Source organism: Saccopteryx leptura, chromosome 4 (genome assembly GCF_036850995.1).
Source record: "Saccopteryx leptura isolate mSacLep1 chromosome 4, mSacLep1_pri_phased_curated, whole genome shotgun sequence".
In the NCBI taxonomy this organism is placed as follows: Eukaryota; Metazoa; Chordata; class Mammalia; order Chiroptera; family Emballonuridae; genus Saccopteryx; species Saccopteryx leptura.
Window position 1 is genome coordinate 158,767,193 of NC_089506.1, and position 72,089 is coordinate 158,839,281.

Genomic DNA, 72,089 nt, shown 5'->3' on the forward strand with positions numbered 1-72,089 from the left:
GAACAGTTTCTGCCCTCAGATAACCTATAATACAAGAGTTGGCAAAGGTGGGTTTACAGTTGTTTATAAGGAAAAAGATATGCAGATTATGATTGTTACAATAACCTTATTAACTCAAAAGTATGTTACAACTGTTAATGTAATTTTTCCAACCCTGTAAATGCAAAGATAAGACAAAGACATACAAACTCTCACAAGAAATCTTGGCCATTCACTTGTAGATCAGTTGATTGTCATTCCAATATGCTGGGGTTGTGGGTTCGATCCCTGGACCCACAAACCTGCATTGGTTTAGGTTCATGCAACCAATAAAGGCATGGATAAGTGAAACAACAAATTGACGTTTTTTTCTCTCTCTCTCCCCTTTCTCTCTCTCTAGAATCAATTAAATAAATAAATAAATAAATAAATAATATAGAAATCTATTGCTATTCTGTATTCAGTAATTTTTAAATTAAAATGTGTAGATGTGTAATTATTATATTATGTAATCGATAAATAATGACTGAGTACTTACTAAGTATAGCACACTATGCCAGGTCCTAAAAAAATAAAAGACATCCAATATATTTCTTATTCTGAAGGGATTGTCAATTTAGCTTCATCTTTTTCTTTTTTTCTTTTTTTTTTTTTGTGACACAGACAGAGAGAGACAGATAAAGACAGGGAGGGAGAGAGATGAGAAGCATCAAATCTTTATTGCGGCACCTTAATTGTTCATTGATTGCTTTATCATATGTGCCTTGACTGGGGTCTCCAGCAGACTGAGTGACCTCTAGTTCAAGCCATCGATCTTGGGCTCAAGCTGGTGAACCTGTGCTCAGGCTGGCAACCTCGGGGTTTTGAACCTGGGTCCTCCACATCCCAGTTCAATACTCTATTCACTGTGCCACCTCCTGGTCAGGCTTTATCTTTTATGAAGCTTTACTATATTAATTTTGAAGGAAACTACATTATTAGAAAAATAATAAATGAATGTATAGTGTATTAAGTTTACATTGTTTCACAGTGATAGTAGAAACAGGATATTAATTAATCTTTTCTATACTATTATTCTATAATTTTGCTTAGAATATAATAAAATATTTCCCTAAACTAGTAAAGCATTTTAATAAATGTGACAATAAAACGTTATGCCAGCAACAGAAAATATATTATGCAGTTATTATATTTTATATTGATTTATGTTTCTGTTATTAAAGAACAAAATTTAACCAAACAAATTTGAAACTAATTGGTTTTATTAAGCGACTTATGTATCTATCAGCATCCCATCTAGCAAGTCGGAGGGTCTTCTGAAAGGTTGTACAAAGTGGCTTTGTACTGAGAACTGCAGAACTCTCAGCAGAGAACTGGAATTTCTCAGGAAGTCACTTTAAAAAAGGGCTAAGGTCATTCAAGTCTCATGACTTTAAGCTTATATAGGCAACCTACAGTTTGGTCAGGTAAGGGTTTTGGAAGGACTCCCAGTCCCTATAGAAAGATAAGGGCCTCTCTTTGTCAATTGCCTCCTTTCATAAAGTTAGGAGTGTGTTTTTCCTCAAGATAAGCACCAATTAACAAATTTAGGTGTCCTTATCACATGGATTTACACCCCTGAAGACCCCTCAATGACTTTCTTGTAGCATCACCAGCTTTGCAAAAGTCTCCTGCTTTTTGTTTTGAGGATTTCAATTTAGTACATGCTGGGTTCTTTTCCCTGTGGTAATAGTTATTGAATGAAACTTGTTCTTACCATTTAAGTGTCTGTTGATGTTTATCTTTGACAGTACACTTCTACTAGAAATCTTACAGGTCACAATCTCCCCTCCTTTACTCTGCTCCCTAAAGAAGCATTCTGAATCCCTGTCTTCTTTTCTTTTCACATAGCACTTCCCATCCCATAGATGGTTTATTTTGACTACACTGTCCATGCTCTGGGTATTTTAACATCAAGATCAGGGAAGCTAAAATTAAGAAGTTTTGTTCATAATGGTGGGGAATGTGAGTAATAAAACAATTTAACTCTTTCTCCCTGACATTTAAAAGAAAAAATATGTAATTAGTAAGGAAACCACTAAGCATTTATTCCCCATCCTTGGTCTGCACACCTCTTAGCGGTCAACTGCTTCTCCATCACAGATGCTCTGCAAAATGTTTCCAACACCCTTTCTCTGTCCTTAGGGCAAGGGCAGTTCACTACCAAACAGTTCTCCATCTACACCAGTTGTTTCTCAGGACTATGTATTGCTTGATACTTTGGCTACTATCTGATACTTTCTGCTCTTCTATTGATGAGTATGTAAAGAAAAGTGCTTCTTGGGAAGGATTTGGGTCAAGTTACGGTGGTGAAAGCCAGGCCTGTCCAACTCACCTCTGCCTGGTTCCAGTACATCTGGACATTTTCTTTTCTATTTCCCGACCCTTAAAGTTCCTGAACAAAGCTTTACTCCATTGTATACTTCCTCTGCTTTTTTGCTTTTTCCTAATTTTTAAGTCAAAATTCTATCTATTCAGACTCATTTAAATTTCATTTTCATTGTTAGACCAGGAAAATGCCCAGTGGTAAACTTTTGTTATTTTTAACCCCATTACATTTTTATCTCTCTTAGTGCCTAATTTCCTTGTTTTATTTTCCAGTCTCTTCCTTTAAGATAAGTAAAGATTTTATAAAAGGTCTATATATAGATAGTATTAAGTAAATATTGCATCAATGTAAAATAATGACAGAAACATGAGTAGTAATTAATCTTTACATGAAAGGTAAACTAATAAAAGTCTGTCAAGTATTTCCTAAGATTATTTTAATTTCAATTCATTTTTCTATACTGCTAATATGGGGGGAAATTCCTGTCAGAAGGAATACCCATCTTTTAATTTAAAACAACAGAAATACATTCTTTTAAATTCTCTGCAAGCCTGACCAGGTGGTGGTGCAGTGGATAGAGCTTTGACCTGAGACACTGAGGTCCCAGGTTGAAGGTATTGGAGGCCCCAAGGTGACCAGCTTGAGCACAGACTCACCAGCTTGAGCATGGGGTTGCCAACTTGAGTGTAGCATTACAGACATGACCCCATGGTTGCTGGCTCGAGTGTGGGTTCATAGACAGGACCTCGTGGTCACTGGCTTGAGCCGAAGGTTGCTTTCTTGGCAAAGGGTCACTGGCTTGGGTGGAATCCCTGGTGAAAGCACATATGAAAAGCATTCAATGAACAAGTTAAAGTGCCGCAACTGCGGCTTGATGCTTCTAATCTCTCTGCCTTCCTGTTTGTCTCTGTCTCTGTCTGTCTGTCTCTCTCTCACTAAAGGGAAAAATAAAAAATAAATTCTCCCTGGAAGACTATGAAGTACAGAAAAGAATACGATGATAAATATAAGTACTTTATAACACGAAAACAGTATATTCAGAACTCACAGGTTGATCCCTAGACATACCTACCATTTGTGTAATGGTTTTACTTTTATAAATTTACATCATTCACTGGGCAACATTAAATTGAGTTCTAATTAAAGTATGTATACTTAAAGTATAAATCAGTGTTGATCAAGTACAAGATAGTACAAGTGAAATTCATTATGCATTATTAAAGAAGTTCATTTTATATCTAAGACCAAAAAGATTCATTCTGCAAACTTGCAGATAGTGTTAAAGATGGAAGAACTCTTAATGAGGCTTTAATTCATACAAAACACACCATCTCTGAAATGGAACCCAAAAAAGAGCCAGTTCCTTGAAAATAAGAATATTAAGTAACATAATACAAGTCTATTTTGATTAGTTGTGAAGTTATAAATGTTATTTTTTCTACATATTATAAGAATAAGTAGTATAAAGAAAGTCTGAAGAATAAAAAATATATATTGACATTAGGACAAATACCTACACCTATACTTTTCAGAATATAAAAATTTTCTCATATAAAGAAAAGTAGGATTTCCAGAAATGGACTATTAAATGAGTTTACAACCAGGATCACATGCTCTGAAATAGTTCCAACATGATATTTACAACACAAAAGTATAGCCACCTCCTGGGTAAATCTCTAAATCACAGAGGTACTATTTGTTAAACTAAAGACCTCACCTGGACAAACACAAGAGAGAGTTTATTAAACTTATATAAATATGTACAGCACCCAGTTTCTACAAGTAAACCAAAGCCCATAAAATCTTTACTCCGGGGAAGGCCAAATAATGTGGTATCCTTAATTGTAGTGTCATTTCTGATTCAATACATAAACATACAGTAGCCAGGGAAGAGGTGAGAAACAGTAAACAAGCAATCTCTGCTTTCCGGGCTTTAACTTCAGCCCTTCAGGAAACCAGCTTGTACCTCTCCCTGCAACAGGGCAGGGGAAGAAGGAGTGTAGCAGGATGGTAAATAGACTTCATTTGCATTCTGCTTACTGATTATAAAGACAAGGGCACATGTTGTGGTTGCCAATTCTGCAGTGACTTCTCCTTTAGCACCACTGCTGCACCGGAAAGTGGAACTCAGAGCACAGAAAAACACATGCATCTCAACAGCAGCCTTTGTTCTTTTATTTTATATATTTCACTCTCTTCATTCTCCACATATTCCTCCTCTCTGTTCTTTCTCACCATGACTTTAAATACACACACATTTTGCACACACACACATACACATACAAATTCATTAGACTACCATAAACAAACTTAGAAGAGCATGCATACTATCCCGACTCTGACAGTCTGTATTCACAATTCATTTATGGCTAGACTTTTTTCTTATATCCTGGATTACCTGTGAATAGTATTCCCCTCTGTCCCTCAGTTCTTGCTTCCTTTTTGTCTTTAAAGGATCAGAGAGACTTGTACAGATGGCCCACCAGTTCCTGAAGGCGCACAGCAGGGGTGCCTGGGAAAGTCCTGCAGGCATCAACTCCCTCACCCTCTCTTGATGGGGAGGTTCAGTTTGGGGAGCTGTAGCTGAGAGGAGGAAATCTGTAAAATGTGTAGAGAGTGAGGAGGGGGTATGACCTGTATCCTCCCCGCCCCCAAGAGAGATGATCTTCTCAGTGAAGCAGAGGATCCCTGGAGACCGAGCTGCAACTGCGCCCTGGCAGTGCCTGGTGGCCTCCTCTGAGGCTCTTACCAGTCTTGCCCACAGAGCTGCAGGCCGCCTTCCTGGGTTCAAGCTTTCTTTTTAGAGGAGCTGCCTCTTGCATAAGAGGTAGTGGCTGTTAAAGCAATTGAGCTCAAGGTTGTCACTGATCCTTCCCTCTTTCCAGTAGGGACAAGAGAAAAACCAGTCAATCTCCTGGGTGAGCGGGCTGAGGCCGCTGTTTTCTCCAGTCGCTGGTCTGGTGCCTTTCCAGAACAACGAAACGTTAGCGCCCTGGGCAGGGGAGCGCAGACATCCATAGCCTGTCTGCATGGGCGTGGAGAGGGCTCTTCTACTTCTGATGGATTAGAGACACTTCTTGATAAAGGAAATGCTTTAGATAAAGCGGAAGGGGGCGGGTGTTGCAAGCAAGAATCACTTCTTTCAAACGCTTTTGCTAAACACACAGGCGGGCACATAAGCATCCGCAGATGTGTAGAATAAATGGGGAGGATGGGGAAAGAAGGAGGAAGAAGACTTTTTTATAATCCGTGCACAGCTCAATCTAGAAAGTAGAAATACACCCATGCACCGATTAGTCTATCTTCTACTAGGAGTCAATGTGGAATGACGACCCTGATTCAGGATCCTGCAGGAAAATCAGTGATGACAGAGGTGTCCTTAGATAGTTTGGGGATGTATGTGTACGTGACTGTCTTTCCCTATCATTTGGAAACTCCTCCTGCAGAAATCCAGAAAATTTCAATTCTGCTTAAACGTCACTGCAGAGAAACAGAATTCTGAGATAAAGCAGCCATTAAGGGCTTCATTTTAAATATAGGCTGCCCACTCACATTTTCTACTCAAGGGAGGGACAGAGGTAGAATTCTCTAAAGATCTCAGCAAAAGATTTAGTCCTCTCTAAAGGTCTAAGCAATATGTTTAGTCCATTCCTTTTCTTTGTAATATCTGACACTGGAAGCTGTAACAGGCCACACCTCACTACTTCTCCCAGGGCCTGGTCCCTGGGGTAAGGGCTACCATTCCCTGCTGAAGATTTAGAAAGTTAAGAAACCTCTGAATTTAGAGCACATCCTCACTGGAGAGTGAGCTAAGGAACTGGATCAGGTCGCTCCAAGGATTTAATAATTCGAAACCTCCATTTACACTTCTAGTGGATCACTGGGGGTATTTCCCAGTTATTTATACTTCTGCAAATCCACTTGCACTAAAGCATTTTTGTCACTGTGACTATGTTCAGTGAACAAAACAGCAATAATGAAACGAGTAATGTTGGCAATATTGATTAGAATTTCAAATCACCTATATTAATTTTTCTTATTTTTAAAATGGAAAATGAATATATTTTGGGTTAAAAATGAAGGACTATTCAATGTGTAATTAAAGTCACCCAGTTTTACTTTACTGAGTATCAATGGAGCAGGCTGGATGTGCATGTGGGAACATAGACATGAATAAAATACAGTCCTAATAAAACACTGAGCTCATTATCTCAGAGGGAAATCAACTTTAAAATAAATAAATTAGAACGCTGTACTGTACACTAACAGAAACATTGTAGTATGCATCTATGTATTACTTGGCTAAGTTCTTGGAGTGGTTACAGTTTGGGGCCAGAAGAAAGAAAAGAATGAAGAGAAGAAAGAAAGAAAGACAGCTTGGAGGAGAAAACTTTTAGCCTGTGTTTCCAAGGATGACTAGGAGGTTAAGCAAGCAGACAAAAGACAGAACATCTCAAGCTGAGCAAAAAATGTACAAATCAGAAACACTAAAAAAAATGTTGCTTTAGGGAATGTCAGCTGGAACACTAAGTAGGAGGGGATACTCTCAAGAGATAAGGTTGAACATTCAAGTAGAAATGTTTCTTTGTATAATAATTTGCTGGTGAAGTTGTAGCAAGAACTTGCTCAAAATAGAACAGTCGATTAAATAATAAACTTTATTAAAAATCTAAACAAACACAAAATCCTCACCAGGATAAACAAATACACCAAGCAAAAGCTTGTTATAAGAGATTCTTAGGCCTGACCTGTGGTGACGCAGTGGATAAAGCGTCGACCTGGAATGCTGAGGTCACCAGTTCAAAACCCTGGGCTTGCCTGGTCAAGGCACATATGGGAGTTGATGCTTCCTGCTCCTCCCTCCCCCTTGTCTCTCTCTCTCTCTCTCTCTCTCTCTCTTTCACTCACTCTCTCTCCTCTCTAAAAATTAATAAAAGAAAAATTTTTAAAAAAGAGATTCTTAGACAAATTAGGCATGAAGAGAAAAAGTAAAACCTTGTAAGTTTATAATGTTGTTCCTTCTGAAAATTGCATAGGATAGTCTTTTATATGTTTAATGTCTGATCAATTAGATTCAGTAATGCTGCATCCCATATCAGGTTAATTCAGTGATTAGAGTAATGTTTGTTATATTTGGTTAACAAAATAGGTTCTGAAATGCACATCTATCTTAATTTGTCTAAAAGAATTAACTAACAGTAAATGAGACATCTTAACACTCAGGCCACATTAAGGACTGTCTGGCTACTCAATATGCTATTAAATTCAAGAATTGTATTTTTACTTATCTCTTCCAAGTAGAACTATTTATACAAAATTATGGTAGCAAATGATATATTAAAAATATCCCTTTAAAATATTTTTTTTAATTTAGATAATTTTTATAATGCAGAAGTCTTCACTAACTCACAGCCTGAGTGGGTATAACCTAAGAAGTGATGTGTTTTCCTTTATAATAAATTAAAAGTTGAAAATGAGTTGCAAAGATTTCAAAAACATAAAATTTCACATAAAATGTCTATGAATTCGAGGTTTCTTCAAAAAGAAAAGAAGGCCCGTAACTTTGCTTCCCACATAATGGCAATAGTTTATAGTTGAGTAGAAGCCATCTCTTTTAATGGGTATTCTTGGTAGTAAATCTTGAAATATTTTTATTTTATTTCTTACTTTCTATGTGATGCTTTTATATTATATCTACTATTTTTATTCAATTATTTTAGCTACCAGAACTCTTTCTGCATTTGAATGTAAAACTTTCTCAATCAAGATTTCTCATCTAGCTCATCTTCTTTAGCTATTAGAGAAATGCAAATCAAAACTGCAATGAGATACCACCTCATACCTGTTCGATTAGCTATTATTAGCAAGACAGGTAATAGCAAATGTTGGAGAGGCTGTGGAGAAAAAGGAACCCTCATACACTGTTGGTGGGAATGTAAAGTAGTACAACTATTATGGAAGAAAGTATGGTGGTTCCTCAAAAAACTGCAAATAGAACTACCTTATGACCCAGCAATCCCTCTACTGGGTATATATCCCAAAAACTCAGAAACATTGATACGTAAAGACATATGCAGCCCCATGTTTATTGCAGCATTGTTCACAGTGGCCAGGACATGGAAACAACCAAAAAGCCCATCAATAGATGACTGGATAAAGAAGATGTGGCACATATACACTATGGAATACTACTCAGCCATAAGAAATGATGACATCGGAACATTTACAGCAAAATGGTGGGATCTTGATAACATGATACGAAGCGAAATAAGTAAATAAAAAAAAAACAGGAACTGCATTATTCCATACGTAGGTGGGACATAAAAGTGAAACTAAGAGACATTGATAAGAGTGTGGTGGTTATGGGGGGGAGGGGGAAATGGGAGAGGGAAAGGGGGAGGGGTGGGGCACAAAGAAAACAAGATAGAAGGTGACAGAGGACAATCTGACTTTGGGTGATGGGTATGCAACATAATTGAATGACAAGATAACCTGGACTTGTTATCTTTGAATATAAGTATCCTGATTTATTGATGTCACCCCATTAAAAAAATAAAATTATTATAAAAAAAAAAGATTTCTCATCTAAAGCAGAAAATAAGAAAATAATGTAAGTCATAACTGTTTCAATGATTCCAATGATGTTTTATAACTAGGACCACTTAAGATGCACAAGAAAAAGTTAGTTTATTATATATAATGAATAAATTAGAGCTTTACGGCTTAATTCCCTAGTGGACTTTAGTTTATAAAGTTTTGACATAAGAATTATTTGATTTGCTTGTTTTGTGGATATACCTTTTTATAAACTGGATTGACTTACAGTGAATAGTTGAGTAAATAAGTAAAGGAAGAATTTGTGACTTGACAATATGTATGCAGAGTTTAGTGTAAGTCACCCATGCTGAGAATGAATCAATGAGTACTTAACTGGGAGGCCCAAGGAATAAGAAAAAAATAGTCTAATTCACATCTGACCTGCTTCTGCCCAAAGTAATATAAATAATTGATCTCTACTTTGAACTGTCACAATTATCTTTCTTTACATTCTTATTGAAAGCTTTATGTCAATACATATTGATAACTTAGAGAAAATTGTGCTCTCCTAATACAGCGTAATTAAATTGCATGTTAGTTACAATTATGACCTACAATTAGAAGAGTCAGGAAAATACATTTTAAAATTCTTTCAGAAAAACTCAAAATGTATCTGTTCATTACCTTCAGTGAAACCTAAAGTATAAACTACTCAACTTTTAACCTATGTGCCTGGATAACTACAAAGGACATTGCAATGAAGACCTGGGGTTGGAAGTAAGTTAAATTCATTTATTTATGGGATATATAGATTAGATGTAGATATAGTTATGGCAAAGGGGGGAAATGCAGAGAGAAGTATGAGTTCAGGAGTGAATGAGTCAGTGAAACATAAATCAGGGGTAATTTCTGTGGAGAGACCTAGAAATCTCTGGGAAGCTTTGTAACTTGTTTAGAGTACTATCGCTACTCACCACATTTCTAGTGAGGTGACTGTCTACACAAGAGGGCGCTTGGACTGCTGACTGCTTCTTGCCTCTTGATGAATAGGCTTCTTTTTGGGTATAAAAGCATATAACTAGCAAAGAGATGCAGCAGTTTTAAGATCCAGCTGTGTAGCCTCTATTCTCTCAGGAAACATAACAAAACTAGCTTAAATAGACACATCAGGGCACCAACAATTTGAGCTACCTCACACTGTAGTCAGAGGTTGGAGGTGTGACCAGAATCATAGAAGAGTCTTTGTAAGTCATGTCGTTCAACTATCTCATTTTGCAATTGTGACACCTGAAGCAAAGTAGTTTCAAGCTATATATTTGCCTACTATATCATTCATACATTCTCTTATTTATTTGTTCATTCAACTAATATTTACTTTATGCTTCTTGTATGCCGCACATATAAGAAGACTCTGGAGATAAAGAAGATAGAAAATAGTCAGATCACCTCCCTTCCTTACTGTCTAAAATGAAGATAAGCATACAAATAAAAGTACTTGAGGTAATTATTTTAATAAACAAGAAAAGAAAATATATGGGGACAGTATAGTAGGAGTTATCTTTAGCTAGGATGGTAGAGAAGGCCTCTCTTAAAAAAAACATTGATTTAATGTCTAAAGAAAAAGAAGAAGCTGGTTTTACAAAACATCAGTGAGAACAGTAAATTTAAGACTAGAAAGCATAAAATGGCATAGCTAAAATGGATGCAAATAGACATAAAAGAGACTATTCTGGCTAGTTAAACAAATTGGATGGCAAGGAAAGAAAGGTTTGAGGCTATTTGAAAAATAATCATTTTATATAGTTGTAATAAAATCTGAAAATTAGATTACTAAAGAAATTATTTCTATACAGTGATAGTTTGAGGGGATGGATTTAAAGAAACATCTTCCATATCATGTATTCTACCTTCAGGTTTAGGAACAGAGAATCAGAATTTTATGGTTAAAGTCTTCAGAAGTTGTAGTTTTACCAATGTGGCAAGGAACAAGAAAGAAGAACAAATGTTAAGGGTGATTTACACACCATAATTATAATAATAATGGTCAAAGTTGGGTAAAAATAAGAGTAAAAATAAAAGAAACAGGAAATAAATGGTAGACATAGAAGAGTCAAGAGTTCAATTAAGTGAAAATTTTAATAATGAAAAGAATTATGAGAGTATTCTAAAAAGTTAGCTGAAAATATAGATGGCTGTCAGAGAATGGCATTTTGAAACTAGGATTTCAGAGAAAGTGCAGTGATGCAGGAGTCAAGGTGCGTTCATGGGACAGAGCAAAACACAATGAATGTAGGAAAAACATTTGTTAGAACTGATAAAATCTAGAAGTAGAAAGAGGCCAGTTTTAAATCAATTGTCAAAGTGAGTGTTTGAAATCATTGAGGTGATGAGAGGAAAAATGTAGACTGAGTGTGAGGAGGTAAACTGAGTTGAACAGTCCTTCAGGGACAGGAGTGAATGGATAAATGGTAGGAAGTTGACAGCATGAAGTGAAGCAGAGGATGGAACCGTGGGTACCACTGATTTCATAGAAGAAAATACAGCCTTAGCTTGAGAGGGTTGCTGCAGAAAGGATAGCTCTTTTTTAATGCACAAGACTAATTATTTGATGATCAGAAGATTTATAACTTTGTCTTAAGCTATAACAACCAAAAGGCCAAGGAAAAAATTTTTTTTTAGTAATTGTAGATTGCTTAATAATAACTTACTGACTTGTTTCAATATACACATCTTTTTTTACTTTTTATTTTTCTTACTGATTTTAAGAGAGAAAGAGAGAGATACATTTATTGCAGGAAGCAACGCTGATAGAGGATAAGGCACTCAGACAACTTAATGAAAGAAGAAGAATTTATTAGTAGCTGGCAGAGCACGTGAGACTAGTAGCATCAAAAACACGAGCCCCTTGAAGTTAGATTTCTTACATCTTATATACCTTTACAGCTTTAGCTTTCATGTGACAAGTGCCTGATTTCTATGTCTTTTAGTTTGCAGACCTACGTGACGTTTGTGTCTCCAGGAGAGGAGGGTGTACAAGAGGAGGTTCGAACCGTTTATCCTTGACTGTTCACATTACCCATTCTTCTTGCTGGTGCTGCAAGTTCATTTCAGGGAACTGATCACAAGCACCACAGCTGTGGTTTGTTACTTTTCAAACTTTCTCAGTCAGCCCTCCTTCCCTCAGTTCCTAACGCTGAGGTCACTGGCTTGAGCATTAAATCAGAGACATTGAAACCCTCCTCTCCTGCATTCTTCTGGTTTCTCATCTCTCACATTGACCTGTTATTCCACTTATTTATGCATTCTTTGGTTGATTCTTGTATTTGCCCTCACTGGGGATTGAACTCACAGAGGATGACACTCTGACCAACTGAGCTATCCAGTCAGGGCTCAATATATATATTTTAAATAAATTTAATCATATGTCTAGTATTTTAAGCAGTAATTTTCCCACTCTTCATTGATACATCAGCTAAAATTAAACTGCCAAAATATCTCCTTTTAATATATATTTTTAAATGAGTATATTGTTTATTAGTTAGTTTGATCAGTAACAAATAAACTCAAAATCTCAGTAGTTTACAATTTGCATTTCTTCCTTTCTTATGGTACTCATCAATGACTGTGGGTCCACTGCTGTGGTTCTGCTCCGTGCTTCTCTACCTTCCATTGTCTAGGGTAGAAGAGCAGGCCTTGTTTGGAACATAAAGAAAACAGTTGGCAGAAATTTCCAAAGCCTTCTAACATGTCTGCTCAGTCATGGTGTTACATTCCCTCAGATTTCATTGGCTGAAGCTTGTCACACAGTCAAGCCCAATTACACAGGGGGACACGGTAGTGATATCACTTCCCTCATCAGTGCTTTGCGTGTGTCCTGGCAATGGGTGAAGATATGTCACCCAAGAAAGACAAAAAAAAAAAAAAAGAAAGAAAAATCTGGGGCAGTAAAAACAATCTAACACAGCAAGCACTGAAAATTTATGCTAAATACTTCAGAAAATCCCAGGAAGAATGTACTTATTAGTTAAACTCAAAATCATCTGGGAGACATGCATCTGCCAAGGTAAAAATAATAAATACTGGATAATGTCTATAGCAGCCAAAGGGATAAGGAATTAAAAAAAAATAACTGTCATGATTTTTTCTTCTTATACCATAAAAAAATATAGATAAAGTGATATGGTAATGTTGATTTATTAGAAAAGAAAGACTGGCTAATCTGATTACATAAAGTCTTCTTTGAGTGGTAATCATCACTTGGTAAAATTTCATGCTTCAGCATCTGGTCACAAAATATACTGGCCCAGATATCTGTGGTTTCGTCATTACTGTGATTGAGGTTCTAATGCTAGCATTAGCTGCATAAAACTTATAAGATACTAACTCAACTGACTAAACGGTCATGATGTTCTTTGAGCAATAGTTCCAGATTAACCTGGTACTCTCTCTAATTTAGCTCTCTAAATACAGGTACTTTAATTATGAATAAGCATGTTGGGGCTTCATTCTTGTCTTTTATTCTAAAGTGTCTTCTCTGTTTACTGAGAGGATTAAGTGATCTGATTCAATTGTATGCAGCTTTCTTTTTTTTTTTTTTAAGAGAGAGACAGAGAGGGACAGACAGAGATAGGCAGGAAGGGAGAGAGATAAAAAGCATCAACTTGTTGCAGCACTTTAGTTGTTCACTGATTGCTTTCTTATACATACCTTGACTGGGTGGGGGTGCGCTCCAACTGAGCAAGTGACCCCTTGCTCAAGTCAGTGACCTTGGGCTCAAACCATGACCTTGGGGTTTCTAACTTGGGTCCTCAGTGTCCCAGGTTGTCGCTTTAAACTGTGCGCCACTGCCTTGTCAGGCTAGCATATGCTGCTCTTTATTCTCTACTGTCAATGATGCTGACACATAGGCCAACTCTTTTATATGAAGCATATCATGTTGCATTCCTGTGAGGATTACAAAGTGCTTCTTTAAAGAACACCTGAATTATGCAATAAAAAATCAGTTCTAATCTGAAGTCTTTTCCAAAGGTCACCTCATCAACTCTAATAGTTCTTAGGGTCATAAAAAAAATAGACTACTGAATTAATTCCTGGAAGCCTAAGAGAGGATAGAAATAAGTCAAGAAAAGAATGTAAATTCTTACCATATAGTTCATATGATTGTGTTCATCTTGCTGTTTGAAGCATGCCATTCTTAACCTTGGAATATTTGATTATTTGGCCTTTAAACTTTCTGTTTAAATTTAATACCACTGAGATTCACAGTCTTATTAAAATAAGGATGTGGCAAGCATCTCAGATTTACCCTTTCTTTGTAGTGAGACAATAATGCTCAGAACCACTGGGCCAGGCACCACAGTGTAATAGCACCCTCCGGCTTATAGCATAAAGCCCAAAGATGATATATGCAAACTCAGACTCTAATGCTATATTAAAAACCTCACAATAAGTTATTGCAAAGTTATAGTTAAATGAAAGTGTGTGAGACACTGTACATTCAAATATACTGAATGTTCATTGTGGGATTTACTTGGAAGGATGATGGAAGAGTTAAACAAATATTCATAAATGATCACACAATTGAACATTAGGTTCAGAAATATATAACTGGATGTTTTTACATTTCTATGAGCTTCAGTAATGCACAAAGCTTTAAGCACATATTAAGATGCAAGATTAATAAAAATAAATCTACTGTATTTATATAAGGCATTATCTACTATATAACCTAATGTATTGAGGAGTCATTGCTGACTTTCAAATATAATAAAAAATATGGAATAAATTTGGTAAAAATCTTTATAAGGCCATCCTCCAATTTTTTTTTAAATGGAGATATACCAGATGCCATTATATTGAATCATTCACAGATTAAAGGAACATAATAGAGAACATTTACACAATGAATATTTGGGAAGCTTGTAATAAATGGAGATGGTTCAATTTCTATTTAAGAGCCTGGGAGAAAGCTAATCATATGCTATCTTGATCTAAAAAAGATATATTTCTATTCTCTTTCTGCTCTGTTTTTTCAAGTTAGAATGCTTGGATGAAATAAAAAAACCTCTTGTCACTAGTCAAGGCACCTACCTGTCTTATTTGGCAGAAGAAAACTGTGGCACACAGGAAATTGGTATTCTGTGCATAGTGGGGAAAAAATCTTGCTGGCAAGAATACCTCATGGAACTGTTCAGAAACTAATCATATGACTCCTCTTTGGCACCTAACGAAATGTGCAGATAGAAGAAAATCACCTGCTTCCTGTGGTTAGGGAGTTAGGTAGATGAAGATGAGAATCATTTTTCTTCTTTCAGAAAGAACCGGTGTAATTGGTGCTGCATTTCCACTTTGGAAAAATGTATAATGGGTGGGATATAGGAATTTCCTATCCCTGGTTTGATTATAACTCTTAATTACTTATAGTATGAGTACAGTGCTTCAGCATACGATATGGTGCACATTGTGATATAACTAATGCTTATGAGTCTTCATTAGTTTCTTTTTGGTCCCACAGCAGGTGAGACCCTTGCAATAATGGTACATAGCTTGAGGGATTTTTAAAGGAAAGAAAAGATGACACTGGAGTCATTTCTGACATCTTTCTGCAGCTGAACTATTCACATTTCAGTACATTCCCAATAATTTCCCATTTCTCTTTCCATCACAAACCTTTATTAAATATTCTTAACACGTGTACATTGGATAGAATCTTGTGCAATACTTGAAGAAGAAAGGGAACAGGATTTGAAACAAAAGTAATCATTTTGAGTTGAAGTGTATGCAGTCAGTTTTTAGGAAAAGAGATAGGATCTCAAATATGTGCCTTATCTGAACTAAGATATCATTGTAATGTAAACAAGGAAAATAGAGAACAAAGCAAACAATCATAAAATTATTTACAAATACTGAGAAGAATACAGCTATATTATCATTACTTTTAAAAACACTGCCTTGAGGTAATTGTCCCTAATAGATGGAATAAGTCTTTTCCAGTTCCAAAGTATATTAGGAAATTCTTGATGAGCAAAAGAAGTAGGTATTTTATTTATGTTTTTGGTTTAGAAAATTTGCCATAGCTTTTATGGAAGAGACAAAGAAAATGATGATGAAATGTGTCCAATAAATATATGTCCAAAAGAATTTTTCTGACATATATAAAGCATTTTAATATAAGTGTTACTTAACTACATTTCTGTTTTAGAAATATGCAATTACATATTTGGTTTGTCAAGATGTCTTTTTAGTGCTTATTTTACTAATGTAAATACTGCTCAATTGAGAATTTACATAAATAAGAGGCTGTATAATAAAACAACAATTAAAAATTTAGAAATGTATTAAAAGGAGAAGGTATTAATAAGTGCAGATTGGTGGTGCAAAATAGTCAGGGAACATAAAGTACAGCATAGGTAATATAATCAATAATATTGTAATAACTATGTGTAGCTCCAGGTGGGTACTGGAAATATTGGGTGGAAGACTCAAAGTGTTTGTCTAACCCAGGGGTAGTTAACCTTTTTATACCTACCGCCCACTTTTCTATCTCTGTTGGTAGTAAAATTTTCTAACCGCCCACTGGTTCCACAGTAATGGTGATTATAAAGTAGGGAAGTAACTTTATTTTATAAAATTTGTAAAGCAGAGTTACAGCAAGTTATAGCATATAATAATAATTACTTACCAAGTACTTTATGTTGGATTTTCGCTAAGCTGGCAGAATAAATCTTTATAAAACAACTTACTATAGTTAAATCTATCTTTTTATTTATACTTTGGTTGCTCTGCTACCACCCACTATGAAAGCTGGAATGCCCACTAGTGGGCAGTAGGGACCAGGTTGACTACCACTGGTCTAACCAATACCCTGTAATTTAAAATAAAATATAAATTGGAAGTATATTAATTATTTAAGTGTAAAATCAACCTAAATTTTAATTTTTCATATATGAAATAAATTCATTTTAAAAGATAAGCTAAATTTAATAAATGATTTAATATTTATAAATTTTATCTAAAATAATATGTTGATATTTTAAATATGCAAGGAATTACAATATTTTTAATAATACTGACTACATTTGTGGAGTCAATTATCTTCAATAACTTTCTCACCAGTAACTTTAATTTTGGAGAACTCACAGGAGCACTTTCATGTTTCATAGGCATGCTAAATAGTGTTATCCAGATAATTGAAGAAAATAGCTATGTAACTAGCCATTTACATAGTTTCCTTCTTCCCCTTCAATTAGTCTATCTGAAAGTTTAAATCAGACAAAGGGAGCATCATGAACAATATATTTGAACATGATAAAAAAATAAAATAAAATTGCTTTGCACATATGGTACATAAGTTTTTTTCTCTCTAAAATCAAAAAACATCTGCCACACTTTTTCCTTCTCACAGGTTTTCATTCTAATGTTTTGTTTTTGAGCCATCACATAAAAGTTGGACTGAATTTGTATATGTCTTAGTAAAAAAAAACCAAACAGGTGATCAAATTTTCTTCTCTTCAATTAATATCTGTGAGCCATTGGATCAGTTCACTATGCCATTGATTTTTTTGTGTAGAAAAAGAGTTACCTTTTACCTAAACCTTTCAGTCCCAGTTGCAAATGTTTGACTAACTAAAGGTCCAATATTTATTTCCAGACTTCTGGAGGTACTGACACTGGATTGATCCATACCTGGCCAAATTATTCAGAAAATCATCTCAGAGCGTGGACAAAATATCTAAATAGCTATAAAAAGTATGTGTGAGGTGATAAAGTGTGTATTAACTAGATGATGGAAATCCTTTCACAATTTAAAATGTGATAAAATGTATAGTAATGTCTGTTCTGTATCTTTAGTTGTTTAGAATATCTTTATTATAGTATATTCTTACTACCTCTCCATTCCCACTACATACATCACTGCCTTTTTTCAAAATTGTAAAATTTACTGATAGATCAGTAAATCCTTTTAAAGCAGTGACATGCATTATTTATCTTTTATATTCAATTCATTGCAAGATGCCTGAATTCCTGAACTTAAAAACAATAATTGTTGAATGATTTACATCGTAAATGAGCAAATAGGTTGAGAATATCCCTCTAAGTAGACACAATTTCTCTTCATGGTATTTTTTGTGTGAACAGTGTTAATACATGTAGGAGCTCCAATTCACCTACGACTGAGGCTGTAGCCATCTACGTGCATGTGGATTCCAGGAAATTAACTACCTACTTCAGACACAATCTCTTAACTGGTCTTCTGACTCCTCTAGTTTTGGTGGAATATTTTGTTGCTGTGCTGTTATTCTTGAATTCTGTCTGCCACTCTTCCCAGCCTAGTTTGAGTCTTTGTTCCTGGTTCTTGTATTTTGGATTACCCTTATCCCATAACCACGTCTCTCTTTTCCTAATGTCTATTTTGCACAGTTGCAAAAACATTTTTTTTAAAAATCTATATTTTTATTTTAAATGTTTTATAAGTTGAAATTTAATAATGTGTTTCGTTTTATAAAAGGCCTTTATTCTAACTGTAGTTCAATGAATAAACTCCTTTGTACTTGATTTTCAAATGAAGCATATAGTTAGAAATTTGATGAGTAGAAAATCACTATTTGAATCTTTTATACAAGTGCAATTCACAACACATTTATTGCCAATTTCTACCTAATGTAAAAATGTACATCTTTTAAAAATGTTTCAGAAAAGAAATAATTTCAATGTCAAAGCTGTTTAATTTTTATGCATATAGTTCCTTTTGAATAAATAATATACATTGTGCTGAACTAAACAAGCTATGGGGCAGCTGGAAAATTGACTTTAAAAATGAAACAGATTGAACATCTTCATGAACATGTATCTACCCTTTGTCTTTAGGGATGGCTAAGAAGATAAGCTCTCCTTTCTACTACCTGATTCTCTACTAGAATGTAAAAGCCCACCTCTTATGCACCTTCATCCATGCTCAACAGCGAAGGTGTGGCCAAAGTTGACCTCAGTTTTCATCTGGTTACTCACTGGAATTATTATTATAGTTTTGCAACATGTGTACTCATGCATATTCACAGGCTAGGTAATCCAAGCCACCCAACCACTTTTTCATCTATTACCCTGTGCCATAAACACAGTTATACCCGGTATACATAGTAAATATTTCCTTTGTTGAAGCCGGATATTGTTCTCATTCAAATTTAGGTAGACTCTGACAAGGATTGATATAGAATAGGGGGGTTATAAGAAAAGGTCTTCGCTTAGTGTTTTGTTTTTGACCTAGAATAGTCAGCTAATAATTTGAATGCCCCCATTAGCTGTTTTTCTTCAGACAAATGTCAACGGAACTTTGTGATTCATGATGATTGATAACAAAGCAGTTCCGTATGCAAATTTCATCTGAACCTCTTTTCCTTCAGCTTCACCTCCACTTTCATTTTCACTGTATTGTTTTTCAGTGTTTATTTTTCTCTCCTAACAATGTCATGTCTGAGCACTTCAACTTTGTGTTTCTTGACCATATCATTCCTCATAAATATGCTTCATCTACTTATGTAGGTAGAAATAAAATGCTAATGTCTTTGAATACATCAGTAAAATAAACTACTTCCAATAGACCATAATCTCACAAATTATTTTAGTGCAATAGGTTTTACAAAGGTTTTCACAAGCAGTTAAATACATCTGTGTTGAAAATGAAAATTTATTTAAAATTTTTAGTTACTTTTTTAGTTATTGATACCACTAAAATAAATATAAATTCCTGGGCAGTAAAATATTATTTTAATAATTGAAATATTCTTTTTTTTTTTTTTGTATTTTTCTGAAGTTGGAAACGAGGAGGCAGTCAGACAGACTCCCACATGTACCCGACCGGGATCCACCCGGCATGCCCACCAGGGGCTGATGCTCTGCCCATCTGGGGCATTGCTCTGTTGCAACCAGAGCCATTCTAGCGCATGAGGCAGAAGCCATAGAGCCATCCTCAGTGCCTGGGCCAACTTTGCTCCAATGGAACCCCGGCTGCAGGAGGGGAAGAGAGAGACAGAGAGGAAGGATAGGGGGAGGGGTGGAGAAGCAGATGGGCACGTCTCCTGTATGCCCTGGCCGGGAATCAAACTCGGGACTCCTGCATGCCAGGCCAATGCTCTACCACTGAGCCAACCAGCCAGGGCAATAATTGAAATATTCTTGTATCTAAGTTTTGAGTAATTATTTTTTAAAAGGATCTATTGAAAGAGAATCAAACTTTCTCAGTTGGATAATAAATAGAAGAGTCATAAAACAGAATGAGGACCAAAAGTATAAGCCGTGTTTTTGGATTTTCTTTCTGCTACTGTTATGTAATAATTTTATCTAAGACATTTTTTTTTCTTTTTTTTTCTTTTTTTTTTTTTTTTTTTGTATTTTTCTGAAGCTGGAAACGGGGAGAGACAGTCAGACAGACTCCCGCATGTGCCCGACCAGGATCCACCCGGCACGCCCACCAGGGGCGACACTCTGCCCCTCCGGGGCGTCACTCTGCAGCGACCAGAGCCACTCTAGCGCCTGGGGCAGAGGCCAAGGAGCCATCCCCAGCGCCTGGGCCATCTTTGCTCTAATGGAGCCTTGGCTGTGGGAGGGGAAGAGAGAGACAGAGAGGAAGGGGGGGGTGGAGAAGCAAATAGGCGCTTCTCCTATGTGCCCTGGCCGGGAATCGAACTCGGGTCTCCTGCATGCCAGGCTGACGCTCTACCGCTGAGCCAACCGGCCAGGGCCTATCTAAGACATTTAATCTCCCTGAACTTGAGTATTGTATCTGTTAAAAGATGATAATCACAACTGACTTAACACTCTCATCGAGTTTCTGTAGGAGAATAGATGGGTATTTCATATTCTAAAGCTTGGTTAGTTATTGGTTAAAGAAGCAGCCGTAGGTCCTTCAGAATCCTTTTCAATTCTGTCATTCGATGAACAGGCCTGGATAGCATGTGCTCTGATGGAATCAGAAATTTAAATCTTAATCTTTCTGGGCTGCCCTTTTCATTTTTATATTTTCCTTTGCAATAGAATCTAGTGCAGGATTTTCCATTCTATCTGACTGATAAGGGCAGACAGAATTTAGTTATATAATCAACACCATGATCAAAATATAAAACTGTTGCTACACCACTACACCCTATGGTTGCTTTGAAGTTAAATTTTTCCTAAACTCCATCCACTGGCAACCATAGCATTTGCTTTTTTCAGAAGTTCTTATAAATTGAATCATACGGTATGTAGCCATTTTAGATTGGCTTTTTAAAATTAACTTGAAGTTTTCTTTATACATTGGGAAATTTCTACTACTATTTGTTTAATTTTTGCTCATTTATAATTTCCTTTTTCTCCATCCTTTATTAAAACATTAGTATCCTTGTCCTGGCCAGAGAGCTCAGTTTGTGAGAGCATCATCTCAAAATGTGAAGGTTGCCGGTTTGATCCCCAGTCAGGGCACATATAGGAACAGATAGATGTTTCTATTTTTCTCTCTCCTTCTCCTCTTCTCTCTAAAATCAATTTTAAAAACAGTATTCCTGAATCTATTTATGACTTCTATTATGCATTTTTTGTTTTGTTCTTTGTTTTATTTAAAATATTAGGCCACTAAATTATGTCTAAGGGACAGTATCTTTATCTTTTTTTTTTTGTGGCAGAGACAGAGAGAGTCAGAGAGAGGGAAAAATAGGGACAGACAGACAGGAAGGGAGAGAGATGAGAAACATCAATTCTTCATTGCAGCTCCTTACTTGTTCATTGATTGATTTCTCATATGTGCCTTGACTGGGGGGGCAACAGCAGACCAAGTGACCCCTTGCTTGAGCCAGCGACCTTGGGATCAAACTGGTGAGACTTGCTCAAATCAGATGAGCCTATGCTCAAGCTGGCGACCTTGAGGTCTTGAACCTGGATCCTCCACATCCCAGTTTGACGCTCTATCCACTGCACCACCACCTGGTTAGGCTCTTTATCTTTAATATGTCCATTCAGCTTTAATATTGGTAATTATTATGTTACCCTCAGGAAATCTTTTTCTAATATTTAAGCTAACTACATTTCAGTTATGTTATTATTTTTTATTCAAACTTTTATTTCTATTTTATAGAATTTATATCTAAGTTAGCATCTATTTGTTTTTTATTGTGTTAACTCTGCTCTTTCTGGGTATTGGCACTTCTAAGAGGTGTATTTCTGTATCTGGGGTGAGGGCAAAGCACATAGGTATTCAGTCCTAGTATTTGAATAATATGAAAAACAGGAATTTCACCTGGGGTTAAACCCTGGCTCAACCACTTCCTGTGGGTGTGACTGAAGCTTAGATCTACTGTACAATCTCTTTGTGCTTCACCTTATTCTTTTTTAAAATAAAAGTTATGATTATATTTACCACAGTTTTGTGTATTTACTAACTATATCACACCAAATTGAATACATAAATTAATGCAAACACTGATAAAAATGATAGCAAAAATACTAAATGAAACATTATTGGCATTATGCTTTAGAAATACAATTACAATTACTTTTTACTTCTTTATTATGCTTTTATAAATTTTCCAAAATTATTATCATGAGGATACTTTTTTAGTCAACATAAGCAAAAAAATATAAACTTATGTAATCTTTTATGGTTTAATCATCACCAATCAATATCAACTTTTATTGCTTAAGGGTTTAAATGTACATATAAATGAAAAATGTTTTCTTATTAACTGAAAGCAGTGCTATTTATATTTTATTGCAATGAAATTCATACTTTCTGAACATTAATCTTGAATCAGTATGACAGATACAGGCCTGATTATCTTCTCTTGTATGAGGGGGTAGATAGACAATATTTGATGGCACTTTTTTGCTTGAGATTTCTGGATGTCAGAAGAATCTGTATGATCAGTTCAGACTGAATTATCACCAAAGCAAAGCAAGTAGTTAGTACTAAAGAGAAAGCAACTTATTACTAAATATTTATAAAATAAAGAAAAGAAAGACAGGAGGAAGTTACATGTAGAGACCATGTTTAGCTATGCTGAATCCAGGATTTTCAGGTTTCCATTTCTCAATAAACATTGATACTATTAAACATGTTAAGGACACTACTCTTTTATGGATTCTTGCTGTATTGGCCAAGAGTTTGCTTAAAGGCTTTTAATCACTGTAAAAAAAAATAGAGAACTGGATGAAGAAGATGGGGCACATATACACCATGGTATACTATTCAGCTAGGAGAAATGATGACATCGGATCACTTACAGCGGAATGGTGGAGTCTTGGTAGCATTGTGAGGGGTGAAATAAGCGAATCAGAAAAAAACAGGAACTGCAGGATTCCATACATTGGTGGGACATAAAAGCGAGACTAAGAGGCATGGGTGTGGTGGTTATGGGAGGTGGGGGGAGGGAAGGAGGGAGAGGGGGAAGGGGAGGGGTACAGAGAGAACTGGATGGAGGGTGGCGGAGGACGATCTCTCTTCGGGTGATGGGTATGCAACAGAACTAAATGACAAGATAACCTGGAAATGTTTTCTTTGAATGTATGTACCTTGATTTATTGATGTCACCCCATTAAAATAAAAGTTAAAAAAAAAAGAAATAAAGACAATTTGAAATAAAATGGTCATTTCAATAACATGTAGGGTGCTAACATTTTTTAAAACTGTTATGAAAAAGTGAGGTCACTTTCAGAAGAGTGGCTAGCTATCAGTTTATTAAAAATAATTAGATGATAACTTGTAAGTCATTTTTAATTTTCTTAAGACAGAATTGAATATCTAATGAGAATAAAATGCATATTATTATACTGCTTTACACACACAACACATACATACTTTTTTTAAAAATAAAAATTCTTTATTTCAGAACTGCCTTTATGTACAGATATCATTAAAAAAATGCGTGTGCTGGAGATTTCCCAAGGAATAGGAGCTAGAAATAAAAGTTAAGGGCAATCAGGAGAACTGAAACTGTCCCACAGAAGCTCTGAGGATCACACTTCCTTAAATGTCCTTGATAACCTCTTCAAGTTCTTCCTTTGTGAACATGTGGAAATTCTGGCCAGGCTGCACAGTAGCTAGCTCAAAATTGGTTGCATTCAGCTTCTCCTCCATTACTTGCTTGAGGATGATGAGTGAAGACTTGATGGCTTCTTTCAGAGTCATAGACTTGTGGTGAACTTCTTGCAAGGAGCTCTGAGCACCATCTGAAGCAGAGCCAATCACTTGAGCATCACACTGTACAAAGGTCCCAGATGGGTCCATATGAAACAGCTGAGGTCCTTTCTCATCAACTCCTCCAAATAACAGTGTGACTCCAAAGGGACAAGACATGGCACTGGGTCTGCATCTTCTTCTCCAAACTGTAGGGCCAGATTGGACACAGCCTGGGTAACACTATCCACCATCATGTCTTGTTGTAGGTGAACCAATGGATCCCTGTGTTTCAGACCTATGAAGCCAAATGACTTCCTTCCACATACATATTTTTAATTAGCTATTGCTACAAAGCATTCTTTACTAACAACATAACAATTATAAGGTCCAAATCTTTTATTATATTATGATGTTAAAGTTTAAGGTAAATTTAAGTGTAATAAGTTTATAAAATAAGAAACAACTCACATCAGTTTTGCTAGAAAGAATTACAATACATCACCAAAAAAAAGATGTTATAAGTTTATAAATAAAAAAAGTCATGAAGTGTCATTTATGTCAATGTTTACAAATAAACATTTTGCCCTCCAGATGGTGCATTATTTTCTTACAAGAATAATGTTATTTCCTGGGAAATATTTTTAATTTTCAAAGCAGTAGAAATAATATATAGGTTTCATATGCTTAAAAACTAGAATAAGATAGTTCTGCTAATAAGAAAACAGGTTGTGGCTACATTATTACAATTAATTTATTGTTATTAAAATATTGCTAGTATCTTTAGTACCAATTATTAGAAAGTCAAACATTTTGATATACCTTGTAGGGAAAAAAGTCTGAGAGGAGAGACAAGATGGGCACAGAGTAGGCGGGCGCTCCAACTTTCACTTCCCAGAACCAAGATGGATTACAACTTCAATCTGCGAACACTCATCATGAAAGACCAACTTTGGACTAAACTAAGAGGATTCTATAGTCAAGGACCACCAAAGACTGGTAGGGAAGGTGGAGACGTGGAAAGGGCTGGCCCGCTCCTGGGAGTGAGCAGCAGCCAGGAGGGACTCTCCTGACGAGGAGGGTTGCCCAGCGAGTTGTGGTCCTCAGCCCCCAAAACAGAATCTCAGACTAGATCCCTGAAGCCTGGAAGGGGCAAATGGACTGTATTTGGCTGAGAAAGAAACCTAGATACTGTTTGAGAGAAGCAGGAAGAACTCTTGGACCCATGCTCCGTATTAAAGGGACTGCACGGAGAGCTTCGCTCACAGCCACTTTCCCAGAGTTCTAGAGGAGGAGAGTGCTGGGAAGACTGGAGTTGCCAGGAGAGAGAGTGGACTTGGAGGCACAAGGGGAGACACTTTGAAGAATGGACACCCTAACCCCTGGGCTGAGTCACTTCCCAAATCTAAAGTGAACATTTTTCCTGGGAACAGCATCACCAGCAAAGGGAACAAATTACCCCATCCATTGGAGGCTCCCCTGTCCCAGTTAGAACAAAGAAGTGCTGAGAGGCAGGCAGCATGTTAGGGACACAAATAGGGAGTGCAGAGGTTTAAGCTATACCACACCCTGCACTGCTGAGTGTTTGCTGGGGGTAGGCGGGCCAGAGGCGGCAGGGGTGGCTGTAGAGGCCAGGATGTGGCTGCAGAGGCCAGGGTGGTCCAAACTAGTGCATGCAGGCATGTGCCAGCCTGCCAGCGAGGGCGGAAGTTGTAGCAGCTGCTGTGGAGGTCCAGGCTGGCACACAAACCTGCCCATGGTGCAGGCACACCATCAGCAGCAGCAGAAGCTGGGAAACCTTGGGGCTGGTCCAAACAGTTGCACAAAGGTCCCCACGCCATGGTTAATGACCAGGACAGAGCCAAAGTGCACACCCCTGGCAATGTGGTCCAGCTCTTGGCAGCAGCAGAGGCCGAGGCAGCCCTAGAAGTGGTCCAAGCAGGCATGCACAGGCCCACCTGTGGGGATAAAAGCCACAGCAGATGCTGTGGAGGCTCAAGCCGTAAGCAAAATTGCCGGCAATGCAGGCTGGCCCTCAGTGGCAGTGAAGGCTTGGGCAGCCATAGAAGCAGTTCAAATGGGCTCACATGGGCACACATGAGCCCGTCTGGTGCTGCAGTGGCTGTGGAGACAGGTGGACGCCAGTAGCACCTGAGCCCAAATGCTGCAGGCAGCAACAGTGGTGGTGGCTGGGTAGACAAAACACACAATGAGAGCACAGAGGCCACACTCACAGGACCCTTGTGACTAAACCCTACTGAGTGCTGAGAAAAAGAAAATAAAAAAATAAAAAGTCTGTATAGAATGACACCTGAGGATAAGGAGTAGATCACATCCAGTACCGTACTTAATCACTGAATTACAGTACTGAGCCCAATAAGGTGCTAGCAATAAGAGGAAACAGGAAGCAGAACTGAGGGGAACTTGAACTTTTAAAAGTACTTCCCCCAGGCCAAGAGTAGATAAAAGAAGCCTAGGAGTGCAGCTGATATTTACAGTGGCACCTGGACCCAGCAGAGGCAGCCAGATCTGGATTGCCTGTAGCTCCCAAAAGGTTGATAAAAGCCAGTCATGGGCAGTGATGCCCACTGATCTGCACCAGGCTCTGGGCAGGGAGGTTCCAGGGAGGACACATTCAGTGGCTAGATACAGAAAGCACCCTTGTTAGAGTGGAGGCTTAAAGAAGGGCTCCTCACACCTGACCCAGTGAAGACATAGAAAACTCTGACATAAATATCAAAAAGAACAGTGATAGCAGATAAGTAAACCACAGCAGATTACAAACAACAGCTGATACCACCCAAAAAGACTTAAAAATAACACAACTGACAATTAGAGGCAGACAATACCAACCCAAGACTTAGCTAGCTTCACAAAAAACACACCCAAACAAGGAGTGTATACACAAACAAAATGGGAAGACAGAGAAGTGTAATCCAAATGAATCAACAAGAGAAACCCCCAGAAAAAGAACTGAGTGAGATGGAAATAACCAAACTACTGGATGCAGAGTTTAAAATAATGATTATTAGAATGCTCAAAGATCTTAGAGCAACAATGGATGGTTACAATGAGCACATAAATAAAGAGATAATAAGCAACAAAAAGGATATTGCAATAATAAGGAAGAACCAGTCAGAAATGACAAATACAATATCAGAAATGAAGCCTACACTAGAAATAATTAGAAGCAGGCTGGATGAAACAGAGGATCAAATCAGTGATTTAGAAGACAAGATAAATGAAAACACAGAAATAAAGCAGCAAAAAGAAAAGAGGCTCAAAAAGTCTGAGAAAATTCTAAGGAAGCTCTATGACAACCTAAAAAGAAACAACATCCACTCCTGAAGAAGAAAAGAAATAACAAGGGATTAAGAGCTTAATTGAAGAAATCATTGCTGAAACCATTCCTAAATTGATGCAGAAAAAAGTCATACAAGTTCAAGAAGCACAGAGATTTCCATTAAAGAGAAACCCAAGAAAATCTACACCAAGACACATCATAACTAAAATACTAAAGCTAAGAGATAAAGAAAAAATATTAAAAGCCACTAAGGAAAAAAAGACAATCACCTACAAAGGAGCCCCAAAAAGGAAGACATTCAACTTCTCAACAGAAACACTTGAAGCCAGAGTGAATGACAAAAAATATTCAAAGTAATGCAGAACAAGAGTCTACAACCAAGACTTCTTTATCAAGCAAGGCTATCATTTAAAATTGAAGGAGAAATAAAAAGTTTTCCAGACCAAAAAAAAAAAAAAAAAAAAAACTCAAGGAACTCATTACAAACAAACCAATGCTGCAAGAAATTTTAAGGGGCCTGTTGTAAACAGAACAAAGGGAGAAGAATATAGTAAAAGAGAAATGTAGCTTTAAAGAATAAAACAGCAATAAACAACTACATATTAATAATAACCTTAAATGTAAATGGATTAAATGATACAATAAAAAGACATAGGATAGCTGCATGGATAAGAAAACAGGACCCGTACATATGCTGTGCTCAAACACACTTCAAAACAAAAGATAAACAGCCTAAAAGTAAAAGGATGAAAAATAATATTTCATGCAAATGGAAATGAAAAAAAAAAGCTGGGGTAGCAATACTTATATCTGACAAAATAAACTTTAAAACAATGGCCATAGTAAGAGATAAAGAAGGTCACTACATAATGATAAAGGGAGCAATCCAACAGAAATATATAACCATTATAAATATCTACATACCTAACATAGGAGCACCTAAATATATAAAGCAGACTTTGATGGATATAAAGGGTGAGATCAACAACAATACTATAATAGTAGGGGATCTCAATACCCCACTAACATAACTAGATAGATCCTCAAGAAAAAAAATTAACAAAGACACAACAGACTTAAAGGATATTTTAGATCAACTCGATTTAATAGATATCTTCAGAACCTTTCACCCTAAAGCAGCAGAATATACATTCTTTCAAGTGCTCATGGTACATTCTCTAAGACCACATGTTAGGGCACAAAATCAATCTCAACAAATTTAACAAGATTGAAATCATATCAAGCATTTTCTCTGATCACAATGGCATGAAACTAGAAATCAACCAAAACAGAAAAACTGAAAAATACTCAAACACTTGGTAACTAAATAGTATGTTATTAAATAATGAATGGGTTAACAATGAGATCAAAGAAGAAATAAAAAAAAAATTTCTAGAAAGGAATAATAATGAGCATACAACAACTCAAAATTTATGGGACACAGCAAAAGCAGTGCTGATGGGAAGTTCATAACACTACAGGCATACCTTAACAAGCTAGAAAAAGCTCAAATAAACAACTTAATCTTGCATCTAAAATAACTAGAAAAAGAACCACAAGTAAAACCCAGAGGTAGTAGAAGGAATAAAATATAAGAGTGGAAATAAATGACATAGAGGCTAAATAAACAATACAGAGGATCAATGAAACCAAAAGCTAATTCTTTGAAAAGGTAAACAAGATTGATGAACCTTTAACCAGACACAAAAAAAAAAAGAGAAAGAACTCAAATAAATAAAATTAGAAATGACTGTACAGAAATAGCAACTGACACAACAGAAATAGAAAGGATTGTAAGAAAACACTATGAAGAACTGTCTGCCAAAAAATTAGAAAAACTAGGAAAAAATTTCTTGAAACATATAATCTTTCAAAAATCAATCAGAAAGAGTCAGAAAACCTAAACAGACCAATTACAACAAATGATAGAAACAATTATCAAAAACCTCCCCAAAATCAAAAGCCCTGGGCCAGATGGCTTCACAGGTAAATTCTACCAAATATTTAAAGAACTAACTTCTATCCTCCAAGCTATTTCAAAAAATTCAAAAAGAAAGACTTCCAAGCTCCTTTTATGAGGCGAGCATAATTCTGATTCCAATACCAGGCAAAGACAAAACAAAGAAAATAATAGGCCAATATCCCTGATGAATTTAGATGCCAAAATCCTCAACAAAATATTACAAACCAGATCCAGCAATACATGAAAAAAAAATTATACAACATGATCAAGTAGGAATTATTCTGGGGAGGCAAGGCTGGTACAATATTCTCAAATCAATCATTGTGATTCATCACATAAAAGAAAGGAAAAAAAATCACATGATAATTTCAATAGATGCAAAAAAAAAGCATTTGATAAAATCCAGCACCCATTTATGATCAAAACTCTCAGCAAAAGTGGGAATACAGGGAACATACCTCAACATGATAAAGGCCATTTATGAGAAACCCACTGCCAACATCATACAAAATGGGCAAAAATTAAAAGCAATCCCCTTAAGATCAGGAACAAGGCATGGGTGCCCCCTTTCACCACTCTTGTTCAACATAGTTCTGGAAGTCCTAGCCACAGCAATCAGACAAAAAGAAGAAGAAATAAAAGACATCCAAATTGGAAAATAAGAAGTAAAACCATCGGTTTTTGCAGACGATATGATACTCTATATAGAAAACTGTAAAGTTTCAGTCAAAAAAAAATACTGGATAAATGAATTCAGCAAGGTGGCAGGATATAAACTTAATACTAAGAAATCAGAGGCATATTTATACATCAACCATGAACTGTTTGAAAAAGAAATTAAGGAAACAATCTCCTTCACTATTGCAACAAAATAAAATACCTTAGGAGTAAATTTAACCAATGAGGTTAAAGACTTGTACTCATGGAGACAAGATGGCGCTGGAGTAGGTGGATTTACCAATATCTACCTCCCAGAACCAAAGTGGATTACAAACTAATTTTATGAACTATCATCTGGAAAAACCAACTTTGGACTAAACTAAGAGGACTCTTCAACCAAGGAACACTGAAGAAGCCACACCGAGACTGGTAGGAAAAACGGAAATGCGGAGAGGGCTGCCCCGTTACCCGGAGCGAACGGCAGCAGGGAGAGACTCACATGGAGGGAAGTGAGTTTAGCAGAGGGGAAAGGGTCCTGAGTCCCAGTAACAAAGCCCCAGCCTGCAGCCCCAGAACCCAGAAGAGGCATAAGGACAGTATTTAGCTGGAAACAACTCAGGATACTGTTTGTGAGAAAGAGTCTGATTTCTTAGACCCAGGATCCTTCTTAAAGGGACCACGCAGAACATCTCTCTCACAACCACTCACCCGGGGCTCCTGGGGATGGGGGGAGATAGGAGAGGACCAGAGTAACAGGAAGAGAGTATAATCTAGGAGGCACAGGGAGAAACATATTGGGAGATAGCTACCCTAACCCCCGGGACGAGTCACTCCCCAAAGCTGAAGTGAATATTTCCTCCGGAAACAGCAATATCAGCAAAGGGAAGCAGGAGAGCAGCCAAACAAGCTCCCCTGCAGCATTCAGAGCAGAGTCGCATAGAAGGAGGGAGCTTTTGGGTCTACAGTAGTGAGTCTTAGGATCCAAGCTGCAATGCCCCCACCCACGCGGCTGAGGGCGCATCGGAGAGCGGGCGGCAGCGGGAGACAAAAGCGTGGTTCTGCTGGCAGGGGCGGAAGCTGGCTGGCCACCACTGGGCTCAGGTGTGAGCTCAATCTTGCCCGGCTGAGGAGAAAGGGGGCGTGCAAAAGTGGTCAAGCTCAGCTGCCGGCAGCCAGTAATCCAGCCTGCGGGAGAAGGGCGGGAACCCTGGAAAGGGTGGAAACCAGCCCCTGAGCAAGGGCAGAAGAACACAGCCTTGCTCCGCCTGTGCAACCCAGGCTTGCGGTCTGACTTGGTAGCCGGCTCCTCCCACAGGGGTGGAGCCAAAAGCCCAGAAGAGGCGGAGTTCAGCTACTGAGCTGAGCTTGGGCACGCAGTCCTGCCCAGCGGTAGAGCCAAGGCTAGCAGCCGTTCCTCGAGTGGGCTCCTCCTGAAAGGGCAGGGCGAAAGCCCAGAAACTGGTGGAGACCCGCAGCTGAACAAAGGTGCTCGCCAGTGTGCTCAGGACCGAGCATAATGTCACACATGGGGGCGGGGCAAAGGCCAAGGATACCAACGCTTGATCACCCAAGCACGTGATCACAGCCACTCCCGTGAAGAGAAAATGCGGAGGCAGAAATACAACACAAATAAACCAAGAGAAATCCCCAGAAAAGGACCTAAGTGAATCAGATATAACCAAATTACCAGATGCAGAGTTTAAAATAACAATTGTTAGGATGCTCAAAGATATTAGAACAACCATAGATGGCCATTACGAAAACCTAAATAAAGAGATAACAAATATAAAAAAGGACATTGAAATAATAAAAAAGAATCAGTCAGAAATGACAAATACAGTATCTGAAATAAAGAATACAATGGAAGGAATTAAAAGCAGGATGGATGAAACAGAAATCGAATCAGTGAGTTAGAGGACACAATAAATAAAGGCACGGAAGCAGAGCAGAAAAAAGAAAAGAGACTCAAAAAGTCTGAGGAAATTCTAAGAGAGCTCTGTGACAACATGAAGAGAAATAACATCCGCATCATAGGGGTTCCTGAAGAAGAAGAGAAAGAACAAGGGATAGAGACTTTGTTCAAACATATTATAGCGGAAAACTTCCCCCAATTAAGGCAGGAAAACATTTCACATGTTCAGGAAGCACAGAGAACTCCATTAAGGAGAAACCCAAAGAAACCAACACCAAGACACATCATAATTAAAATACCAAAGCTAAATGATAAGGAGAAAATATTAAAAGCTGCTAGAGAAAAAAAGACTATCACCTACAAAGGAGCCCCCATAAGGATGACTTCTGACTTCTCAACAGAAACACTTGAGGCCAGAAGGGAATGGCAAGAAATATTCAAAGTAATGCAGAACAAGAACCTACAACCAAGACTACTTTATCCAGCAAGGCTATCATTTAAAATTGAAGGAGAAAAAAAAGCTTTACAGACAAAAAAAAAAAAAAAAAACAACTCAAGGAATTCACTGCAACGAAACCAAGGCTGCAAGAAATGCTAAGGGACCTGTTATAAACAGATCAAAGGAAAAAAAGAATATATCAAAAAAGGAATACAGTTTTAAAGAAAAAAAATGGCAATAAACAATTAAATATCAGTAATAACCTTAAATGTTAATGGATTAAATGATCCGATCAAGAGACGTAGGGTTGCTGCGTGGATAAGAAAATAGGACCCATACATATGCTGTCTACAAGAGACACACCTTAAAACAAAAGGTGCACACTGACTGAAGATAAAAGGATGGAAAAAAATATTTCACGCAAATGGAAATGAAAAAAAAAGCTGGGGTAGCAATACTTATATCAGACAAAATGGACTTTAAAACAAAGACCATAGTTAGAGATAAAGAAGGTCACTACATAATGATAAAGGGAGCAATCCAAAAGGAAGAAGTAACCATTATAAATATCTACGCACCTAATATAGGGGCACCTAAATATATAAAGCAGACTTTGATGGACTTAAAGGGCGAGATCAACAGCAATACTATAATAGTAGGGGATTTCAATACCCCATTAACATCATTAGATAGATCCTCAAGAAAGAAAATTAACAAAGAAACAGCAGACTTAAAGGACATATTAGATCAACTTGATTTAATAGATATCTTCAGAACCTTTCACCCTAAAACAGCAGAATATACATTCTTTTCAAGCGATCATGGTACATTCTCTAGAATAGACCACATGTTAGGGCACAAAAGCGGTCTCAACAAATTTAAGAAGATTGAAATCATATCGAGCACTTTCTCTGATCACAATGGCATTAAACTAGAAATCAACCACAATAGAAAAATTGAAAAACACTCAAACACTTGGAAACTAAATAGCACGTTATTAAATAATGAATGGGTTAACATTGAGATCAAAGAAGAAATTAAAAAATTTCTTGAAACAAACGATAATGAGCATACATCAACTCAAAATTTATGGGACACAGCAAAAGCAGTCCTGAGAGGGAAGTTTATAGCATTACAGGCATACCTCAAGAAGATAGAAAAAGCTCAAATAAACAACTTAACCCTGCATCTAAAAGAACTAGAAAAAGAACAGCAAGTAAAGCCCAGAGCTAGTAGAAGGAAGGAAATAATAAAGATCAGAGCAGAAATAAATGACATAGAGGCTAAAGAAACAATACAGAGGATCAATGAAACCAGGAGCTGGTTCTTTGAAAAGGTAAACAAGATCTATGAACCTTTAATGAGACTCACCAAGAAAAAAAGAGAGAGGACTCAAATAAATAAAATTAGAAACGAGAGTGGAGAAATAACAACTGACACAACAGAAATACAAAATATTGTAAGAAAATACTATGAAAAACTGTACGCCAAAAAACTAGACAACCTAGATGAAATGGACAAATTTCTTGAATCATATAATCTTCCAAAAATCAATCTGGAAGAATCAGAAAACCTAAACAGACCAATTACAACAAATGAGATTGAAACAGCTATCAAAAAACTCCCAAAAAAGAAAAGTCCTGGGCCTGATGACTTCACAAGTGAATTCTACCAAATATTCAAAGAAGAACTAACTCCTATCCTTCTCAAGCTATTTCAAAAAATTCAAGAAGAAGGAAGACTTCCAAACTCCTTTTATGAGGCGAGCATAATTCTGATTCTAAAACCAGGCAAAGACAACACAAAAAAAGAAAATTATAGGCCAATATCCCTGATGAACTTAGATGCAAAAATCTTCAACCAAATATTAGCAAACCTGATCCAGCAATATATGAAAAAAATCATACACCATGATCAAGTAGTATTTATTCTTGGGAGGCAAGGCTGGTACAATATTCGCAAATCAATCAATGTGATTCATCACATAAACAAAAGAAAGGAGAAAAACCACATGATAATTTCAATAGATGCAGAAAAAGCTTTTGATAAAATTCAGCACCCATTCATGATCAAAACTCTCAGCAAAGTGGGAATACAGGGAACATACCTCAACATGATAAAGGCCATCTATGAGAAACCCACAGCCAACATCATACTCAATGGGCAAAAATTAAAAGCAATCCTCTTAAGATCAGGAACAAGGCAGAGGTGCCCCCTTTCACCACTCTTATTCAACATAGTTCTGGAAGTCCTAGCCACAGCAATCAGACAAGAAAAAGAAATAAAAGGCATCCAAATTGGAAAAGAAGAAGTAAAACTATCATTATTTGCAGATGATATGATATTGTATATATAAATCCTTAAAGTCTCAGTCAAAAAACTACTAGACCTGATAAATGAATTTGGCAAGGTGGCAGGATATAAAATCAATACTCAGAAGTCAGAGGCATTTTTATACACTAAAAATGAACTGTCAGAAAGAGAAATCAAAGAATCAATCCTCTTTAACATTGCAACCAAAAAAATAAAGTACCTAGGAATAAATCTAACCAAGGAGATTAAAGACTTGTACTAAGAAAATTATAAAACATTGATAAAAGAAATCAGGGAAGATACGAATAAGTGGAGGCATATACCGTGCTCATGGTTAGGAAGAATAAACATCATTAAAATGTCTATATTACCCAAAGCAATTTATAAATTCAATGCAATACCAATTAAAATACCAATGACTTACTTCAAAGATATAGAACACATATTCCAAAAATTTATATGGAACCAAAAGAGAACACGAATAGCCTCAGCAATCTTGAAAAGGAAGAATAAAGCGGGAGGTGTCACACTTCCAGATATCAAGTTATATTATAAGGCCATTGTACTCAAAACAGCATGGTACTGGCATAAGAACAGGCACATAGATCAATGGAACAGAACAGAGAACCCAGAAATAAACCCACAGCTCCATGGACCACTGATATTTGACAAAGGAGGTAAGAAAAATACAATGGAGTAAAGACAGCCTCTTCAACAAATAGTGTTGGGAAAATTGGACAGCTACCTGCAAAACAATGAAACTAGACCACCAACTTACACCATTCACAAAAATAAACTCAAAATGGATAAAAGACTTAAATGTAAGTCGTGAAACCATAAGCATCTTAGAAGAAAACATAGGCAGTAAGCTCTCTGACATCTCTTGCAGCAATATATTTGCTGATTTATTTCCACAGGCAAGTGAAGAAAAAGACAGGATAATCAAATGGGACTGTATCAAATTAAAAAGATTTTTCACAGCTAAAGACAATGTGAACAGAATAAAAAAACAAACCACACAATGAGAGAACATATTCAAAAATACATCTGATAAAATTAATAACCATAATTTTAAGAACTTGTAAAACTCAACACCGGGAAGATAAACAATCCAATCAAAAAATGGGCAAAAGAAATGAATAGACACTTCTTCAAAGGGACATACAGATGGCCAATAGACATAAAAAAAAATGTTCAACATCACTAATCATTAAAGAAATGCAAATTAAAACTACAATGAGATACCACCTCACACCAGTCAGAATGGTGCTCATCAACAAAACAACACAGAATAAGTGCTGGTGAGGATGTGAAGAAAAGGGAACCCTCATGCACTGCTGGTGGGAATGCAGACTGGTGCAGCCACTGTGGGAAACAGTATGGAAATTCCTCAAAAAATTAAAAATGAAACTGCCTTTTGACCCGGCTATCCCACTTTTAGGAATATATCCCAAGGACACAATATCACTGATTCAAAAGAAGAAATGCACCCCCATGTTTATGGTAGCATTGTTCACAATAGCCAAGATTTAGAAACATCCCAAGTGTCTGTCAGTGAATGAGTGGATTAAAAAGCAGTTGTACATATATACAATGGAATACTATGGGGCCATGAAAAAGAAGGACATATTACCTTTTGCAACAACATGGATAGATATGGAAACTATTATGTGAAGTGAAATAAGCCAGGTGGAGAAAGAAAAATATCATATGACCTCACTCATTTGAGGAATTCAATGAACAATGTGAACTGAGGAGCGGGATTGAGACAGAGGAGAGATCAAAGGGACCAGAGGAAAAGAGAACAGAGAGAAAGGGGATGATAGGATGGGATCAAGCTGACAGGAAGGGGAGAGTGAGCTATGGGTAGGGGGACAGATGAGATGTTGAGGGGAATATGGAGGGGGGTTGCATTTGGCATGACACTAGAATCTATGCAAACACAATAAATTAAAATCAATAAAAAAATCTGAGAAGTATAAACATTTACTAGTGAGGATTTATTTGAAAATCAGTTTTGCCACCTTCTATCTTTAAGGTTCCCTGTAGCTCTTCTGCTTTAATTTAAATTAATACAATTAAGTCTCTATTTTCAACTAATTATACAGTAATTATTTAATTAAACACACATACCTTCATTTCTTGGTCAACATTGGTTCTCATTTCCTTATTGTCTTTAATTTAAAATTAATTTTTATTACTCAGCTTTGAGAATTCTATCCCAATTTTATATATATTTTATATATACAGGATGGGGCAGAAGGTTTACAATTGTTCATATTGAAAAATATAATAATTAATAAATAACAACACAAGAATAAACTTTGCATACTCAAAATTGTAAACTTACTTTTACCCCACCCTATATTTATATATATATTTATATATAAAATATTTGAATCTTATATGAATATTGTTTTATCAAGTCTGTAATTTTCATTTTGTTCACAAAAATTTTTATATGTATATGCTAATTATAACTAAAAATGAAATTTTTACCATAAAAATATTTCTAAAAATTTTTATTAAGATAGTATGGGAAAAATCATAAAATGATACTAAGAGATGAAAATTTTAGGTGTACACATACCAAAGAGTTTGATAAGACACTCGGAAGACCAGATTTATGAAAGCCTATGAAAGCAACACTGCTTTTTCTTATTGAAGTGCCTTGAGATGTATGTCTATGTATACATATATATATATGTATACATAGACATACATATGCATATACACATACACATACACCCCCCCCCACATATATATATATGTACTAAAATTTTCACATTTTTTTTAATATATTAACATTTTTTTGAAAATAGCATTACATGTTTGTTCTCACAGGCACATTTTATGAAAGAAATATGATAAATGAATTGATCTGCAGTTGCTCTACAAAAAACCCTGCAAAATTCAAACCTCCTAGCCATGGCATTCTTGGTCCTAAATTATATTAATGGCAATAAAATATTTAGAAATTATTTAAAGATTAATATGAACATACTTACTAGAGAGCCTATCATTCTCACCACTGTCATTCAATTGAAATAATATGTCATTCAATTCAAAGCTAGCTATAAGATAGAAATTGTTTGAAAATATATCTATGACAAATTTTAGTTAAAAAGTAAAAAATAAATTTTAATAGTTTTGATAATCTTTATAATATAATCTATATTCTCATAATAATTCTTTCTATTAATGTAACTTTGTATAATGGTTCATATAAGTGCTACCTCAAAATGAATTTGGAAAGATAGCTTGGGACCATGCTTTTCTAGAAAATAAAAGTCTTTCAAACATTTGAGTATAAGAATAATAACATAAAATAAATATTTTTTAAAGTTTAGAGTTGCTTATTGAAACTGAAGGAAAAGCAGGTTAGAGAAGAAGATATTTAAGAAGACATCAAAATTTTGCAGGAACAATTATAATAAAATAAACTTCAATTGATAGTGATTACTAACAATCAGAAACAGTAAATTGAAGTGATACCAAGAGTGTTGTGTCAACAGGATTTGATGACCTATTTGATATAAGATAAACTAAAAAAATGAGAATCTAAAATTATTCTAGATTTTGAACCTCAGTGAGCCAGAGAATGATGATTTAAAGGTGAGAAGCCAAAATTTATATTCAGTATGTTGGGTTTAATGCTCTAGTGGTATTTATTTTGTATCATATTAGTAAAAGAAATGTCTAGCAGCAGATAAAAGTTAAGGGTGTATGTAGTACATTGTTCACCTCATTCAAAATATATAGTATTAGTAAGTATCACTCTCACAAAAGAGAGAAGATGGAAGCAAATCTATTTTAAAGCAAATTATGTCAAATAAATGGAGAAATAAATTCGTAATATGTCTATAATTTTAGAAGTGAGAGAGTCCCAAAAGTAAGGGAAATTTGAAAGTACTTAAGAAAAATAAAAGTAAAATCAAGAAAGAACTAGCTTTGTCACAATCTGAGGGAAATTTGACATTAGCAATGCAACTGATAAAAGAGCTCCTTCACCACCAAGGCCATATCCTTCACCATAGACTCATTTGATCCCTTACTAAATTATGTAGAAATATGTTGTGTTACATACTCAAAATTGTACTTATACATACTCACCTTATACCTTACTGTTGAGCCATGAGAATGAGTTTAGACTGAAACATTCCTGGTCAAAGTAGGCCATGTTATTACCTAAACTTTAAAATTTGGTCTTGTGATAAACATGAGATAAACATTTTGTTTCATTTGAGTTCAAATTGATAACTCAGGAAATTTGTATTTTAGTTTTTAACTCTTTTTAGAAAATTTAATGTCATGAAATATTTGTGCCCTGAAAACTATAAAACAATGACATTTGTACATTGAACACTGAGAGTGTAACTGCCTTGAACTTATAGGTCATTAGTAAAATCCTTTTATTTGCCTTGATCACTTTACAATTATTTGTTCCATCTCATGTTATCTCAGCATCCAGAGTCACTCTGTTACAGTGATTCTCTGATTATTAGGTCACATCTGTTCACTGTGTCCCACTCTAAGAATGGCATTGCCTTTATGCAAAGAACCAGAACATTTACATGTGAATAGAAAACATTCAAATCTAAATATTTTTACATGAATATCTATCTGATTTACTGAGGAAATGTTCAAAAATAATGATGACTGAGAATATCCTTCAAAATTGTATGTCAAGTGATCCTTTCTAACTCTGGTATGAGTGAATATATCTTAATCTTGATTATAGAGTATAAAATTAGGGGCAAATAAATCATATGGCATATTTAATATAAAATATCTTCTATAATTTGTATATTTATATAGTATTGATAGTTTTTAAAAGATTCTAATGGTAGTATTTTTACCCATTAAAAAATTACTTCTCAGGGGCAAATTTACCTAAAAAGATGCAGAATGCTACATAAATGTTCAAAAAATAACCACCTTTACATATGCTTATTCTTCTATATCTCAATGTATAAATGGGACAAGTCCTTCAATTTTTATTAACTACTCACATGGAGACCATTAACTATGCTATTGTAATTCATTTTCTCTTCTGCAAAGCTAATTATAACTAATCACAAGGGTTTCAAACTTGGTCAGCATTACTTGTAACTGGAAATTGTCAAGGCTCTTTGTTCTGAGAATAAACAGACAGAAGTTATAGGGCAAAGGACAGTAAAAATAACCTGGAAATACTATTCTGATAAGCCTAAATTACCTGTGAACATAACATATTTCAATCCTTTTTCCAATCATTTGAAAATTATCCATTAAAAATCACTGAAAATGATAAGTTAGCACAAAATTCTGAGGAGAACAGCAATTAGTTCTAATTAAAAGTTTTTTAAAAACAAATACACTTAGTTAATTTTTAGTGATACATTTATTAGGAAATAAATAACATAATGCATCCAAACAGTTAACCAGAAAAATGATTCTTATGATATACTGGTGATTGATCTTTACACTATGTATAGAAGGCATATCGCAGGGGTCAGGAACCTATGGCTCACAAGCCAGATGTGGCTCTTTTGATGGCCGCATCTGGCTCACAGACAAATCTTTAATAAAAAAAAATAACGTTAAAAATATAAAACATTCTCATGTATTACAAACCATTCATTTCCTTCCACTCATGTTCATGGTTGCGGGTGGCTGGAGCCAATCACAGCTGCCCTCCGGGACAACACCAAATTTTTATTGGGTAATGCGTAATGTACATGGGTCATTGTGAGGTCAGGAAGTTAACTTCCCTCCTTTTAATCAAGTAGTCAGCTAGCTAATTGCAGAAACCTTTTTGACGAAGAAGATGGCTAAAAGAAAAAAAGAAGAGGAGTATCATACTTTTCAGCAGGAATGGACAGAGGAATTTGCCTTTGTGAAGAGAGCAGGTTCTTCAGTGTGTCTAATATGCAATGATAAAATTGCATTGATGAAATGGTCAAATATAAAGTGGCACTTTGACACATGCCATACTACATTTGCATCAAAATATCTAGCGGGGGACAGCAGGAAGAAAGCATGTCAAGAGCTACTGTGCAGAGTGCAAGCTAGTCAGCAGCAACTCTGTGTTTGAACCCAACAAGGTGACTGGAATTTGGCTAGTTTTGCTGGTGCTTTAGCAATTGTGAGAAACGGAAAGCCATTCACAGATGAGGAGTATGCCAACATTCATGCTTGATGATGCCAATGAACTTTTTGACGACTTTTTGGATAAAGACAACATAAACTAATAAAAGACATGCCTCTGTTGGAAAGAACTGTTCACAATCAAACCATGATGATGGCAAATCAAATTGAGGCAACACAAGTGAAGGACATAAATGCAGCACCATTCTTTTCTCTCGCTTTGGATGAGTCAACAGACGTAAGCCATTTATCTCAGTTCAGTGTGATTACAAGATATGCTATTGGTGACACACTGCATGAGGAAAGTTTTACTGTTTTGCCTATGAAAAAGACAACAAGAGGGGAGGATTTATTCAAGTCTTTCACTGAGTTTGCTAAAGAAAAAAATCTACTGATGGGTAAACTTATTTCAGTGTGTACTGATGGTGCTCCGTGTATGGTGGGGAAAAACAGGATTTGTAGCATTTCTTCATGAACATGAAAAGAGATCCATTCTAAGTTTTCACTGCATCCTACATCAGGAGGCACTTTGTGCTCAGATGTGGCGAGCAGCTTGGTGAGGTGATATCGCTGGTCATTCGAGTGGTCAACTTTATTGTTGCCCAAGCTTTAAATGATCGCCAGTTTAAAACACTGCTGGATGAAGTTGGGAATAATTATCCTGGTCTGCTTCTGTGTGTGGTTGTCAAGAGAGAAGGTGCTCAGCCATTTTGCAGCTTGTCTGAGTGAAATCCGGACTTTTCTTGAAATGAAAAACCTCGAGCATCCTGAGTTAGCTAACATTGAGTGGCTCCTGAAGTTCTACTATCTCATGGACATGACTGAACATCTGAACCAGCTCAATGTGAAAATGCAAGGCATTGGAAATACAGTCTTATCCCTTCAACAATAAGTGTTTGTATTTGAAAACAAACTGTAACTCTTTATCGCTGACATTGAAACAGGTCGTTTACTACACTTTGAAAAACTGGGATAGTTTAAAGATGCATGCACAGCAAGTGACCCTGCTCAACATCTTGATCTCCAGCAGCTAGCGGGCTTCACATCTAATCTCCTGCAGTCACTCAAAGCGCGCTTTGGAGAATTTTGTGAGTGCACTCGTCTTTTTAAGTTCATCACCCATCTACACAAGTGTGCAGTGGACAGCGCTGACCTGAGTTACATTCCCGGTGTCTCTGTCAGAGATTCTGAGCTACAAGTTGCTGACCTGAAGGCCTCATACAGATGGGTGAATAAGTTCAAGTCACTGAATGAAGATTTGGAAAGACTTGCACGACAGCAAGCAGAGTTGGCAAGCAAACACAAGTGGGGAGAAATGGAAAAACTTCAACCCACGGAGCAGCTGATTGTCAAAACTTGGAACGCCTTCCTGTCACATACCACACACTGCAGCATGTGAGTATTGCTGTACTGACAGTGTTTGGCTCTACGTATGCATGTGAGCAGTCTTTCTCACATCTAAAGAATGTTAAGACCAACCTACGATCAAGTTTAATGGATGAAATTCTCAATACCTTCATGAAGCTTAACCTCATCACATATCAACCAGACTACAAAGCCATTAGCAAAACCATGCAGCACCAGAAGTCTCATTAATGGTAAGAAGTACTTTATTCATCATTGGTTAGCAACAGCATAACAACATTATTAAAAAGAATTCAGAGACTTATTGTATTTTCAAAGTGTTGGTCTTACATAAAATGTACACATTTACTTGTATTTAGTGTTAAACATGTTGTATGGCTGTCATGAAATTACATTTTAAAATATGTGGCGTTCATGGCTCTCTCAGCCAGAAAGGTTCCCGACCCCTGGCATATCGTCTTGTTTTTCTAATCTTAATGCAATCAACAGCACTCCAGATCTATATGTTACTATGAACCAAATCAATATGTTTGAATATTATCAGCCATTCAGTTTGGTTTAGATTGAGTCCATAGTCAAATCTATTTTATTTTAATAATAAAATTATTTTGTGGTCCTGGCTGATTGGCTCAGTGGTAGAACATTGACTTGACATGTGGATGTCCGGAGTTTGATTCCTTGTCAGGGCATACAGGAGAAGTGACCATCTGCTTCTCCACCCCTGCCCATGCTTCTTCTTTATCTCTCTTGCCCTCCCACAGCCATGGCTCAATTGATTTGAGTGCATCGCCAGAGCGCTGATAATGGCTCCTGTGGAGTTCCGCCTCAGGCCCTTAAAATACCTCAGCATGGCCCCAGGTGGGCAGAGCCTGTGGATCCTGGTTTGGGCAGATGCATGTGGAAGTCTGTCTCTCTATCTCCCTTCCTCTCATGTGGAAAAGAAGAATAAATTTCTTTTGTTTATTGAATTATGGAATAAATTTTGTATCTTCAATATTACAAGAGAACAAAGTGCTATAAAGTAAGTAAGAATAATCATAAATATAAAGTACCTCACCTTTTTCATATATCTGAGAAAGATTTTTAACAAATAATTAGAATTAATATAATCCTAATTTTTATTTTATATTTTAAATAATAAATGAATACCTTTTAAATAATGTATATTATGGGGAAATTAATACACAAAATCAACTCATTTTAAATTTAGATTTTCAAAATATGTCTATAGTTATTATTTATATTAAATAATTGCTTAAGCTAATAAAAATCCTACTGATTTCTCAGCTAAGAATGTCTACATGAGATATAGTTTCAGTGATAATGAGGATGTTAAAAGAAAGAAATGGAAAAGTGACATCTAACTGAGTAGACTGATTCTAACATAAAGCTTATGTCCAATATGATTTGTCTGTGGCAAAAGAGGAATTACTTATTATCAACAAAACAGGCCAGAAGAAAACCCACTGTGTTAATGCTCCTCATAAAGAAAAACCAGTACCTCGTTAGTCTTGACCACATCGTTGTACCCAGGCACTTCATGTCTGTGAGAATAATAGGTGACTTCACATACAATGCCCCACACCACACACATAGCAACCTTTTCATTTATTACCTCAAACAACGCAGAAATCTTCCTGCACTGTGGAAATAGAGTCATCTTTCTGAAAAATAAAATAGACATACCCAACACTTAATAACAAAGCAACACGTAGACCCCATACACTCCCATTTCAAGTAAGATGTCATTGGTTCCCTCTTCCTTATATCCTATTTCTATATCAGCTAATGAAATTTGACTGTTAGCCTACCATTTCTAATCCCGAGCTTGCATGCAGATTTTTCTACACACTTACCATTCTGTTGCAGACAGAGCAATAGGGCAAAGTAAAGTGCTGGAAATTTATATGTTCCTAAATAAAATTCATGCATTTCCTATATGTCACACACAACACATGCACAAAATGTTTAAGAGTGTTTTCCCCTCAAGAGGACAGAATGACTGAGAAGAAGGGTACTGCTTTTTTAGTCAGGAGACCCAGCTCTATTTTTCACTATGATATTTTATCTATGTCATACAACTTCTCTGAGCTTTATTCAGCTTCCTGGTAAACAAAAGATGAGGATGATGATAATAAAAACAATAACAATAAAATAATATAATGCTTCACAGAATTATAAGAAATAAATGTAGAAATGTAAGTGCTATAGATGTCAATCCAAGTTATAGTATAGGTGTTAAAATTACTATCAAGTTAATATCCTCAGGTTTTTCTCAGCACTCCACCCCCACTCCCACCTGTGATACTAAGTACTGTCATACTTAATTCATGTTGATTGTCACCCTGACCACAAGGGAAAAAGTCCAGATCAAGATCTTCCTCAACTCACTCTCCACATTAGCTGGTTAAAGCCACATCCCATTCAATTTAGGCTTTCCTAGGAGATTATTTGGTTTATCAAATAATTTTTTATTACTAAAGTTTCACTGGATTAAGGATTAATTAAAAACATGAAATAATAACAATAATAGCAAAAATAATAGTGAGAGAAAATATAATGTCAGGGCTCTTGAAATGGGCAGCAGCCACTTTCCATATTTATCGGTATTCTATAAAATTCTGTATATATAAACCTATATCTATTTTATATATTTCACAGATATTACTTATAATATTTCATTTATAGATATTTTTAAAAGCCCGTGTTATCTCTTTTATCTAAGGTCACACCACAACTAAGCACTGGATCTGAGCTACCAGAATGATTTTTCATTCTCCAAAGCTACCAGACAGCTCCTTTGATTCTGAAACAAAAAGAACACAGCAAGAAAATTCTCACACCATGGCTGTTGGCAGAAGGTCTTTAAGAAGTTTCATCTGATTAGAAGCAAAATGACTATCTCTTCAGATTACCCAGGCTGGTATAAACAGGCAACAAAGGGAGAGTATGTGAAATGATTATCTAGGTGAATCTGGAAGTCAACATACACTACCATCTTGTGTACAGGGAAATTTACTCTAGCTGCCCTAACAGATAGACAAACAGATCTCTGTGGCTTCACTTTATTTCCCACTCTTTATAGTCTGGTGTAAGTCAGTTATCTTTGCTAAAATCTTATATCCTGTTAAGCCAGCTGTAAAACACAGCCCCAAGGTTGTATAGCAGAAAAAAGTGAGGTATGGTAGAGAAATGCCAGATACTGGCTGCTTAGATCTGTTACACAAGTCACTTCATTTCAAAGAAAGCCATACATGACAATCTTATTGCAAGGAAAGCTGAAAAGTGTTGAGGGGAAATGGACCACCTGATGTAAAATTTGAGTCAGATATCTAGAATCAGATACCACATATGCAACAAGAGGTTATGAAATGGTTTATTGCTCATATAATGAGGCTTTTGGGGGAGAATGCAAGGAAAGCTCCCAAAAAGCTTCAAAAATATGCAGATAGGGCCAGTTGATATATAGAGTATAGGGGGAAGATGACTGGTTTGGGGTTTCATGGTGGTCAGGAGTTGGCCAATCTGGGTCAGGACCTCTTTCATTGTGGCTTCTTAGCAATATAAGTTTAACATTATATAATATTTATCTGTTAATGTCTATATCCCTCAGACATTGCTTATATCCTATGTCCTATTTTTCCTTCTATATCTAATGCTAATAACTATCTAATCACTATCCCAATCCCTCAGTGGCTAACACAAAGTAGGCGCTCGATTAATGTTGAATTCAAAATGAATGGATACCTACTAGAACTCTCATTTTACACAACTTATATTTTTTCTCTTTATTTCTAAAGGTTAAATCCTCTCCTATGCAACATAAAATTCAAAAGAACCTGATCCATTTTTCTTCAACAAGTCATAATTTTTAATATCTTAATGGATACAGGTATTTATCTTTTCAAGCTTAAAATCTTTCTCTTCACCATATGTTATTAAATTCATTTCATAACTTTAATTCACTGTCATTTCCCAAAGATACCATAGCCTGCCATTTCCATTCCCCATCACGTACTCCAAAACAGAACAAATCTGTTTAGAAAGGATACATTATAATTTTCAATTGTCATAGTTCCATTCATTTATTCTACTTATCCGACAGGCATTTCTCTCTATATTTTGACAGCTTTAGTTCCACTGAAATATTCATAATGTTCCCAGCCTCAAGCAGTGTTTTCTTTAGAAACTTCTGTAAATTGAGAACACATCAGGAGGATAAAGAATTTCAGGTTATTTAAACTATTTTGCATTGAACAAAACACATTTATCAAATTAAAGGAACATTGTCGGAATCACAATAAAGCAATGGGACTCTGCAGTAACTAATCCCTCAAATGTTGAGTAACACTTCATGAAAGTTTTATCCTGCTTATTTTCCACTATTAAAGAAAAGGTAGGTCCTGACCTGTGGTGGAGCACTGGATAAATTGTCAACCTGGAATGCTGTGGTCACCAATCTGAAACCCCAGGCTTGCCCAGTGAAGGCACAAACAAGAAGCAAATACTACGAGTTGATGCTTACCTTACCTCCCTCACTACCTCTCTCTTTCTCTCTCTCCCTTCAAAAAATAAATTCTTAAAAAATAAAAAAAAGAAAGAAAAGGTATGGATTTTATCCAAATGCATGACAACTATTTTAACCTTCTAATATGCTCAACTTTATTATAGGAAAAAATGTCCTTTGGCTTCTCTAATTACATTTTATTTGGGATATTTAAGTATATTTTACAAATGTGGTATAGAATTATGCATTGTACACTTCCTCAACAATGCATTCTTTGAGAGAATTATCTAATTCAAATTAGCTGTCTTCATCATTTTCAGAGGACATGATGTAAAATGTCTATTTATTGTTATTTTAGAAACTTATCTTGAATATATCTACATTAGTTTATACTAATAGTATAAACTATAGTATAAAGTATATAATAGGTCATATCAAGAATTATGAAGCATCTGAAATTTTTACACTACTTTCAAACTAACAAATTAGCTTTCCACAAAGTCATGGATGTTGAAAGAACCAGTGAGGTCCCTGAGTCAGAAACTGTATACAAAATTAATATTCCCAACCTCAGGTTTCCTCTACTGTAACACAATCCACCACATGTTCAGTATTCAACTGATGGACACAGGATCATCATGTCATTTCCATAGGAATGAAGGCTCAGGCAAGCAATGTAGGAAAGTGATAAAACTTTGACTACTGCTATTTTTATAATAACTGTCCTTTGTTTCTGACTCCCTAAGAAAGCAGTGTTGAGGAAGTATATGGTGCAATGGTAGTTGTATTGTTGCAATAGTTTAGTTGAATCTTTATCATATTGATTCATTTTTTAATTATTTTAAGTAAATAATACTGCAGTACCTTCATAGTTTAGGACAATGTTACTAATTTATAAACTTTTAGGATATGTCTTTACAGGAACTTTTCCAATAGTGTTTGTTTCATTTTAAGATTTCTATCCTTTTTTGATTATTGTCCAGGTATAGTATTACATTAAAGAATTGCGTATTTTTGTAAAAGGCCAGAAAGCAAACATTTTTGGCTTTCTTGGCTACACAATCACTTGATGTAACTATTTAGCTCTGCTGTTGATTGTGGACAATGCATAAACGTATGATCATATATGTGCACCAATAAAATTATATTTACCAAAAGAGGGGGTACATAAAGTTTGTCCTGTGAGTTATAGTTTGCAAAGCCGTGGATTAGATTGAAAACATAGTCAATGATAAAGAATGTTAACAAACAATAGTTTTGTCTTTTTATGCCAAACTGTGAAAAGGTAGTAATTTGCCTTTGTTTTTATGGTTGTCCTTAACTACCAATTTAATAAAAAAATAATTGGCTCATGTGATTGGGTTAAGCATTTGAACCTTGAAGAAGAACAGGATTTATATTAAGTATAGATTAAATGTCCAATTACATACATACCTTGTATGGATATTTTGTTTGTCCATTCATTAGCTGATGGACATTTAGATTGTTTCCAATTTTTGGCTATTTTTTAAAAAATTGCCATAAAAATTCTGATATAAGCCCTGGCTGGGTAGCTCAGTCAGTCATCTAGAAATGACAAGGTTGTGGGTTCCATTTCTGGTCAGGACACACACAGGAAGCAACTAAAGAACACATGACTGAATGGAACAACAAATGAATGCTTCCTTCCCCCCTTCTCTCTCTTCCTTTTCTTTTCTCTGTCTATAAATTTAAAAAGAAAATGAAGCCCTAGCTGGATAGCTCAGTTGGTTGGAGCATGGTCCTGGAGCATGGAGGTTACTGGTTTGATTTTCTGGTCAGGGCACTTTCAGGAACAGCTGGATGTTCCTCTCTTCCTACCTCTCTTTCTTTCAAAAAAAAATTCTGATATAAATATTTGCATGCATATTTGTTTTTGTATTTCTTAGAGAATATGTAGGAATGGAATTGCTGAGATATATGGTCAATTTATCTTTAACTTTTAAGAAATTGCCAATTTAAGTCCCAAATTATTTTCTGAAGAGCCTACTCTAATATTTTACCAGCAGTGCTTAGTTACATTTTTTCATATCCTAGCAAATGTGGTATTTTATATTTTGGGGGTTTTTGTTTGTTTGTTTGTCTTTAGTATAACCATTGTAGTATTTGTGTAGTGGTATTTCACTGTAGTTTAATTTACATTTACTAATGACATTAGGTTGGGCATCATTTCATGTACTTATTAGTATTTTGTATGTCTTGAGTAATATTTCTATTCAAATCTTTATCCAAATTTTAATTGGGTTATTTGTTTATTTTTGGTGTTGTTGTTGCTACTTTAAATTTTTCTGTATATATTTAAGGTAAAAGTCTTTTATAAGACATTTAATTTATAAACATCCTTCCAGTCTATTACTTGTCCTTTATTTTCTTAAATTTGGCTTTTTTGAAGTACAAAAGTTTTAAATTTTTATTAAACCCCATTTATGGATTAACCTTTTGGTGCTGTTTATATATGTTGGTTCAATCCTAGTTCACGAAGATTTTTTTCTCTTTCATGATCTAGAAAATTTACTGTTTTAGCTCTTACATTTTGGTCTATACTATATTTTGAGATAATTTTTCTGTATGGATATAAGGTTTTTATAAAGTAGATAATCAATTATTTCAGAAACAATAGCTGGGGGAGAAGCATTTTCCTCCTTGATTGTCTTAGCACCAACATCAAAATGTTCTATCCATCTATAAGCTTACTCTTGTGCCAATAATACACTCTTGGTTACTATGGCTTTATTGTAAATTTGAAAATTGGGTTAAGTCCTACAACTTTATCTTTTCAAATTGGGCTATCCTATGTTGTTTTGACTTCATAGACATTTTAGATCATCTTATCAATTTCTACAAAATAAGAAAGCTGTTGGTATTTTGATAGGAATTGTGTTGAATTTATTGATCAGTTTGATAATATGATAATTTTCACAAGGCTGAGTTTTCTATTTCATAAATATGTAATCTTAGATTTTCATTAATTTCTCTCAACAATAATTTGTAGGTTTTAGCATTGAAGTTTTGCACTTCTCTTGTTAAAATTTTCTTAAGTATTCTATTTTTATGCTAGTATAAATGGAATTAGTTTTTAAGTTTTATTTTGTATTTCTCATTGCATATAAATATACAATTAATTGTTGTACATGAGCTTTGTCTCCTGTAATATTACTAAATTCATTTATTAGTTCTAATAATTTATTTTGAAATAAATTCCTTGGGATTATACATACAAGATCTTGTCTTTTGTGAGTAAGAACAGTTTTACTATTTCCTCTCTAATAAAGACACTGTTTATTCCCTCCCATCCACTTTTTCCTTCCCTTGTTCATTCTTTTCATGAGGGCAAACCCCTCCAATAATACAATCTTGAATAGAAGTGCCAAAAGTAGATATCCTTGCCTTATAACTCATTTTAGGGTTACAACATTCAGTTTTTCATTATTAAATCATGTTACTTATGTGTCTCTGTGTGTTTCTGTTGTTCTTTTTGTTTTGTTTTGTTGTGTATCACAGTTAACTTCAACAGGTTGAAGAAACACACCTATTGCTACTTTGTTGAGAATTTTTGAATCATTGAGTACTGGATTTTATTAAAGACTTTCCCTTTATTTTAGGATACTAATATAATTTTTTACCTTTATTCTATTAATGTTGTTATATAACATTAACAGTTTTTTTTTAGATTTTAAACCAATATTATTTTCCTGAGATAAATCCCTCTTGATCATGGTGCATAATTCTTTTGTATGTATTGCTGGATTTGATTTGCTGTGTGTGAGAGTGTGTGTATTTAGATCTATGTGCATGAGAGATATTGATCTGTAATTTTCTTGTAATGTTTTAAGTCTAACTTTAGTATCAGGGTAATGTTGGCTGCACTGAATGAATGAAGAAATGTACTATATTTCCTGAAAATTTTATTTTTTATTTAATACAGTGAAGCCATTTGGCTTAAGCTTTTCTTTGAAGAAAAATTTTAATTACTAATTCAATATTTAATTACTAATTTCAATTGTTATAGGGCTACAGATTTTTTAAGGTTCCTTGTGTGACTTCTGGTAATTTCTGTTTCTCACATGACATGTCTTTTTTTTCTTCTAAGTGAGAGGAGGGGAGAAAGTGAGACAAACTCCCACCCGTGCCCACAACCGAGAACCACCCATCAACCCATGTCTGGAGTGATCAGCTATTTCTAGTATAAAGTTATTAATAGCATTCTCTTATAATTATTTTAGTTTTGATAGGGTAAGTAATGGTATTCTCTCTTTTATTCCTTTTTGGGGGGCTGCAGGTCTTTATTTACTGATGCTTCCTCTACACAAAAGCACATTTTGTTTCACATTCTCACATGAGAAATTCAAAGGGTAAAAATATTTCTTGTATTTTTTACAAGATGCCTAATTACTGTCAACTTAATTATATGGGAACATTTTGAAAGAAAGCTATAGTCAACCAGCAAAATCAGACTTCTTTTTTCAGGATCTGTGTTGTTGAGATATAATAAGAAATACACTTTGTCTTCATTCCCAACTTCTAGCCAGAGCTTCTGAAATCTTTGTGTTCTGCTAAGTAATACAGATGCAAGGAGCACCTTTTTTTAACTCATTGTGTTTACATAGATTCGAGTGTCACCCTGAATGCATCCCCCCTCCTCCGTATCCCCCTCAACATCTCCCATGCCCCCCCATGGAACCCTCCCCCCATCCCTTCAGGTTTATCCCATCCTATCATCCCCTTTCCCTCTGTCCTCTTTTCATCTGGTCCCTTTGATCTAACCTCTATCTCAATTCCGTTCCTCAGTTCACATTGTTCATTAGATTTCTCAAATGAGTGAGGTCATATGATATTTTTCTTTCTCTGCCTGGCTTATTTCACTTTGCATAATAGTTTCCAGGTCCATCCATGCTGTCGCAAAAGGTAATATTTCCTTCTTTTTCATAGCTCTATAATATTCCATTGTATATATGTACCACTGCTTTTTAATCCACTTGTACACTGACAGACACTTGGGCTGTTTCCAGATCTTCGCTATTGTGGACAATGCTGCCATAAACATGGGGGTGCATTTCTTCTTTTGAAACAGTGTTATGGTGTCCTTGGGATATATTCCTAAAAGTGGGATAGTTGGGTCAAAAGGTAGTTCCATTTTTAATTTTTTGAGGAATTTCCATACTGCTTTCCACAGTGGCTGCACCAGTCTGTATTCCCACCAGCAGTGCAGGAGGGTTCCCTTTTCTCTACATCCTCGCCAGCACTTATTCTGTTATTTTGTTAATGAGCACCATTCTGACTGGTGTGAGGTGGTATCTCATTGTGGTTTTAATTGCATTTCTCTAATGATTAGTGATGTTGAGCATTATTTCATATGCCAATTGGCCATCTGTATGTCCTCTTTGGAGAAGTGTCTATTCATTTCTTTGCCCAATTTTTGATTGGATTGTAAGTCTTCCTGGTGTTGAGTTTTACAAGTTCTTTATAAATTTTGGTTATTAACCCCTTATCAGATGTATTATTGAATATATTCTCCCGTTGTGTGGTTTGTCTTTTTATTCTGTTCTTTTTGTCGTTAGCTGTGCAAAAGCTTTTTAGTTTGATATAGTCCCATTTGTTTATCCTGTTTTATTTCACTTTCCCATAGAGATAAATCAGCAAATATATAGCTGCAAGAGATGTCAAAGAGCTTACTGCCTATGTTTTCTTCTAAGATGCTTATGGTTTCACGGCTTACATTTAAGTCTTTTATCCGTATTGAGTTTATTTTTGTGAATGGTATAAGTTGGTGGTCTAGTTTCATTTTTTTGTGGGTAGCTGTCCAATTTTCCTAACACCATTTGTTGAAGAGGCTGTCTTTACTCCATTGCATGCTCTTACCTCTATTGTCAAATATCAGTTGTCCATAAAGGTGTGGGTTTATTTTGGGGTTCTCTGTTATGTTCTATTGATCTATATGCCTGTTCTTATGCCAGTATCAAGCTGTTTTGAGTACAATGGTCTTGTAGTATAACTTGATATCAGGGAGTGTGATGCCGCCCACTTTATTCTTCCTTTTCAAGAGTGCTGAGGCTATTTGTTTGTTTTTGGTTCCATATAAATATTTGGAATATGTGTTCTATATTTTTGAACAATATGATTGGTATTTTAATTGGTATTGCATTGAATTTATAAATTGCTTTGGGTAATATAGATATTTTAATGATGTTTGTTATTCCTAACCATGAGCATGATATATGCTTCCACTTGTTTATATCTTCCTTGATTTCTTTTATCAATGTTTTATAATTTTCCGAGTATAAGTCTTTAACCTCATTGGTTAAATTTACTCCTAGGTACTTTATTTTTTTGGTTACAATAGTGAAGGGGATTGTTTCCTTAATTTCTTTTTCTGACAGTTCATTGTTGGTATATAAAAATGCCTCTAATTTCTGAATAATAATTTTATATCCTGCCACCTTGCTAAAACCGTTTCTCAGGTCCAGTAGTTTTTTGACTGATGCTTTAGGGTTTTCTATATACAATATCATATCTTCTGCAAATAATGATAGTTTTACTTCTTCTTTTCCAATTTGGATGCCTTTTATTTCTTCTTCTTCTCTTATTGCTATGGCTAGGACTTCTAGAATTATGTTGAATAAAACTGGTGAAAGGGGACACCCCTGCCTTGTTTCTGATCTTAAGGGCATTGCTTTTCATTTTTGCCCATTGAGTATGCTGTTGGCTGTGGGTTTGTCATAGATGGCCTTTATCATGTTGAGGTATGTTCCCTGTATTTCCACTTTGCTGAGAGTTTTGATCATGAATGCATGCTGTATTTTATAAAAAGCATTTTCTGCATCTATTGAAATTATCTTGTGGTTTTTCTCATTTTGTTTCTGTGATGAATCACATTGATTGATTTTTGAATATTGTACCAGCCTTGCCTCCCCAGAATAAACCCTACTTGATCATGATGTGTGATTTTATTTGTCATATATTGCTGAATCCGGTTTGCTAATATTTTGTTGAGGATTTTAGCATCTAAATTCATCAGGGATATTAGCATATAATTTTCTTTCTTTGTGTTGTGCTTGCCTGGTTTTAGAATGAGAATAATACTCACCTCATAAAAGAAGCTTGGAAGTCTTTCTTCCTCTTGAAATTTTTGAAATAGCTTGAGAAGGATAGGAATTAGTTCTTCTTTGAATATTTGGTAGAATTCACTTGTAAATCTATCTGGACCCGGGCTTTTGTTTGTTGGGAGTTTTTTGATAACTATTTAGATCTCATTTGTTGTAATCGGTCTGTTTAGGTTTTCTGATTATTCCAGATTGATTTTTAAAAGATTATATGTTTCATGAATTTGTCCATTTCATCAAGGTTGTCTAATTTTTTGGCATACATTTCTTCATAGTATTTTCTTACAATCCTTTGTAGTTCTATTGTGTCACTTTATTTCCTATTGTGTCATTTTTTATTTCTCCATTCTCATTTCTAATTTTATTTATTTGAGTCCTCTCTCTATTTTTTCTTGGTGAGTCCGGTTAAAGGTTCATTGATCTTGTTTACCTTTTCAAACAACCAGCTCCTGGTTTTATTGATCCTCTGTATTGTTTCTATAGCCTCTATGTCATTTATTTCCACTTTGATATTTATCATTTTTTTCATTCTACTACCACTGGGTTTTACTTGCTGTTCTTTTTGATGCAGGGTTAAGTTCTATAATTTGAGCTTTTTCTGGCTTCTTATAGTATGCATGTAATGCTATGAACTTCCCTCTTAGTACTGCTTTTACTGTGTTCCATAAATTTTGAGTTGTTGTATGATCATTATCATTTGTTTCTAAGGAATTTTTTTATTTCTTCTTTAATCTCATTGTAAACCCATTCGATATTTAATAACATGCTATTTATTTTCCCAGTGTTTGAGTATTCAGTTTTTCTGTTTTGCTTGATCTCTAGTTTCATGCCATTGTGATCAGAGAAAATGTTTCATATGATTTCAATCTTGTTAAATTTGTTGAGATCGCTTTTGTGCCCTAACATGTGGTCTATCCTAGAGGACATACCATGAGCCCTTGAAAAGAATGTGTCAATATATTCTGCTGCTTTAGGATGAAATGTTCTAAAGGTATCTATTATTATTTTTAATTTTTTATTTATTCATTTTAGAGAGAAGAGGGAGAGACAGAGAGAGAGAAGGGGGGAGGAGCTGGAAGCATCAACTCCCATATGTGCCTTGACCAGGCAAGCCCAGGGTTTTGAACCAGCGACCTCAGCATTTCCAGGTCGATGCTTTATCCACTGCACCACCACAGGTCAGGCTGAAGATATCTATTAAATCCAGTTGATTTAGTGTGTTCCTTAAGTTTGCTGGGTCTTTGTTAATTTTCTTTCTTGAGAATTTATCTAGTGATGTTAATGGGGTGTTAAAATCCCCTACTATTACAGTATTGCTGTTGGTCTCACCCTTTATATCCATCAAAGTCTGCTTTATATATTTAGGTGCTCCTATATTAGGTGCGTAGATATTTATAATGGTTATATATTTCTGTTGGATTGCTTCTTTTATCATTATGTAGTGACCTTCTTTATCTCTTACTATAGCCTTTGTTTTAAAGTCCATTTTCTCTGATATAAGTATTGCTACCTCAGATTTTTTTCATTTCCATTGGTATGAAATATTTTTTTCCATCCTTTTACCTTCAGTCTATGTGCATCTCTTGTTTTAAGGTGTGTCTCTTTTGGACAGCATACATATGGGTCCTGTATTTTTATCCATGCAACTACCCTATGTCTTTTTATTGAATCATTTAATCTATTTACATTTAAGATTATTATTGATATGTAATTGTTTAAATTGTTTATTGCCATTTTATTCTTTAAGCTGTATTCCTCTTTTGCTATATTTTTTCTTCTTTGATCTGTTTAGAAGAGGACCCTTAACATTTCTTGTAGCATTGGTTTGGTTGAAATTAATTCCTTGAGTTCTTTTTTTGTTTTTTTTTGGAAGCTTTTTATATCTCCTTCAATTTTAAATGATAGCCTTGCTGGATAAAGAAGTCTTGGTTGTAGGTTCTTATTCTGCATTACTTTGAATATTTGGTATTCCCTTCTGGCCTCAAGTGTTTATGTTGAGAAGTCAGATGACATCCTTATGGGGGCTCCTTTGTAGGTGATAACCTTTTTTTCTCAAGCAGCTTTTTATATTTTCTCTTTTTACATTTAGCTTTGGTATTTTAATTATGATGTGTCTTGGTGTAGATTTATTTGGGTTTCTCTTTAATGAAATTCTCTGTGCTTCTTGAACTTGTGTAACTTTTTCCTGCATCAATTTAGGGAATTTTTCAGCTGTAATTTGATTGAACAAAGTCTCTATCCCTTGTTTTTTCACTTCTCCTTCAGGAACCCTATGATGCAGATGTTGTTTCTCTTCATGTTGTCACAGAGCTCTTTTAGAGTTTCCTCAGACTTTGTGAGTGTTTTTTCTTTATGCTGCTCTGCTTCCATGCCTTCATTTTTCTTGTCCTCTAACTCGCTGATTTAATCCTCAGCTTCATCCATCCTGCTTTTAATTTCTTCCATTGTCATCTTCATTTCTGATATTGTATTTTTCATTTCTGACTGATTCTTTTTTATTATTTCAATGTCTTTTTTTATACTTGCTATCTCTTTATTTAGGTGTTTGTTTTGTCCATCTATTGTTGTTCTAAGATCTTTGAGCATCCTATCAATCATTATTTTAAACTATGCATTTGGTAATTTCTTACATCTGACTCGTTCAAGTCTTTTTCTAGGGATTTTTCTTGATTTATTTGTCTCTCATTTCTCAGCCTTCCCATTCTGTCTGTGTATAAGAAGTGTGTGGCCACTGGAGTCCAATGGGTGTGGCTTCTGTGGTCCCTCAGTGTGGTCTGTCTGCCGGCCCGCCACCCCCTCTTTCACTACCTTGGGCATTCAGGTATTGGTGTTGCCGGCGTTGGCCTGATGCGGCAGTTGCTGCTGTTTCCACCCCTCCTCCCAAGGATGGCTTTTTGATAAACTCTCTCAGTCCTTATAGCCCTAGAAAAAACTTCTCAGGAAACCAGTGTGGCAAGAGCTCAGCCTCATGAGGGGTCCTGGCATGAATGATGTACTGCAGCTGGAGAAGAGGGAGGGAGAAAGTGAGGGCAGGAGCTGCCATCTTTTATTATTGAGTTTGGTGATTTGTGTCCTTGTTTGTTTGTTTTTTTGTCACAATCAGTCTAACTAAAAGTGTACTAATTTTGTTATTTTTCTTTTTATTAAATTTACTGGTGTGATAGTGGTTAACAAAATTAAACAGATTTCACTCAGTTTCCCAATTCTAGAATACATCTCTGTAAACTATACTGTGCATTCACGATCCTAAGTCAAGTTTCTGTCTATCACCATTTATCCCCTCTGTATTTTCCTCCACCTGTCGCAGCACTGTTGGCAGTCACCCATCTGCTGTCCATGTTTATCAATTCTTTCTTTTTCTTTTGCCTTTTTTATCAATCCCTCCACTCCCCACTATGCAGCCCCCAAACCCTAATAGCTATCAGAACAAAATTTGGTTAAATTGAATTTTTCTAATATTTTTTTAATTTTTCAGTATATTGACACCTTCTCTAATCTTTATTCTTTTCTGTTTCTGCTTTGGATTTAGTTTAACCTTCTTGTTCTAGTTTCTAAAGATGAGAGTTTAGGTAATTGATTTTGGACCTTACCTTTTTTTCTTTTCTGACATACTTATGAAACTATAAATTCTACTCTATTCATTGATATAGTTGCATCTCATAAGTTTTAGTTTGTGGTGTTTTATTTACTTTTTGTTTAGATTTTTTCCAATTTCCCTTGTAATTTCTCCTATGACTTCTATTTATAATTTAATTTTGTGAAGCCCAATAAATATCTTATTATAATTTCAATTATATAAATTGAAGAACATTCCTGGAGAACGTTCCATATGTGCTTGTGAAGTGTATCTAATCAATTTTTGGGTGAAGTATTCTATTATTAGGTTAATGTGTTTAGGGGTTTATTCATTTACTATATTGTTTTATCTTACTATTTAGTAATGACTTCTATATTTATTTAATACATGGTTTAATCTTGTTAAAAAGAGAAACACACATGCAATTTAGTATATTTACTATGATTATATTTTATCCAGTGAATAAAGTTGTAAAGATTCAAGTAAATCTCTAACTTAGTTAACATTTAAATCTCGAGCAAACTATGATCTTTGACCAGGGTAATATGTCTTAAAATTCCATATACATGGCATCTGTGCTCAAAAGAGTGTTTTTCAGTTGGAAGCTACTCAATAATTACTTAACAGATTAATGAATTATTTTTTAAAATATGAAGTAAAACCATAAGTGTGGCATTTTATACATATCTGTAGCAGATAACTAATTTGTTTAAATTTTTCTAATGATATTCATTGCATATTGTTTTACTATCATAAAGGCAAGATAGCACAATTTGATACAGGATAGGGACCATATAAAAAATAAAGTTAGTGTTGTTTTACACTTATTAGTAGTAGTATAAGCTATGCATAGCCATATTCTCTTCATAAACAACTTAAAATGTAGATGGAGTGTTGAGCAAATAAGTTTTAACAAATGTTTAAGTGTGCTCGCTTATAGTTTGCATTGGGCAGTGCCATGTGTATATAGTCTGTGAAATTACAAATTGCGTATTACTTTCTTACTTGGGAAGGGCCATTGTTTTGCTAATGTTTGCTGAAGAAGTGCGCTTTGTAGCCCCAGCCAGTTTTTGCAAAGGAGCAGAGAAAGTGCAAGTGTGAAGGTGAGGGGTGTTGGGAGCCCTGGCTGAAGGAGAAGTGGCCTTCCCTGAGTGTTTGCTTCTCTGCTGGTGCAAAACTTTAGTAAATGGAATGGTCCATGATTTTTTGGCTCTACTGTTTTTTTTACTGTTTGCCCAAATCCAGCGTGAATCTGCATGGCCATGGCAGTGGCCACTGGCCATACATGAACGTTATCATATTAAAATATTTGCAAAATAATAACACTGGAAATGAGTTCCTTACTTGAGATTAAATATAACTCAGTACTATAGGTCAAGAACATTAGAAATTCAAGTGAACTCATAAAACAATAGAATGATGCAACTAGCTAGTTCTTAGATGAATACCCTATGTTAATGCTTATATAGCACAGAAAATAACCAGTGACCTTTTTATTTTCAATTAATTCAACAAACCTAGTTAATTATTTATTTCTTTTACACCAAGAAGAAATTCCCAAACAAGAAAATGTTGGATTGAGTAGGAGCTTTCTGTTTTTACTTTTCTGTCAGTAAATAAATTATAGCTATTCAATATTCTCTACATGAATTTTTTTCATTTAAATAAAGTTTACATTCTTTTCAGAATGTAGTACTTTTGGTCCCTACATTTTCATATTTCTAGAATGTAATAAACATAACATATGAAAAGGCTAAAAATAATGAAAAACCAGATTCCATAGCTTCATTTGTACCTTTAAGAATTTTCTTCAAGCATATTCACAATACACTTCATCCATATTAAAGCTGATAAACATATTATTCTAATAACATTGTATATTTATATTAGCCATTCAGATAAATAAAATAGCCCATTGTGCTTTCATATGCAAAATAAGGAAGTAAACTTCCTTGCATAGAGTAATAGAGTTGACTCACTTTGTAACATTCATAATAGAGTTGACTTGCATAATAGAGTTGACTCACAAGCAACATTCAGCTGCCATAAACAGTATCATGGACTTACTGACTCACCTGACTTATAGCCTAGCACTGGCTTAGGTTTTCAGCAGCTCCGTCAAGGCACTGTATCAATTGTTTGCAATTTTCTCAACTTTGCCCTTTTTTATATATTGATTTTTTGGGGTATTTTCATGGTTATAAGATGGCTGCTGGTAATAAGAACTTTAACTTCTTGTGGGCACATATTGGAGGAGACCTTTTCTCCTACAATCATAAAACAAATTATGTCAACTTCACCTTGATTGGACTAATAATACACTCTGCTCACAAAGAGGCCAGTAAAATGTCTTCTCTGATTGGTTTAGGCCTGAGTTAGTGCTCAACTGAACCAGGAAAGAACACTGATAACCTGAGGTTAAGTTAATAAGACCCCAACATCATTGCTGCCTCCTAAAAGAGAACACTGGCTATCTAGAGAAGCATTTGGCTGTTATTTGGAAGAGAAGGGAGTAGAAACAGAACATCTAAGAGATAGTTGAGTTATTTTAATCTTAAATTTGTTTTATGAAGACTACATTGTCTTCCCTGTCGCATTACACTACTTCCTTATCTCTCACAAAACAACAAAAATGATACCACCGCAACTGTATTCCTCTTCCATATAATCCATTTCAAATTTTATACTACCATCCACATATTAAAATCTCAAAAGATAGAAATGAGAAAATTAACTTTCATTTTTGTCTCACTCCTAGTTGACCAATTGGTCACAAAGTATACCTAGTGCTAAATCTCTTGAAGTGGTTCTTTCATTCTAAATTCTTTTCTTTTATATTTTTATATTTTGGATGGGTATCAGTTCTCATGTATTGTCAAAATCTCTACTGTCAGAATTGGTCTAATTTAAAATTTCAAACTAATTTTACTCTATATTAAAAATATATTACCTATTTTATTTTTGCCTTAATGTTTTCTTCTCATTTTGGAGGGTTTACCTTGCTAACTTTTTCTAAGTTTCCAAATAGAAGTCTTAGATTCTTTTACATGATACATATTGTACATTTGAAGCTAAACATAATTCTATAAATATATCTTCAGTTGTGTCTTGTAGGTTGTATTGTCAATTATAAATATCTCATAATATAACCCAAAACAGAGATTACTCAAAAGATATTTTATAAATTCCAAAATCATTATATTCTGCATGAAGTTATTTTTTTTTTAAATGTCAGACTCATTGTTGGCCTGACTGGTGGTGGCGCAGTGAAAAGAGCATTGATCCAGAAAAATGAGGTCCTTGGTTCAAAACCCTGAGGTCTCTAGCTTGCACGAGGTTTGCTAGCTTGAGTGTGACATCACTGGCTTGAACATGGGCTCATCAAAATGATCCCAAGGTTGCTGGCTTGAGCCCAAAGGTCACACTAGCTTGACTCCCAAGGTTGCTGGCTAGAGCCCAAATTTGATGGCTTGAGCAAGGGTCCCTGGCTCAGCTTGAGCTGCCCCCTACTCCACACCAAGGTACATTCCAGAAGCAATCAATGGACAACTAAAGTGAAGCAACTATGAATTAATGTTTCTCACTCTTTCTCTGTCCCCTCCCCCTACAAAGCAATTAAAAAAAAGAATTTGTTATCTGGCATCATACCAATATCTGTATAGTTTTGTATTTATAAATTCTCTAATTGTTGTCTACAATAGTCTAGTTGTATTAGAAAATGTATGTTTTTTCTTGGCTAATTAATGAACTTAGATTTCTTTTGATTACTGTTATAGTAATATTTACTTCTACAATATTGTTCTCTTAAAACTTTTTAGCTCTTTGTCTTTTTTCTTACTTTTTATAAATTGATTGATTTTTCTTTAATTTCTATTTTTAATCCTTTATTGTCCCATCTATCACTACCCAATTAACCTTTTATAATTCAAATTTCTTTCCTTATAAAATTCTTCAAAAGTTCTGGATTTGTGTTTACCTAAAAAGATGAGTTACACACATTGAAAATACCTGCTCTTGGCCTGACCTGTGGTGGCGCAGTGGATAAAGCATCGACCTGGAAATGCTGAGGTCGCTGGTTCGAAACCCTGGGCTTGCCTGGTCAAGGCACATATGGGAGTTGATGCTTCCGGCTCCTCCCCCCTTCTCTCTCTCTCCTCTCTCTCAGTCTCTCTCTCTCCTCTCTAAAAATGAATAAATAAAAAAAAATTTTGCCTGACCAGGCGGTGGCACAGTGGATAGAGCGTCGGACTGGGATGCCGAGGACCCAGGTTCGAGACCCCAAGGTCGCCAGCTTGACCACGGGCTCATCTGGTTTGAGCAAAAGCTCACCAGCTTGGACCCAAGGTCGCTGGCTCGAGCAAGGGGTTACTCGGTCTGCTGAAGGCCCGCGGTCAAGGCACATATGAGAAAGCAATCAATAAACAACTAAGGTGTCACAATGCACAATGAAAAACTAGTGATTGATGCTTCTCATCTCTCCATTCCCGTCTGTCTGTCCCTCTCTCTGACTCTCTCTCTAACTCTGTAAAAAAAAAAAAAAAGAAAATACCTGCTCTTCATAAGGGTCATACATAACTCATAGCACTGGAATGCTTTGACTATCAAAGAATATTCTTTAAGTAGAAAAACAAAAATGATAGTAAAATTAATTTTTTAAAAACATTCACAGATGTGAAGGTGCCATCTCTGACATATCTTAAGCTTAAATATATTTTTGGAAGAAAAACGTAATTCTTGCTGAAAGCTAAAAAGAGAAATAGCTTTGAGAAATATATAACTTCATTCTCAATGTGCAGGCCAGTAACACTTATGGCAGATTACCTTTCTTACCTGAAACAAGTCCCTGAGTATACTGCACAAGTATCAGTGCACATTGTGTTATAAATAAGTAATAGAGAATTTTTTCTACCACATTTTAAGCAATAGTGCAACTGCCTGAATACTTGAAATGGGTGGCTTCTTCTTAGTACAGGAGTCCTCAGGTTATAACACAGTTCCATTCTTATGACAGTGACGTAACCCAAATTTTGGTGTAAGTCAAAGCACACCCTAGCCTAACACAAACAGAACACTTGTGCTTTTAACAGTCCAAAATGGCATAGGTAAGCGTACTGGAGGATGTCAACTCCCTCACTCATATGCTTCATTACTGCAATTCTTCTGCCATGAGCAACCAAACTAGTCTGCCCATGTAGTCCATAAATTTGATGCTTACTGGGTAAGCTAAAAACACTCCTATCTCAATTTTTTTAAGTTTTTTTATGAGAGTGAGAACCATAAACTCAAAACATCATATGTTGAAACTGTCGTAACCCAAAGTCCCCCTATATAAGCTAGAGTAAGAAAAAAGTTTCAAAGTTATAAACCTTTAAGTATACTTGTGTTCTCCATATTGAACTATACAAAAGGGAATCCTTCCACACTGTCTTCCAGCACGAAGCTCATGGACTAGCCCAGGGGTTCCAAGCATTCTTGGTCTCAGTTGACTGTAGTTTTTAGAACCACAAATGCCAATTCTGTTTTAACTTCTTCAATACAAACACATGTGGAGGGACAGAAAGGGAAATAAAAAAAGAGGCAGAAGTTGAGGAAAAAGGAAGAGTAAATTTCAACCTCCAGGATATAGATTAAACCAAATCAGAGCAGCAAGGCAAATAATCCAAATGTATTGTCTTATGCTGGACCCGCCCCCCATCTTTTTATCATATTCATGTAATCACACATCAAAAACACTTCTCATACTAATAGCAAAACTGAGTATTATTTTGTTTCATTCTCTACATATACCCTGTGGGGCTCATGAAGATAAGTGATATACATTCCATTATGCTTATTTCATTTAAATCATACCCTCAAAACACTGATTCTCATAGATAACCTTCCTCCCTTTTTTAGAGCTCCTTGATATGCACTTACCTGCATATAATTTTCTCCTATCCAAAACATGAACCTTGTACTCTCCACTTTTTCCAATATAAATATCATGATACATTTTTTTTGCTATTTATGAATATAACAAGATGATATTAAAATGTAAGCTATCTTACTATCTCTAAGAAAGTTTCTGTTATTTGGTAATACTGAAGCATTTTCCTAACTTCATTTTAAGGAGAAATTCTAAATACCTAAGAAGAGAAAAGCATTTGATGTATCTGCAACCTAAGTGCCTCATTATATTTAAACAAATTTAAGCCTTTACTTAATCAATTAATTTGTGAGAAATTAAATTGAAAATGCCATAATCAAGTAGGAATTTAACTAAGAGAAGGAAAGGTCAAGTTTTTTTTAATAAGCAATTTCACCAAATAATCTTTTCTGAACATTTTTCACAATCATCAAAATTTTTGAGAGAAAAAAAAGTGTGCTGAAGTTTAGTTTTCAGGTGATATAAATAATAAAATAATAGTGAAATGATTACAGAAACTCTGAGACAAAGAAAGAGATGCTGATATTAAGATGTATTGCCCCAATCTGTTTCTGCCTGTTTATATAACATATGACACTTCTGTGTAGGTAGGGACTATCACCTTCCAGTATAACTCATTGTTTATTCTTCTGGGAATAAGAGCAATAATCAGACAGACCTCAAATGTTGTTTATCACTAATATATACAATGCCATAGAATTTTAAAATCTATACGTGCTTCAGAAATAGTAACAAAAAGATCATAATGCATTTTCATCTCAAAAGGTGGGAGAACATTCAAGGCAAAAAAAAAACATATTTTAAAGGGCTGGTTCTCTGCTTTTTTAAAAAATTTTTATTTGAGTTGTTATATATACCGGAGTTTAATTTCTGAGTTTATACTCCCTGTTTCTAATATGGAGCAATGAAAACTAAAAATTAGGCCATTTTCTTTCATACCAGCACTATGCCATTGGAGAAAATGCAGCACAAAGAAAAAAGACAATTCCCTGACATTTACAAAAGTATGAACTATACAATTATTTTTAGTTTTGCCAATTTTATTCTTTGTTAAAATTCATCTTTTCTGTGATGTGAACTTGGAATTCTCAGTACTTCTACACAGAAATCAGAGGCTCTGCTAGGCTAGTTTCTATTTATGCCCAGAGAAATTAGAGAAATTATGTTAACTTTATTTTTTCTTCTTCAACAGTCTTATTTTTTTTTCATTTTTCTTATTTTCTGCTACTTCTATTTCCTTCCCATGACATTTGAACTGAAAAGTTTCTCATCAAAGATCGAAATGAATAAACATTTATACCTTGCTTCCTCTAACACTCAATAAATATAAAAATAAAAGACTATGTTAAGCCATAAATCTACAAGGACCAAGAAAAAAACAAATGCAGAAAAAAGTGATAATCATAGAAAAAAAATTGGGAAGCTAGAAAGCAGAGGCTAAGGGTATGCTGGGATTGCAGACCTCTGAAATACCTTCCAGGTGAATTTCTCTGGCATGCTGGGAAGGTATACAGTTAGGGATGGTGCAATGTAGTGATGAAGACAGAAGCCACAGTATCTGAATTCAAATCCTGGTTTGGATCACATATCATAATTTCAACAACCTGGTTTGGTCACATGATTTGCTCTATGACCTTAGAGGAAGCTAATTTTCCTCTTCTGTTCCTCTTTCCTTAACTCTATAGCATGAAGCTCCCATAGTAGTACCTACTTCCCAGGGCTTTCAGTATTAAATTAGGTACTTTATATAGTGTCTGGGGCATTGTTAGTTTTCAAAATGCTCCCAGCCTAGAGTTCCCAGATAAGCTATCCCCTCTGCATTTGAGACTCAACCTTTCTGTACATTTGCACAGCTGCTCCTAAATTCATGGATTAATATAATATTACACTTACTAGCTTCCCCAGACACAAACACCCCTTACACACATGCGACAAATTCCATGAAGGTGTGATACTCCGGTCCTAAGCATATTGAGTTGAATCAGGATACACTATATGCTCAAGGTTGCGGATATAGGCAGTGGACCTCTGTTATCTATATTACAGTGTTAATATAGGTTTTAGGCAGTGTTGATGTCTAAATGTACAAGATTTGAAACTGGCAGATCTGAGACCAAACAGTTGTTATATCTATGTAGCTTTGGGCAAGCTACTTAATCTCTCCCCTGGTACAAATATCTAATGTCCAATGTGGATTTAATTTCTACCTCATTATGGTAGTATAAGGCACCCTCTTCATAGTTTGGCATATAGTAGACACTCATAAAGAACAGCTAAAATGTGATTTAAAAATTTCTCTAAATTTCTATGCTATTGCTTAACTGTTTGAATCTACCAATTTCCAATGAGGTAGAGCTGCTTTCTAAAAACGGGATCTGCATATTTTTATCAAAAGAAAGTTACTGATTTTCTCTTAGGCAAAGGCAATGCACATCCTCTGTCTCTCTGTATTTTCTGTGGCACCTGCTGTTTGTATATAACAAATAAAAACCACTTTAATTTATAGGTATAAATGCCAAATTATGGTCTGATAATCATAAATCCACAGTTAGCTATTTCCTAAATCTCACTGCTTAAACTAGAGGAGGTGCTTAGAGGCTTCATAAACATCATACAAAGACAAAGATAATAATTAACAAGTAAAAATTTTTGTCAATGATTTGTATGTTTTACTATTGGTCTTTAAATCTAGCCCATTCTGTCAAATTTTCAAATTAACTTATAAAGATGAATGCATATTTGATTCTGGAAGCAGAATGGAGGATGTATGATGCATTTATATGGTAATAAATACTTGAATTAACATTGGTTGCTGCTACTAAAAGAAAAAGGATGCCAAAATATTGATTACAAAAATATAAAAGTTTTATGATTTACTAAATTTCAAAAAAATTTTACTGATGGAGGAAGCTGTGAGTTATATGAATAAGAATGAGCTTGATTAAAGAGAGACAGTGTCAGACTAACACTGTATAAATTCACATTTTCTTCAAACTGATCACTATGGATGATTATTTAGATACTGTATTTTCCCACATATAAAATGCTCCCATGAATAAAATAATTTTGGGGCCCAAAATTTGAAAAAAAATGTATTACATAAAGTTATTGAACTCAAGTTTTATTCATCATAAAACTCATACAACTCCTCATTACTGTTAAAACTTCCATTTAGCTTGACTTCATCTGTGTCTGATGATGAATCACTGTCTTCAACAATGAGTGCAAAAACAAGCGTGAAAAAGCGGCAAATGCAAGTTAAAAAAATCTATAATCATTGTATAACATGCACTCAGTTTTTAGACCCCAAACTTTGAAAAAGGGCATGTCTTATACATGGGGAAATACAGTAAATTGCAAACAATTCATGGCATGGTGTTTGCATGACTATTTTATAATAACATATTTGTACATCTCTGTAAGATTAACCTCCATTAAGATCGATTATAACACACATGATTTTCCTTTAGTTTTTTTTGGTGAGAAATATCTGGTTGAAATTTCTGTTGTATCCCAAACACTGTGATGAATACATGTATGCCATCTATGGACTTCTGAATTAAAAATTTGCTGTTCAGTCTGACCAGGCAGTGGCATAGTAGATAGAGGTTGGCCTGAGATACTGAGGACCCAGGTTCAAAACTCTGAGATTGCCAGCTTGAGTGTGGGTTCATCAGCTTGAGCATGGGGTCGCTGGCTTGAGCATGTGATCATAGACATAACCTCATGGTCACTGGCTTGAGCCCAAAGGTGCTGGCTTGAGCAAGGCGTCTCTGGCTCTGCTGTAGCCCCCACTGGGTTAAAGGCACATATGAGAATGGAATTAATGAAAACCTAAGGTGCCATATTGAAGAATTGATGCTTCTCATCTCTCTCTTCCTGTCTATTCCTGTCAGACCCTCTCTCTCTCTCTCTCTCTCTCTCTCTCTCTCTCTCTTTCTCTATCTTGCTAAAAGAAAGGAAAAATAAAAGAATTTGCAGCGCAGGACTCTAGATTTAATGTTTGGTGAATGAGCAATATAGTATTGAATTTCTCCTTTAGTGTTTGAGATAATCAAGGGATGAGAATGTCACTATTGTTTTCTTCATAATAACGTGAGAGGGTACTTTATTATCACAATTGACCTTATTGAAAAGTAGATTCAGAAGTTTTCTTCTCATAACCCCAAATTTATAAGAATGCTGTATATTATTTGGTTTTATAAGTGAGAGTGCATATCATGATATTTGTATATTTCCAGAAAGAACATACGATTTAAGCAGAACAATGAAGTATGTCATATACTAATAGTGCCATTTGCTTTTTAAGAGAAAACATATTTAGGCTGTCATGCAATTTTGAGTTTTCCAGTACATTATCATTATCAGACATGAGAGCTGTGGTTTAGAAATGTTTATTTTTCAGCCAAATAGAATCCAACTAAATGCAGATGTTTTATACTCCATAAAGTAATTTAGGGAACCACTTAGCAAACACATTTTCATCAATGTTACAATACAAACCATTTCATGGCAGTTGCATTTACAATTCAATTCCCATAAAAACAGCTTATCAAACCACAAATCATTGGTCTGCTAAGTAGTACCTGAATGTGCCAATTGTTACACTTCATGCGCTCTGTGGATTGTTGGACAGCAGGAAACCAGGTACTCCTTTGTACTTTAGAAATTTTGCACATAACAGGATTATGATTGTGTTTGACTATTTGTAGTTCATTGAGAATAGAAGAAAGAAAAAATAAGAGGGAAAGAGAGTTACAGAGTTGCCCGAATCTATATGAAATTGACAGAAATACTATCAGAAAGAAGGAAAAATCAAATTTGTGTGGTCGCCTTTTCATTATGGCTCTTATACAAAGTTATCTTCTATTCTCCTCAGAACTTCCAATAGAATAATTGCTTATATTTTCTCAATCAACGGTAGATATAATTCTTTTCAAACTCATCCTTGACTCAATTTTCTTGTATTATGTCACTCCAGAAATTATCATTGGCTTATACCAGAACACTATAATACTGATAGGAAAATCTCAGTAGACAATATTCCCACCACTGCCTTCTTCTTGCAATGGAGCAATCATACACTTATAAAAGTAAAAGGTAAATTAAGCAATCATACTCATATTTATTGAGTGCTATTGTTTGCAGAACATTAAATATTAAAAAGAAATGCCAATTCAAAATTGTAGAATTAGTGGTTAACTTTGGACAAGGATAAATTAGCCTTTCCTCTGATAATAAAGTATTGTACTTCCCACATAATTATTTAAACCAAACTCAGTACTTGACATTCTACTGGCCAGAAAGCAATCATGTTCTTCTACAAAATGATTATCCAACTCAGGTGATAATTAACACACTAGGAGAATGCTACTTCTGTTTAAGGTGTGATTTATTCTACTTCATTTGATTCTGAGGATCATGAAAGGATTGTTTTATGTATGTAAAAGCCAGACTATTAGCTTTAGTCACCAGATTACCCTACTATCTATCCATCCTGCATAAAAATTTTTTTCCTGTAGTTATTGCTTGCTGATTTGGTTTCCCATAAGCTATTATGTAGAACTGCATAATTTAAACCTGTCATAATTTTTCACTATATGTTATGAAAGGAGTTTCTGAAAATTTTCTCATGAAAATACTTCCTTCAACTTGCGCTTTCAACAGGAGATATTACCCTTCATCTCCAGTGGCTGAATTATTTGAAGTTGATGAGTCATATAATAGTTCTCAACTCCCCAAAGCACATCCATTATGGGAAACTACTTCTATACTGTCATTTAGTTTGTGAAATATGAAATGTTACCGTTGGTGTCTTCTCAGAATACCTAAGAGAAGAAAATATAGATGCCAATTGCTCACTAGATAGAAATCTTAAAAAAGATGAACTTACACTGTTCATGTTAAATTTCTCAAGAGTGATCTCACTTTAAATTAGGGCTTGCAATCATCTGCTAATATGTGCTTTAACATTCTAAAATTTGGTTATTAGAAATAAAATGCAGTTTAATTTTTTATCTCTTTATTTTATAAACTAAATATTATAGAAAGTAAATAAAATAATAAAGTCTAGGGGGAAAAGACAGTAACAATGGTGGCAGTAAAATCTGATTTGGGGTCTCATAGAAGGATAGTTATAAACCTGAAAAATGTCCCCATTTATTCAAAACCCACACTGGTGGTAGAAAGGAATTAAATAAACATAATCAAATAGAGAAACAAATTTAAGGCAAATAAACAGAGTATGCTATACATAATTCAATATCTAAGAATAAAGTAAAAAAATTTCAATTTATATTCTAGGTTAATGTTATATTTTCTGAATAAATTTAGGTTGTTTAAAACTGGAGTGCTGAAGAATTATTGGCAGGACAAGGAAGTAGCTATTATGTCACTTAAGGTTGTGGTAGCCAACAGGAAGATAGCATTCAAGTAGTTATATTATTTTATAAATGCAATTTTTTTTACCACTTTTAAAAATATAATTCAAAAATGATTTAAAATGCTTTCCAATGGATTTTAATATTTAACAGGGTTTTTACTCAAAATGCGACTTTGTACTGATTTTAACTGTTAGGTAGATTAATTTCATGCCCTCTACATATGTTAGTAAGAATTTGTTTTGGAATGGTGGGTGGATAAAAGCAAGCATGTAAGTATGGTAGATTAGATTATTACTTAGTATACTGTAAAGATTCCATAAGGTTATTAAAACCCAATCGGTTTGTGAATCTATGTAGAGTTAAAATCAATTCTAATTCTCTTGTTCTAGAAAATGAGTTGTTACCTTAGAGAAGAGAAAATGAGAGAGAGAGAGAGAGAGAGGTCACATCAAAAAATTTATACTTTTTTGATTTTTAAAAATATCTCAGCATATTTTTAAATTCACTGATTTGGATTCTTTCTAAAAGAATATAATATTCTTTTAGACAAAATAGACCATCTCATACAATTTATTTTTTTTGTTTATTTTTGTTTTTGCTTTTCCTGTAATGAGATGTTAAAAGGGAATTCACTGTTAATAGCCCTTGTAAAGAAATTGATGCCCTTAAATCTTTATAAGTAAGTTATGTTTCTAGGTACTTTATGATAACAAATAAATAAAATCTTACATATGTACTATGCTGAAATAAACTATCCTGCAATGTCATGGCTTAAAGCAGGAAATACTTATATTTTTGTTCATGCTACATGTCCCTCATAGATCACTGGGTGGGGGCGGGGCACGGGGCTCTTCTCCAGTCACTCAGAAACCGAGGCCGATGGAGTTCTCATCTCAACATATCCTTCCATGATTGCCAAGGCAGGGAAACACATAGCACATTTTTCTTTGATTTTTAGCACTCACAACTCTCTGTGTCTGTTATTATACCATTCATTTTTCATTGTCCAAAGCAAATCAAATGGCGACATTTTAATTCAAGGGGGCTGGTAAGTGAAACCTTACATAAAACTCAGATGGGCAGAGCCAGGACTATTTGGTGAACTGAATCAATCATTTACATATCCTAAAAAAATAAAGAAGCTTTTTCTGTAAGAACCCTCCGATAGCGATAGCGTATAAAGCTACATGTCAAACATAAAGTCTAAATTATACTAATAAAGCAATTTTAATGAAGAGCATTGGAAATGATAGTTTCAAATGCCAATAAAGAAACCTCTTTCCTCCCCATAGGTCAAGTAACCACACCTCAGTAACAGTGCCTAAAGGGTCCTATGTACACTCTGTAAATTTAAAAATTTATGTTGTCACTAATATATTTTCAGGTCATAAAAACTAGGCTCAGTATGAAAATACATTTATTTGAGAATAATGTGAAATCATGACAAAATCAATTTTTCTCTACTGAGGGATGGCTGTTTATATCCTCACTTTACTTTATGTTTATTTCTAATTTAGGAATCTCAGGAATTCTATTAATAGAGATACTCAGAAATCTCTATTAAATCATGGTGATATTTTTAGCAGAATCTTGGATTCCATTATTTTCCTTCAAGACTTATTTTTCCATACTTATTTAACCCAGGCATTTGACTATATTATCTTGTCATTATAAGCAATAATTTACCTACTCACCCCCACTTCTGTTGTTAAGTACTTTTTTTTCCTCCCACAAAGATCTTGCATACTCTGTCCACTCCAGGTTGCTATTGATGTTGCCAAATATTGCCATTATTCTATCCCTTACTTTCCTGTTCTTAAGCCTTGAATACTGATGTTTGCATGCATTAAAACCTTCTTCAGTAGAAAAGATGTATATAGAATTTTTTCCTTGTTTTATTTCTTACACCAATAGAGTCTGTATTTTCTCTCTGTGAAAGGACTAGTTTACCAGTATTGCGGCCATGAGAATTATTTCCAAGACAATAAAACAAGCACCTGGTATAGTACATGTTAGAATGGGGCATCCCTAACATATACCATCAGCTCTTAGTGTCTCAGTATCTCAGTCTTTATATGAAGCTTAAGGCCTAGTAACGCCTGACTGCTCATTCAATGTGTTTAGGAGTTTATTCTGTTGGTGATAATTAAATAGATTAGGGAAACATATGTAAAGGACATCATCCCTGATAACTATGTTCTTTTGTACTGTTTGCATGTCAATGAATGATATTCTAGTGAAGACACTAAGATAATTTGTTGCCCAACTGGAAGGAAAACTAACAAAGATGATAAGCAGAGAGAAAGCAGAGGGTTGTCTAAATTACATAAGGAAAGAGCTGGAGAGGAACTCAATGATCAATAGATTCAACACCCCCATTGTGCACTAGAAAAAAACAAGGCAGAGTTATGCAAAAGCAGAGATTACACCCTTAGCTGAATTAGTTGGCAAGTGTTGCCGTAACTAA